Source organism: Saccostrea cucullata, unplaced genomic scaffold, assembly GCF_032062105.1.
Source record: "Saccostrea cucullata isolate Sc308-1 unplaced genomic scaffold, CSIRO_AGI_Scuc_v1 ctg1655, whole genome shotgun sequence".
In the NCBI taxonomy this organism is placed as follows: domain Eukaryota; kingdom Metazoa; phylum Mollusca; class Bivalvia; order Ostreida; family Ostreidae; genus Saccostrea; species Saccostrea cuccullata.
Genome location: NW_026930901.1, coordinates 35,503 through 102,510, shown reverse-complemented (window position 1 = coordinate 102,510; position 67,008 = coordinate 35,503). Strand labels below are relative to the sequence as shown.

The window sequence follows — 67,008 nt, the reverse complement described above, 5'->3', positions numbered from 1 at the left end:
GTCTATTATGCAAATCAAATTAGTTTTAATTACTTTTCATCAAATTCATTTTAAAACTTAAGCTAGTCAACAAAAGCTATTTTTAATCAAACAGGCTTACCCATTTGCCCAATACTCAAGGGATATAGATAACAGCAATGCTCTGTCAGTTGGCTCCTCGCACTCAAACGCATTAATTTCTCTCTAATTTGACATGCAATTTTCTGTTATCAAAATTCTTCTTGACCAGTGCTTGATAATTACACTCATGGGAGAGGCAGGATTTCTCTGACATACATTATATTTGTTATAGATTGCTGTCAAGTATATGCTTAGAAAAAATAAGTATTTTCTTGATTTAACACTTTTTTAATAAGAACAGTGCAATACTCTTACATTATTTGGAATGTGTAAATGAATAGCAATAAGACACATTTTTTTTTAAAAAAAATCACTTAAATTAAAGGTCACAGTGACCTTGAAATAGGTCGCGACACACCTTTTACCTAAGATGCATAAACTGGGCAAGTTTGATGATTGTAGGTCTTATGGTTTTCTAGTTATGGGCCGGAAAGGATTTTTCCATATTTGGCTATAACTTCTTAATTAAAGGTCAGAGCGACCTACTTTTTGTGCGCGACACATCTTCTACCCAAGATGCATCAGATGACAAAGTTTGATAATCCTAGGCCTAGTAGTATTAAAGTTATGAGCCGGAAACGAAAAAGCTATCAGACAGACAGACGGACAGACGGACGGACACGAAGCCTATAACATAATACGTCCCGTCTTAAGACGGGCGTGTAAAAATATTAAATATTTATATTGTGATATATTGCAATATAAAATATAATATTGCAATGTATCACAATATGATTTTTCCGTCGCGATACCCAGCACTATAATTTGTTACAACGGAGCACGGTTATCCAACAATGTAACGTCAAAAACAACGTCGTCGAGAAAAAGTCTCAAATTTAGTCTGCTTTTTAATTTTATACACTGTTTGTAGCGTCTTCTCCATTCATAAAAATGTATCCATAAAACTCAACACCTAGTTTGCTAACAACTGTACAAATAGCATGAACTAGGTTGTCAGTATTTTCACATTCTTTACCGCGTAACTCTATGAGTTCCGCAACAGTGAAGCGCACATCACGTTTAATGATTCTCCTTACTCTTTTGACAAAATTTTAAACTATAACCCGTTTCTTTGCAGACCATCCATCATATGATTCAAACTCGCTACACTCAAAAATTGTATTTTCCATTTTATACAAATGCAAAAGTCTGTTAAAGAAGTTTCCCAAAAGCAAAGCAAAATTTGCCTTTTTAAAGGTACTTGGATATACACAACAAGATTGTCACTTTTCTTAAGGATTAAGAATAAAGTTAATATTTGTGAAAGTGCATGGATGTGTCAATCAAACCCTCAAAAAAAAAATTAAAATTCTAATAACTTTTAAATGAAATAAGATTTCTAATCAATTTTTGTGTGAAATGTAATTTAAATATATAAGTCGTAATATTAAAGAGAAAATATTAACTTTAAATCTGTGTCCAAGTACCTTTAAATCAAATCTATATGTATATAAAACTGGTATCTTTTAAAGGGAGCGATGTATATTACATTATCTGATAGCATTTTAAGTAATGCAGGAAGACTTAATTTGAACATGTAAATTTTATTTCGTGTTAGCTCCATTTATTAGTGGTATGGTTATAGATATTATAAAGTGAAAAATAGTAAATGACTCAATTTTGACGTTGCTCTGTGATCCTATGTTTGCTGTTTTACTCAATTTTGACGTTGCTCTGTGATCCTATGTTTGCTGTTTTACTCAATTTTGACGTTGCTCTGTGATCCTCTGTTTGCTGTTTTACTCAATTTTGACGTTGCTCTGTAATCCTATGTTTGCTGTTCTAAATCTTTGATAATTTTTATAAATATGAAGATATATTCCAATTTTTTTACTCAAATAATTCGAATTTCTTCTAAAATATGTGTATCAAATTTGGATCTAATATGACGTTAAATAAAAAAGTTAGGACAAAAGTCTACGAAATTTTGAATGACCCTCGTATAAACATTATAACGGTGCAAATTGGACAGTGCTCTTAAACATTTTTTTTTTAAATGATCATGAAAATTACAACATAAGTCATGTTTTATATGTTCATTGAATAAGTTTAATCGCAAAGATTTTTAATATTCTTACCATGAGCCTCTCTAATTGGATTTTAAGTTACGCAAATCTGTATAGATCAATAAGGTTGGTTGAAGATAGGTGGAATCTTAAACATTATAAAACAGTTTATAATTTCTTTATATTTTAGAAATACTATATAACTATATGTGCATTCTCTAATCATTTTTAGACCTAAATAGGTAAAAAATATATAACAATCCAGGCATGCTTCTGTGTGTATCAAGTGTATTAAGGATATTGCTATAATATTATTTTTGAGGAAATGTTTCGTACCTTCCAAAATTGAATTGTAATACCTCCACCCAGTTTCGTAATCAGTAATATTCACAGAATCACATGATTTATATAGAGGACACTTCTTTCTTTTACCATTGTAGCCAAGGCAATTACAATTCTGGCCACACATGGCGAAACACAGCGTGAGAGAGTCAGAATGGTGCACCGACAGGAGAGAATCATAGAATACAACGTCATCTAAGTAAGTGTCCGCGAAATATTGAGACTGAAAGTTAATGGCATCTGTCGTAGTCAACACAGAGTACAACATCAGATAGATGGTGCATCCTAACATAGTGACAGCTCTGAAGATTTAAAGCATGACATTAAGCTCTATTTATAAATCTGAACTTCTTTTTAGTCATCCACCAATTGCAGCATTGCGAACAAAATTTATATACATATATGTATCCTAAGTGCCTGCATGATATCCTCTCTATTTGTACGATACCATATATATCCTAAATCCCGTTTTGTCTTCGTTTTTAGCTTTACTTCTTATATGTCTCTAGAAGTTGAAGAATTCCTTTTTTTAAAAAATCTTTTTGAAGTTTACCATTGTTATTCAGCCGATTAACAATGAAATATGATACATGTATAATCTAAAGCAAAAAAAAAAAAAAAAAAAAAAAAAAAAACACTTAATGATGATTGCAAAAGCATTTGCATTGATTTTCTTGAAAAAGTTGTGGCAACTTCTGAAACCTCTGAGAATTATACCCATAGACTCAGTCGATTAAAAAAGCTTGGAATTGATTTGAAAGTCTTCGTATTTTATTTTTAAGGCTTAAAGCGATCTATTAAATCATGCTCTCGATTTTGAAAATTAAATCTAAAGTATTTTTAGCTGAATAACCTTCAGGGAAAATAGTTTATGACATTTTGTTGATTTAATCCTTTATAACATTTGTAAAATCCTATTTTCGTGATGTCGAATTTTCGTGAATTGAGAAAAATGGATTTATAGGGATTTGATTTCGGGGATAAAGAAGTCTTAAAGCCGCTTCATCCGAAACAGGCACATATTATCTTAAACAATTAAAGTATGTCATTACATAGATAATAATTAAAAATTAATTATAAGATTGATTTAATAGTTTATTACAACAATCCTTACATGGAAAACATAGACCAAAAACCTTGTTGACAAACAGCAGTTCCTGACGGGAAGTTAAGATCTGTTTTGAAGTTACCTTTGAAAAAAATACATTTATCGCTTATATCTAATTATGAAGAGAATTCAAACCCAAGTATTTTTTTTCCATTAGTAGAATCCTAAGTCATGATATATCTTTTAAAAATTAAGAAATTAACTGAATATAATCAATAGTAATTTTTATATTAATATGCATATGTACAGAATAAAGGAAAATCAGATATTTTTAAAGATTTTTTAAAAAAGGAGTTTAGTAACGAGGGCTAGAATATTGCCCGAGTACACTTTGTTTTGGAAAAAATGCTCGGGTTTGTTCTTCATGAGTTATACATGTAAGCGATAAATTTAATTTTTCGAAGGTGATTTCACGCAATGTAAACAAAGGATTATTTTTTGTGTGACTTAACAAAAATTATTTTTTTACCTTTTGAATTTTGATATCTTTAAAAAGAAAAAGACTCTGGGGATATAATTTGACAAAAGTTGAAATAATTTATGGACAATTATTTTTCAAGAAGAAAAACGAATATCTTTTTTTAGCAATTAGAATCGGACCAAGCGGCTTTAAGTAATAAATGTATATGATATTTTACATTTCGGTGGGCATGAACTCGTTGGTCTCTTCATAGCGTGAAAACATGGAAAATTAAACCCCAACCAAAATTAGTGATTTCACAGTAATTTACATATTTATGATTGAATTCTGAATTAAGCAATAAGTTTGAAAACATGGTTTAATGATATGATACTGTATAATGACAACTCTATATTTGCTGTAATCTACCAAAATGCAGATTCCATTTTAATACTAAGATAATGTTTCAACCTGTATATTAAAACGGCAACTTGAAACGTTCAACTCCAAGGTTTTAAACACTTCGAATTCTGTGACTTCTAGGTACCTTTTTAAATTCCATGAAATTGACCACTTCCTTTGACGATACGTAAACCTTACAAACTTCTGTCTAGGCGCTATAAACAAGACACATTTGGACTTCAGTGGGATCAGGTGACACACGGATTATAATACCCCTCCCTCGTACAACAAAAAATTAGTACAGTTAACTATAGTAAATACTCTGATATTTTGATTTACTTTGAAGCTTTACTCAAAAACTTATTTTGAAGATAAAGAGTTCTTTAATACATATTATATACCAATGATGTAATTGTTTGATAAATTATGTAAATATAAAAGAAAAAGTTCATTTAAATTTCAGAAAATTACCTCTAGGATGTTCAGAAAATAAAATATATCTATCTGGAATTCATAGTAAAAATAATTTGATTTAAATACATGTATCTTGAAAACTTTGATTATCTACGGTTAGCTTCAGCTTACTTCAGTTTGTATAAACTAACTATAGTTTATAGTTAATTACATTTAACTTTAGTAGTTTTTTGGTAGGAGCTCCCCGGCGATCCATTACCGCGTCATTTTAACAGCAATGATCATACTATTGCATTATTAATAACAATGTTAGAGATTTGTTAACAAACATTAAGCTTGATTAATAACTCATGATTTTTTTCTTTGATGCTGACAATATTCACTGAGCATGATAATACTAATTAATAAAATATGTTAACAAAACAAACGGTTGGCTGTTCCGTCAATAAGTATTTAATGTATCAGATGAGTTATTAATGACAATTCGTTATGTTTCACAATGCTTCAAACATCATAACACTCAGAATCTAAACTAAGATATTTTAATTATTGAGTTCTGAGTGATGTTGAAATTGGTATTTATTGAACAAATGGTTTTAAATCCAGGTTCAAGAGGTCAAATTTGGTGGTACCCAAAGGAAGGTCTTGTAATAAGCAATACACCTTTTAAATACAAAACCAATAGTACAGTCCAGTCATAAAGTAAGGACAAGGTTAAAACAGAAAAACAGATTAACAGACATACAGATAAACAGAGAGGAAAACAGACGGACGATGGGGACAAAAAATATAAAACCCCGAACCTTCGATTACGGGGCATAAAAAATAACATTTCTCCATAATTAAATCAAAATATGCTTTTTATGTAGGACATCATCTTATTAAATCAAGAAATATATTAGGTAATGAATTCAAAACTGTTATACATCTTGGGAAACAAAGCCATACATTACATTAACATTAAAACTTCATGGAATCGAATCTAATTTTGTCCAGAAACTCTAAGTCGAAAATAACGTTATTGTGAGCAATGAGCTCACTAAATGATACCCCGCCTCCGCAATCGCATCATCTCGGGTCTTTCCTCGATTGTATTAACATCACCGAATGTTACAAATTTATACATTTCCTGTTTATTCAAATATAGGATAGACGAAGTTAGAAGTCCCTTCTATAGTACTTTTAGGTAATAGCATTACACTGAATAAAGTTTAACTCCACATTCCGCAGATAAAAATTCTCCATGCATTTATTTCAAAGATCGTGGAAAAGGGGGGTTGTCATGGCGTCTACCTAGTATATTCGAGGTCGTTTTTCCGCTTGTCGGGAAGGCCCAAGAAGATGCGATTACCCGCCCCCGATATGTTTATAATGGCAAGGGCCATGTCTGGCTTTGGGAGACTCGTAATAAGTGTCAGATGAAAGAATTGAAATTGGAGATACTCAATGAAATTCTGAAATAAAGCATCTTTGATAGTATGAATATCATTCTAATAACAGCGTGTAACTTTGCTTGATCGAGCGTGTTAAAGTTTTACATGTTGATTACCATATTACTTATCAATTGGTTGTTTGATTTCAATGAAAACAAAACTACTTTGCAAATGAAATACAGTACTCAGCGCTACCACTTACAATATTGACCAATCGCATTGAATGATTGTTCACGATAATGCAGTAAACAGCAATCACATATGAATGGGAAAAGCAAGTTTTAATCCTTATAATGATGGGATTGATCGCCATATACATAATTTTTTTCAAAGTGTAGCTTTACTTATTTCATGCTTAAAATGTTCTCATACATTTCAGGACAGTAAACATTCTTTGACTGACCACATGTTGCTGGTGACTACGGGTACAAATGCCGCGTTGGAAACAATCATTCAAAACCATTGGTCAGTGTTTTCAGGTATTGTTAGATTCTGTGTTTCATATGCGAGTAGCATTGGTTTCATTAAAATCAAACATCCAATCGATGGATGATATGGTACATGTAATCAATTCGTGAAAGTTTACTATGGTCGATCAAGCAAAGTGACACGCTGTTTTTGGAATGATAGTATTAAATTTTATTCTACATACTCTCTCAATTTTCAAGCCGTTGGTGGGGTGGCGGTATTTAAGGACATGTTACTAAGTGACTTGTTAGAATACATTAATTACAATATTTATTTCCTTTACAATTCTTTTTATTAGGTAAAAATAAATACACAAGTACCAAATAGCAGTTTTACTGACATGTTTCTGCACTATTTTATGGTTTGCCTGATAATTGTTGACCTTATGACTATTTATACAATTTGTAATATTTTTCAGTCTTTTTCACATATGTATGAATACATCTCGTGGCATAAGGTTGTTCCCCAAATCCCGCCACGACACATTTGTACACAGTCCTGTTCGCCAACGTCATCAGGTTCCTCGGGGTGCCAATTAGAAAAGGAAGTGACGTTATTGTTGTTTTCTGTCCAGACAAATAGGTTCTCCTTGTCAATATCGTTTGCACCTATCCAATGTGAACAACAATCCCACCAAGTGTTACATCCAGCTGAAAAATGTGAACTGACGTTAAATAATATGATAATTAAGGAAGCGTAATAGTGCCACTTGGACATTTATTTTTTTTTTAAATTTATTTCTATACTTAAATCTGACAATTATGCACTTTAACCTGTAAAGTTTACACTTTATTCTGTAAATTTGTACAATTTCATCTGTACAATTTCCATATTTTTTCTGTAATTTTTACACTTTAATCTGTAAAATTTAAACTTTATTAGTACAATTTACACTCTATTCTGTACAATTTACACTCTATTCTGTAAATTGTACACTTTATCTGAAAAATTTACACTTTATTCTGTAAATTTTACACTTTAATTTGTAAAATTTACACACTTGAATCTGTTAATTTTACACATTTTAATCTGAACAACCTGCACTGTATTCTGTTATAATGAAACGGTCGTTTCGTGATGTTATACCTATGACATTGAAAAATGGATAAAACTGAGATGTTCACACTTGTCTGCATATTCTTTATTTTTTTTTTTACATGTACATGTTTATATGATAAATAAGGATGTGCGATTTACTCATGGGCCTATTAATTTTCCCCCAGCAAAATATCGAGAATCTGCTTTCAATTCAGTAAATTTCTTTAGTTGAACTATAGTGGGATGAAAAATAAAAATATATATCTCGAGGATTTTTTTCTCATTTGCAGTTTAGATTGATATTGCAAGTTTATGGTTCTATGATCATGATGATATAAAATATAACATTCAAATTACTGTCATTTTTGAAAGGTTGCAATAAAGAAACGTCATTGAATCAAATGATATAAATTCCTTTGCTGTTCCAAAATTTATGAAAACTCATATACTTTAATTATCTATATATGAATATACTTTACTAATTTATGATTATTTAAAAATTTCAATTCAAAAAGTAATTTAATTGTTGTCGGTAATAGTATACATGTATAATGTAATACAATTAATGCTTTCAATAATTGAACTGCTGAGCGCATTAAACGAATTTGCGTATGATGATATCAATATCATATTCATTGAGAATATATATGCATGTGTGTTTGATTTGTTCTTCACTAATGTTCTAAGAAAGTCTTACTTGTATCAGTCATACTACTTTGTTTATTACTTGCATTAAGTATTTATTATTTAAAAAATCAGAATTGAATTTTATCATGCATAATTCATGGTTCGTTGGCTTTAAAATGTGTTACTTACGATGTATAAAGTTGCCAAATTAACTACATGTTAAATTAAACAGATAAATGTGTAAATTTTACAATTTAAAGTGTAAATTATACACCTTAAAGTGTAAAATTTACAGATTAATATGTAAATTTTACAGATTAAAGTGTAAATTTTACAGATTAAATTGTAAAATTTACAAATACGTTGTATTTCCATTAGTGAACTCTTCAGAAATAAAGGCGCGTTTGGTCGTGTGACTGGGACAGCATGGCATTGCGGATAATACAAAACATGCCAGTATCAATCCAATTTTAAATGTTTAGTGCATTTGTCATTCTAACTAAAAAACAGATGAACTAAAAGACATATGAAAAAGAGCGAAAACCCTAACTTTATCGTCCATTATTAAAAACACGACATTTCCGAGGTATGTGTATTGACTTTAAATGTATCATTACGATAAATAGATACATACGATCACCAAAAGATGGAAATTATTATCCTCGTCATCTCTACTCTTGATTTAAATAAAGTCCACAACAATAAAATATATCATATGCACTTTGTTAGGATTTGTTCATCGACATTCAACGTGTTGTTTACATGTTTATGTTTCGTTTGTCCCAGAAATCTCGCGTGATTTGTACATTCTCTGACTTTTTCACAAAAGAGCGCACTAAGAATTATAACTCTTCCATGGTGGAAAAAGAAGTATTAAAGAGTAAGTTTTACAGATAAAGTGTACAATTTGCATATTAAAATGTAGAATAAAAAAATAAACTGTCCACGTGGCACTAATACGCTTCCGTGGTTACTAAAAGTGATATTCAATGGTGGATTAGAACTAGTTATTCTGAAATAATTTATTTTCGCGGGTTTAGGTTTCGTTGTTTTCGAGGTAAGACTCACAAATTCATGTCCACCAAAAAATGTGAAATTTCCTATAGAAAACTATTCAATACTTACCTATCCACGAAATCCGGCACGGAACAGTCACCCGAATACGACACTATGATAGGTTATATTTGATTGCTACATGTAGGTCTTAAAATTTTAAATAATATCTACATAACTAATACATCACTGACTATCATCCAATATCCAACTACCCACTGAATAGCATCCACATGAATAATATAACCTACTACTGAATATCGTCCAATACCAATACTTTAATTTGCAACAATTAATATGCAAATAAAATCTGAATATGGTTTACAGAAATCAAAGTATACCTTGTGTATTCCTAGAGGAGTCCTTGACGAGTAATTGCACTGTCGGACTTAGAAGGGGGCCTGCCCACTTTTAATTCCAAAAAAATACACAATATTTGATAAAACAATGTTTTTTGGAAGTGGCTTTGGCCACCACTGAATTAAGAACTTTTGTGCAGCCGTTTCGGTGTTTAATTACAAAAATTATTAATTTATAGGTAAAGGTGAGTGTAATTATATGTTTCCAGAAAATAGAATAAAACTGAAAGTTTGCATATCATTCAAAAAATTAACACACCAAGGACCTAAATTGTCTTATTTTAGTTACATAAAATAAAAGTAAAATATTATTTTCATGTAAATTGCTGATTCTAGGCGCCAAATGGGAATAAATTAACATTTGAAATACCTTAAGTTTAACCCATTACTAATTTTTCTTTGCTGCATAAAACATGTAAAATATTAAATTCAAATAAATACGTTAATACATTATAACAACCAAACAGACAGATAAACAAACAAACAAAATGTACCAGGATCCAAGACTGGCAGAAAGGTTTCTGTTAACCATGAATTTTCTTCTTCCGTTTCTATGGTAACCAAGTAGGACCCTAGCTTTTCACACTCATACTGAAATAGACAAGAGGATTCATATTTTCAGTAGGCTCAGTATGAAATCGTTGCATTTAATTTCATGAGTATGTGTGTGACTTTCAAACGTTTCATAACAGCAATTGATTAATCCTTTTTCTATGTTCCTAAAATACATTGAGAGAACATTTATAGGAGACAAATTATACCAATGATATTCCTAGAAAAGCCAGACACATTGGTTATTTGACGGAATTGTGTGTTAAACCCCCTCCTGTTTCAAGTTTTCAAAATATGGCACACGTATATGAATTTTATGAAAAATTAAACTGAAGAGGGTAGATCTATTCTCTTGTTTCATGGAACCAAGAATCATGTACCCTTCTTCCTTTTAAAAAGGACAAAGCCTGAAATGATTTAAGAGATATATAATTCTAACCTTAGCATCCCACCAGTTGATGCTAGTCTTTATATGTAAGTAACTATGCGTTCCATACGACAGCCAACCTTCTCCTATAAACAAAATAAATGTAGCAGTTTACAGTAACTTTAAATCTTTTATTTATTGTTGTTTGTTAAGATGATAGAATTTTATTGTAACATAACAAAACTTTGTAGATTGAAAATGAACTTTTTTTCTGGATCGGGATTGTACACGAACAAAATTAGAATGTCTATTTGTACGACGATATATGTGATATATATATTATATACCCGGTATACATTTCATGAATGCGTGAACTTAAATCCATCATCGGAATACTTTTTGTCATAACTAATTTAACATAATTATAATCAACTCGACTATATCAAATTCCAAAAAGTTGTTATACATGTATATAATGAATAAAATTTGATTTACCAATTAAACTTTACAATATGGTGTATTGAATTAAAATATTACTTTAAAATAGATAATTAATTAAAGCTCTAAATAAGTCTTTCGTATGCATGCAATTACGTTGTAACATGCAATTAAGTCTTAGCATATTATTGTTATCAAAGTTATGTACCTTTCATTACTGCTGCGAAATACCTCCACCCTGTTTAAAAACAAATCCAACGAATCACATGATTTAGAATAAAGATGGCACGTCTTTGTCTTGGAGTTGTAGGCGAAACAGTAACAGTCCTCCCAACACATGGCGGAGCATTGAGTTGGAGAGTTAGAGTCATGCAGCGACAGAAGAGAATCAAAAATGTGTATGTCATCTAAGAAGGTATCCGCGGTATAATAAGACTGGAGGAGGGTGGCCCTTGTCCATGTCAACACGGAACACAGAATCAGGCAGAGGTTGTATCCAAGCATTGCTACTTAAGATTCAAAGCATAAAATTAGCAATAGTAATTAAGTTGCAGTTTTAAGTAAGAATCTTAAAAAATTTCGAAAGTAATTAGATTATAAGAAGTATTGTCAAATATATTTCCATCAGACCATCTGTAAAAAAAATGTTCGATTGCCCTCTCCTGACAGATTGACTAAAAAGGCCCGACTCAATTTTTTTTACATTCCAGGACACTTTATCAGTATTTATTTTTATTCCTCTTCCCCCATCCATAAATATGTTGAAATCTTCTGGAGAAAAAAACTTTCCCACTTACCATCCGACTAAATAATTTTACCCTGATTCTGGAGAAGGCAATTGAACGATATTTTTATCATTAGGATTATGTTCAATCATTACTTTTCCTGTTGGACAACTATTCGTGGTCACTTTTCACGAAATTATTTCCCATCAAACGTTTTTTTTTATGTATATCTATTCACGGAATCTTCCGAAAATAAGAATAAAATTTAATTAACAACAAAATTATATCCCACGAACCATAAAAAATTTGCTTACCCACGACCATTGACTCCTATCAAACAAAATGATACTTCAGAGTGAGTAGGATGCCACTTCTATATTTCATAAATATATTCTTCATGAAAGTCTGGCACCTAGCCAATATAACCTTCATGTAATTGTGATACCGCTCGTGCATATCCGTAATTTATTATATATTTTTGTTGCCAAAGGGACAGTGTATAGATTTCTTGTTTATATTAAAAAACATCGCAATTTCCATTGACCCCTGAGAATTGTACCAATTTACTCAGTCGCTCTTTAAAACAAGAAATTCTAAAATATTAATTTTTTCTCGGGAAGGATAAAATCAGGCTTTAAATATTTGAGATAAATTCTTTTAAATTATTTTCAGCTGAGTAATGATCACGAAAAATTTTTAATGACATTTCAGTGACTGAATCCTTGAGTCAAAAGTTCAACAACTTGCCATGGATGTATCATGATTTTGGCCGTTGGTATCGGTCTGGATAGCTCAGTCGGTGGAGCACCTGACTAGTAATGTAGGGTTCCGGTGTAACGTTGAATATTGACCCGAGTTGAAAATTGACCCGGGGTTCATTTTTCAATGTTGAATTTTGAACCAGGGTGTTTTTTCAACGTTGAAAATTGAGACCAAAAGTCGTTGAATATATACCCGGGGTCATTTTTTAACAGCTTGATATTTTTTTCTTATGTCTATGATCCCAACAAGTTGAAAATTGACCCTGTTGAATATTGACCCCACCTCAGAGTTTCAACATTTTTTGAACTGGGATGTGCTTTACGGTATTCATCAGTATCTCTATATTTATATTTTGGTTTTAATTTTTCCCTTTTTAAGAATAAGAGAAATAAACCTATCATCCCGTGTATATATGTACATTTTGATAAGTACACGATTTTAGTTATTTTCAAGCATGTTAACTTTATTTTTAAACAATACTTTCTAAAATCCAAAGCATCCATAAATAACTACAAAACGTCGATCATGAATAGAGGCATAAAATCCTGGAAATCCTATCTAGTCAATTGAGTGTAAAAAGTAACAAAATTTATAGCAACAAAATTAGAATGAAAGACATTGGTTAAAATGAATCCAATATATTAAAGGTTATATTTGTAAAAAAAGATCAATATAGTGACCATAACACGTACAAGTAATGCTGACTTTAAACAAAGTTGGTGAAATCAGTGTAACAAACTTATCTGTCAGGAGCCTGTCTCAGGCTTAGAAATGATTGTTCTCGGAGCATACATGTAACCTTGAGAATGAGTACAAAGCTTACAGTCTGGGATGTACTAGAAAAACTACTCTTCTCGCCATCTTTGATACCAACAATAAAAAAAACTTCATTTGTTAAAAAAAAACAACTAAAAAGCGCATTCCTCTTTAAAGAAACCAAGGGATAGAGAGAGTGAGGGTCCTCGAGTTTTTGTCGTAGGCTGGGAATGGTGTCAAATCCGGCTAGTTTCCCTTTTTGTTTGCTCGTTTGTTTGTTTGTCTCGTTTATTTATTTTGTGTACAGATATGCTTTTTGTCACAATATTTCAGGGGGTTTTGACACCATTCCTCGCCTACGACAAAACTCTAGGACCCCCCCCCCTCCTCTCTCTCTCTTCGTTTCTTTGAAAAGGAATGCGCCTTTTAGTTGTTCTTTAGTTGTTTAGAACAAATGAAGTTGCAGTGACGGTGCTTTTTTAATTGTTGGTATCAAAGATGGTGAGAAGTGTCCATTGTCCAAACTAGAAGTTCAAACTCGAAAATTTCATTTGGGGGGGGGGGATCCAATTTCTTTTCTTTTTTAAGCATTACACTTACTCTTCTTTCTTTGACTACACTGTTACATGCCTGTGGAAATGGGGGGTCTAAACCAAATTCACATTGTTCAAAGCCTATATTTATGTCTATCTTTGCAAAAAAGGGGGAAGCATCCTTAGACCCACCCTTCCTAATCACAGTTGTGAAAACCATGTCATAAATATGTGTTTTTATGCTGTTGAATTTTGAACCGGTTTCATGATCAAAATTCCACGACCCGGTTCAGTTTTCAACGGATTAGAGTCTAAATTCAACACCTTTGGTCTCACTATTCAACGTTGAAAAATGACCCCCGGGTCAATTTTCAATCAGGGTCAAAATTCAACGTTACACCGGTCCTGCCACACATTTGTTTCCCTCTCCTGTTACAGATTAATGAATAATATGGAGGTAACAAACAGTATTCAAGATCAAAAGTCCATAAAACAGTACAAAATAGGAGCAGTGCAAACACGGACCTCCAAAACATCGGAGGTGGGGTCACTTCGAAACGATTTTGTTGATTGTATTTTGTTGAACATCCCTCTCGAGAATATCGCACTCATATAGACACACCACCATTTTTTGTCCTATACTTGGCACTCTGAGATTTTGCATTGAAAATAAGAACCAAATAAATTAAAAGACGCCCTTTCTTTGCTTGTCTACCCATCCTGCATAAAAAAATATTTATTTTGAAAGTAGTTTGCTCTAGATCTTGTGCTAAAGTTATGATCAAGTCTAATGTGCTTGATTAAGGATATATGGAGATAACGAACAGTATTCAATATCAAAGACTATCAAACTATACAAAAATAGAAGCAGAACAAACACAGACCTCAAAAACATCAGAGGTGCATGGGACCAGGTGTCATGGAATAGAGAGCATCTCCTGCTGACCGGTCACACCCGCCGTGTGCTCTTTGTCATGATCGGGAAATAAAGGAAAAATCCGATGTCTATTCAGTATATAAATAATGGACTAACAATTAGAATGAAAAACGTCAGTCAGCATTTGACTCGATGATAAATTTAAAACACTTATTTTATACCTAAACAAATACCAGCTAATTATTTGGTGTCTCCCCCAGAATGTTATTTGGAAAACAAGGTACGGATTCACTATAAATCAGTTTTTTTCCTATAATATGAAGGTGCTGTAAAAAATAAAACTTCTGTTCTCCAAATAAATAAAATTCAATGCAGTAATATCATACAGTTTATCCTTTTAAATGTTAATTGTAAAGTCATGAACTTGTGCATAATTACCCCGTATTTACTTAAAAGGTTATAGAAGACATCAATTTTCAAAGAATTTTCTTTACAAAAAGAAAACCACAAAAAACAAACAAACAAACAAACAAATGTTGGAAAAAGGGAAGGAATAAACATTTTCTTTACATCATTTAAAAGAGGTCCATGTATATTGAAAAGACCTTAAAACACCTTTAAAAATCTAATATACATGTATTGAGATATCTGAAACCAGAAAGATGCCATTCCACTCTCCTCCTTCAAGACATAATCTGTCAAGATTTGTTTACATTCATAGCAACAACTTATTTTTAAGCCAATTTTAAAACATTTTGAAAACACTAAATTTGTAGGGCATAATAAAGCCAAAACTATACTGACCTATGCAAACTGTACATTTTTTCGTTCAGTAAAGAGCAATAGTTACTATTTATTTGCTAAATAATCTACTCATACAATTTCCATTGAAAGAAAATGAGGTAGCTTTCTCACTATTTGGAAAGCAGTAATTAATAGAGGTTTAAACACGCTTCTTTACTGGAAACTACAAACATGTTTATATGCTTTCATGCCACTGGAGAAAAATGTTTGGATACATTTAACGAAAAAGGTTTTGCTTAAGTACCAAAACACACACATCCTCACACACACATTTAAAGTAAAGCAGACAAAAAACTTGTAAAATCTAAAGGTGGGATAAGGTGAGATGGAGGATCGAGTATCCCCTCTCATTTAAAATACATGTACAGCTCCGTGCACTTTATAACTCAGACACGTGGTTTTTCGCACAAATTACATGTAACGTCACATTGAGATGTCGCAAAATTCTATAATGAAGCATCAGTTCACAATATATTTTATAACTTAATTTTAATTTTATTTCGTTAACTTTAAACATAATTCACACATATTGTTTATAGGATTTTGATATGCTCTTGGTTCATAGTTTATGAGAGTTCCCAAATTGCTTTGAATGGATTCTCGTCAAATGCAGATGTCTTTATTTCCGTTTCTTTTAAAAGCTGTCCTTGTCTAGACACAATTACACTGCAGCTCATGTACTTTCCATAATGTCTGTACATTAATATGAATCTAAAGCCCAAGATGATAACAGTATTTCACCTGCTTGGCTGCTTTCCATGTTAAAAAGCTGATATTTTTTCAGGTTTATTTTCTGACATCTAGTTTCATCAAGTATACTTCCCACCGCAAAATTTTAAAGTTTCGGTCGTTTATGTTAAAGAAATTTCTCAGATTTTCTGAATAATATCACGACTTATATATTGCTACATGTATAGCATTTTACACGAAAATGTCATTTAAAGACTAATTTAATATGGAATTTATTGGAACAAAGAATCCCTGGACCCGTTTTATAAACACATCCTTGCAATTTCACAAATTGTAACTTTATCCTTAACATTTAAGAAAAGAAGTGATTTTTATATTAATAATTTAAATATGTACTTAACATTTTAAAACGGTCCTGTCATGGGATTTCTTGACTTATTTAAAAGATATCGCCCCACAAATACCGCCCTGTTTAGAGTTTGTATGGAGTTTACATACTTCATGTTAACGGGCCAATAACTATGGTGTCCGGATAGGGCCATTTGCAAAAGCTCACAGCGCGTTCAGACACGCCGACGCGCTAACACACAACGCACTGTCACGCTAACACAAGTTTGCACAACACGTCGACGCGCTAACGCACAACTCGCAAAGACGTGAAGTGTGTTAGCGCGACGGCGTGTTGCTTGAAATCGCGTTAGCGTGACAGCGTGTTGTGCGAGAACGTGTTAGTGTGACAACGCGTTGTGTGTTAGCGCGTTGGCATGTTGCTTGAAATCGTGTTAGCGTGACAGCGTGTTGTGCGAACTTGTGTTAGTGAGACAGCGTATTGTGTGTTGGCGCGTCGGTGTGTTGCTTGAAATCGCGTCCGCGTAACGGCGTGTTGTGCTAACTCGTGTTTGCGTGACAGCGCGTTGTGTGTTTGCGCGTCGGCGTGTTGCTTGAAATCGCATCCGCGTGACAGCGTGTTGTGCTAACTCGAGTTAGTGTGACAGCGTGTTGTGTGTTTGCACGTCAGCGAGTTGCTTAAATCGCGTCAGCGTAACAGCGTATTGTGCGAACTCGTGTTAGCGTGACAGCGCGTTGTGTGTTAGCGCGACGGCGTGTTTTTTTTTTAAACGCGCTGGTGAGCTTTGGCAACTAGCCCTATCCAGACACCATAAATAACGGAGTCCATAATGCGAATTTTTACGCACAAACGATAAATATGATAGATAACACTATATACTCAAATATTTCAGAATATTCATAGTGTTTAAATTATCTGAAAGCAATTGTTTTAATTTTATATAGTATTTGGGTGAGATAATTTCTGCATTTTTCAAGGCAGCTTCAACGACAAAAACCTCATTTGGAAAAAATTCTGTCAATAAATATTTATAAATTGATGATTGAATGTCAGTCCTTCATCGTAATTATTTACTGCATAAATATCACAGGGTGTAGCTTACCTCAATATCGCACGGGACATCGTAGAATTAGACGTAAGCATGATAAAAACGCTTCACGTTTGTATTTTCCGAGTGCGGGAAATCAATTGTGACGTCACCCGAAAACATAAACATTCAAAATTATCTAAATAGAGAGAATCTCTGCTACTAAACAGAAAAAGTATTAATTTAAAAAAATCTGCTTCAGAAATTTATCACAATACATTGACTGTGACCTGTTTATTATGAAATAAAACTGATCATAACGGGTGTGTGTGTACTTGATCTCGCTGCAATGAAAATTCAAACACTACGTCTATGACGTCACTGACGTCAGGGTAAAAAGAAACAAATTTGTGGATTGGACAACTTAACAATCATATCTAAATGATGGCAAGATCTTTAAAAATGTTATTAATAATAATTTCTAAAATTAAATATTTAAAAAACAATTTTAGAATTTAGAATAAAATTACACAAGACTGTTGATTTTAACAACGTTTAACATGTATATCACCGATTATGACGTAATATGTCTTTATAGTCATGTGACATGTGCCCTGTCTCCCCTTAAGTATTAAGAATATCTTTTTTTATAAATGTGAAAGTGCAAGAACGTGTCAATAAAAGGCGACGGAAATTCGAAGTTTCAATAACGGGATGAAATGAGCTTCTATTGTCCCACGCTTTCGCAAAAGCAAGGGGACATTAAATCTCATTCGTCTGTCAGTCAGTCTATCCGTCACACAAACTTTAACATTGCCCATGCCTTTAGTGGAGCTTTGGCTTTCATATTTTACATGTGAATTCGTAAGGACGAGATCTTTCTTTGGGTACCACAAAATTTGACCATATGACCTTGACCTTTGACCCACTTGTACACAAAAATTCCTAATTTTGAACGGTAGGTGGTAGGGATTTCATATTTCACATATATTCTTTGTGGCAAGACAGACATTTCACTGGATACAAACAACTTTGACCTTGGAGATTTCTGTACTTATGGAAAAACTTTGTCCTTGACCATAATTTTTGAATGGTAAGGGCCAGGGCTTTCATACTTCACATGTTATTCTTGTGGCAAGACCTTTTATTGGCCCTTTCATAGGATACCAACAACTTTGACCTGAAAGTTTGACCTACTGTAAAAAAAAGTTAAACCTTGGCCATAACTTTTGAATGGTAATACTTGTAACAAGACCTTTCTTAGGAAACCAATAACTTAGATTTTTGATCTTGGTGTTTGACCTCCCTTTCAAAAACTTATATCCATGGCCATAATTTTTGCACAGATGATGCCAGGGCTTTCAAAGAAATAAACTTCGGTGATAATTTCTAAATGACATATGCTAGGGCGCTCATATTTGACAAAATAAAACATAAAATATGCCAAAAAATGGCATCTCACCCGCAATGACACCAAAAGTGGGGAACCACAATTCTTTGAATTTGCTGGTTATATTTTAGAATGAAATATAACAGCAACATGCAAGTCATAAAATTATACAGAAAACTTGAGAAAATATTTTTAAATCTGTATCCAAGCGCCTTCAAGTTAATAAACATCTTGCAGCACATGCTAGCAAATCAATTGCCATACAGGATAAATGATACAAACAGATTTTTATCAAAAGTCTTATTCTTTTAAGTAAAATGATCAAGTAAAACTGAAAAAGACTTGAATTCAGTTTAACTCATTCATTTTCACAATAATTTCTTAAAATTTAAATATCATGTTATCTAAAACAAAAATAGGCCAAATATTTTAATACCAGACCAGAAACCCATATTTTTCTTTCTGTTTGTATCGTTTGTTCTTGGGGACTCCTTTAACTTTGTGTATTAATGATGTTGATTTCCATGCATTTCTCTCAGACAACAAAAAAAAAAAAGAATTTAAGGAAGATGCTGAGTACCATGATTCAAATCTTTTTACTTCTACCACACAGTGGTAACAATATTGTTGGACATAATTAACCCTAAGAAACCCCTTCCTCTGGATCATCTTTAGTTTCAGGAACTAGGACAGTATCCCCAGATACCGGGTCTAGAGTCAGTTTCAGGTGAGTGTCATTAGGATTGGCTGTCATTATGTCCGGTGACGGTACTAACATTGGCATACCATTGGTAGGGTTTATAACTAATGTTAGATTTACTGTTGGTATAGGCTCCTCTAGAAGATTCCTTAATACCTGTGGTTCGTCTGGTAATGTTTGATTTAGTGTTGGTGTGGGATCATCCAAAAGATTGCTTAATACGTGTGGTTCCTCTAGTTCCTCCTTTATATTGTTTTGTTTTACTGCTGGCTTAGATGATTTAACAACAGATAATTGCATAGGTTCCTCAAGAAGATTCCTTAACACCTGTGGTTCCCCTATTAAGTCATTTTGTTTTACTGTTGATGTTTTGACAACAGGCAATTGCCTAGGTTTCTGAACAACGGACCTTAAAATATTTGGCTTTTTAGGACTCACTGTCACAACACTTTGATTGAATAAGGGCTTAGACTTTTGGGTTTCTGGCGATTTCTTAGGTTCCTTTGTAGTTGTCCCCAAAAATACTTGAGGTTGTCCTATTAATTCAGAATGATATTCATGCTGTTTTAGTGTAGGCTCAAACTTTTGGGCAATGGGTGATTTCTGAACATCTGGCCTCTGAGAATTTAATATTTGTGGAGCTTCTATTACTCCAGAGTTTGATGATTGCTTAGACATTTGGACAACAGGCATTTGCTTAGCTTTCACATCTGAGATCTTTGGTCTTCTATCTTGCAAATTCCTCCTTATTCTTTTTCGTTTTAATTTTCTCTTTGGTTTTAAATCAATAGGTTTGGGCTTAACATTTTGGAAACTTGGTATCCGTCTACTTATATCTGATAGCTCACGTATTAACTTAAGCTGCTGCTGTTTGGGATTTAGGACCTCAACAGGCGTCAACATACTGAAATTTGGAATCTGTCCGGACTCTTCATGATCGATCGTTTTACTTGTCAGTTTTCTAGTATCACAACAATCACTGGTAGATGTCTCATCTGTACATTTCACTATTGACTGTACTTCTGTATCACAACAATCACTGGTTGATGGTTCATCCATACATTTCACTAACATGGGTTTACCACTAACCGGGTCTATAGTGAGTCTAAGATTTATCAACGAAGACATGCCTTGGCCACTTGGATTCACTGAATCTGTTGCTGATGACACATCTGTCTCCATTTGATTTGATTTCATGTCAGACGACCCCTGATTTACATTACCAAAGTCTGGAGCTGTTGTGGGGTATCTGACTAAACATGGTATACCTGTATGTGGGTTTATGTCTAACATAAGACTAATTGGTGGCTTATCTTTACTTACACCTGGCTTCACCTCTATTCCGTTCCCTGTTGTCTGCTCCACTGTCTCACCATTACCTTTACCTCTTGTACTTGTACTTGACTCTGCTGCTTCAGGTGTTCGATTTATTGTATGTATCTGGGGTACTTCTTCTACAGAACTGACATTTGAGTCATGTGATCCACATGATTCAGTTGAATTATTTTTATGTGATAAGGCTTTACTTGAAAGGTGACTCTTGAGGGCTCTAACTCCTTCTGTATTCAAAATCTTTGATCTCTTTTTACGTAAAAAGGATTTTGAAGACTTTGGTTTCTTTAAAGAAGATGGTTTGGGGAACTTTGAATTTGATTTTGTTAACTCTGATTTTGATGAGTCTGGTTTATCAGAACGTATGGAACTCTGTGTGGATGCTGCTGAGATCCTATTGTCTGATGATGTGGATGATGTTGAAGATGTTGGATTATCCAATAAGGATGATTTTGAGGACCTCAGCAACTTCTTTTCCATTTGTTGAGGTGCTTCAGTCCTATCATTTCTGTGTAACTCATAAACATTTAAAAATGTTTCCTTTTCCCTTTGTGGAAGTTTAAATAGAAGTTTCTTTTCTAGCATTGCCTTTTGTGATTCACTCTCATTTGAAAACGTTTTACTCTCTCCTTGTGTGACTTTCCCATTCTCATTACATGTTTTTGCATTGGATGTTTTTCTATAATCATCGAGGCAACTGGTCCGAGTATTTTGTTGTTTAGTTGATCTGTTTGTCGAGTTGTTTTCAAATTCACTCCCCTCTGAAACAGAGCCCAGGGTTTCCGCTAAAGGTACAAAGTTACCTTCTTCTGAAATAGATTTATCTCCCCTTGAATTCAGGAGTTGGATGTCTGTTCTGGGTTCAGAGGACACTATTTTGCATGGAATTGCACTGATAACTTCTTCTTCCTCTTCCTTTATGTAAACATCCTGAAACAGAATATATAATCAATATTTAAATAAATTAACAATTTTGATACAATTCAAAGGAAAAAAAATAGAGTCTGGTTATATAACAAGAAAATATTACACGGTTTTTTATAGTTCTGAAGGCCAAAGAAAAATGAACATATTGAAAAATTACAAAAAGTGACACCATAAGACCTGTAAGTACTGTAAATTGCACAGACTGCAAAATTATTCTCTTTTTATCAAGTCAAAGTTATATTAAGATATAGCTTTGAAACATTAGAAATTAAACTTTTCATTTTCTTTAGTATTGTGATCCTATTTAGAAGAAACTACCAGTCAAAATCATAACTGACAGAAAGTGTGACACGAAGATATTTTTCTTTCTTGCAATATGACATTTTAAAATTAGTGAACTTTTTAAACCTAATTTATCTGATTTAACTGATTAACTTTTTGACCTTGGCAAGTCTCATTTCCTGTCTTCTCTCTTTTAATTCTGTTAAGTGAATATGCCTGAACTTTCTGTTTTGGAGTGACTGTACTTTTTTACATTACACTACCCACCTCTTCTCCACTCTCTGTGTCCGAGTTACTCTCTCCACTGCTGTCATCATCAATAGACTCAGCCCCGTCCTCCACTAAATACAAACAAATACTAATTAATGTGTTCAATATTTGTCAGATGTTTACACTTCATAAAAATTCTTTTGAAAATTATCAATCTATGCCTGCTGTCCTTTTTATGTTTTTAATAATATACTCTTAATTGTTACCAAATTTTGTGTCAAACATTTACAATTTATAAAAATTCAATAGAAATGTATCATTAAATTTTTACTTGTGTGTGTTTGTACAAACTACATAATACAGATGCATGTACCTCTGTATCCATGCCAATTTCATGACCTTAAAAGAATGTTTCACTTTTGCTTCTTTAGACAACCTTATCTAATTTGCAATTACACACCACAAGGTAAGACTTTACTTTAAGTGAAGACTGAAATTCTTAACTTTTTTTCATTTCAAAGATATAGACCAGAGATAATAAAATATTATTAGTTCTAATGAAATGTACCATTTAGCTTTATGTCACAATCTATTTTGTCAGATGTGCCCAGTATTAATAATTCACGTCCTTGGTATAGGATTTGGTATAGAATCTGTTTGATTGGTCAACTTTTTTTTTAAAAACTTGACGGTCAGAGAAATAATCTGTTGCATGAGCAAACAAACAGAAATAAGAAGAAATTACCAGTCATAAAGCTTGCAGTTAGGAGGTGTGAACTATTTACTTCAAGCACATTTGTCATCATAGGTTGTCTTATAATTCAAAATGACACACTAAACTAGAATTGGTAATTAATTAAGCTTACTAAAAACCATCAACAACACTAGTGAAATGAAATTACTGTTGAAACAGATGTTCAAAAGTAAAAATAATACATGTACTTATATCAAAATATATACAGGGTTATTTTTGTGAAACTTTATAACAAATTTTGTTAATAACAAAGCAAAATCACACTCTTGCAACCAATTTCTGATCCGTTTTAATTCACCCAGTCACCGTTTATATTTAAATCCGAAAATATATTTCTATTTTATTTCGCCCCTTTTTAGAAAACCCATTGCATTAATCACTGATGAACTAAGGGCGGTATGGGGTGGAAATAAAATCAGTGGCTGTTCCATCAATGTATACAGTATATCAAAATACATATCAATCTTTTTAATCATGGGTTTCAAACATATTTGAAACTATATAATATAAACAAATTTTGTTTATAACAAAGCAAAATCACCTCTCTTACGCGGGTTAATCAAAATTTCTGATCAGAAATTGAATCAAATGAATCATAACTCTATATAATACATGTAAGTAAATGTATTGTAATGTATAACAACATCTGTAAAACCAATACACACCTTCTAATTCTAATGACATTGCTGTCCTCTCATCTTCTGTTGACATGGGAAAATCTAAAATAAAATTAAACTTTTATAACATTATTACTTTAAATAAACTTTTGATTTAAATTTATCCTGTTGAAGATTTTTTTTGGGTGGAATTTTCTGATAACATATCATTCTAATGCAATTGTTTTGTAGAACACATTTTGATTGGCTAATGCACTGATGTTTGAAGCAGTAAAATGAGCATTAACGAGAGTGAAAGCTTTCATTGTGATGTCATAATAGAGCGACACAAAAACACAATGCTCCGTGACGTAATTTATATAACAAAACTCAACAAAATAAGACGTAAGAAACAAACCAAATGCATGGATTGCATTAGAATGGGAATATCTAAAGTATCTTCAAATTTGGTATTTGTGACTGTTAATGCTGATTTAATGGTTGCAAACATCCATTTTACTGGCTCCGCTTACACGTCACCAGTAAAACTCAGTTTGCGACTATTAAATCAGCATTAACGGTGGCAAATACCAAAGAACTATATGCGGTTTATTGCATATATTTGCCCCCACAAAAGTCAAATTTTGAAAACTTCCTGAAATGTGCTGAATTCAATAAATCGTATGAGAAATATAAATTAACAGAAAATATTATAGTGTCAAAGCAGTGTATTCACAATTTTTGTTTTTATAACGTCACAAACTAGTCTGATTTTATATACTTTTTCAGAAAGTGGACAAAATGGACGAAATTTCAACAATTTTAGCTTTATAATTTATAGAGCGCAAGTTTGTTCAGGAACAATATTGACATATTTCATTGATATTATCATTCTACACATTATATCAAAATACATGTATAAAATATTACATTTTTCCAAAATTCATAAAAAACTGATAAACGTCATTACGTACAATATTACTTATTATTTGCTTTGAAGTCAGCATATACTCCCCTGTTTAAGAACTTAATTAAATATATCTCCATCAAAGTTTGATTTGGGGGGCAAATATTGGTTATTACCGAATAAAGTTCTTTGAAGATAGTTATTCCCTAATTCAAATTAACATTAAAGTACATGCAAAAATTTTTTCTTACAATCATTTTGCTGCATTATTAAATCTGCATGGTCTTACATTTTGTAAATTTTGAGTCCTTTTCAGTGAATTCAATTGATAAAAATTTCAATATTCATTTTTTTTCTCACCTTGATCAGCTTCATCGGCAACATCTGACCTGCAGAAAAAAAAATCAATGGGATTAAATTTTTAGATAAATTTTTTTTTTTAATCTCATGATTACCCATTTCTTCCTTGACTATCACTAATTGGATATTTTTTTTTTATATCCCACAGTTGTGATGTCACAGTGAATTTTGCATAAAACTGATGAAGTTAAATATTGAAATGTGAATTCCTATAATACTAAAATCATGATAAAAAAATTGATAGTGATGGATAATAAATGGATTAATAAAAGAGTGATCCATGATTTTGGTCAATTAGACAAATATGATTTTAAGGCAATTTGTTATGTTTTTTTCTCCTTGCCATGGCCTAGAAATTAAAAAAAAAATACATGATCGACTTGTTGGATAATTTTAAACCATATCCAACTAAAATTATGGTCAATCCTTTATGTAGTCACTGAGAAGGAGATAATACCTATTTAGTAAATTTTGTACTTGGTTTGGCTTTAAAAAGCTCTTATCCTTGTCACTACACAACTATATGACATAGTTATAATCTGGTCACAGGGTATCAGTCCTGCCTGACCAATACACTGTAGCAGGAGAGGAGAAAATTACAGCAAACCAAACAGGGATTTGAACCGGGGCCCCTTGAAAATCCGGTCAGGTACTCTACCAACTAAGCTATCTGGCCACCAGTGATCAAATCCAGCTGACCGCCATATTCCTCTCTCCTTAAAGATCTTTGACCCTCCAGAGACCCTAAACCAGGCTCATCCCTGGCGGGCCTTTCACCTGTCAGTTCCAGGGCATGACATCAATGGCATCAAAATGAAACTGGAGAGGTGAAAAATGCAGCAGACCAGACCGAGATTTGAACCAGGGCCCCTGAATTTCCGGTCAGACAGGTGCTCAACCCACTAAGCTATCTGGACAATGGCGATGGAACCCGGCTGATTGCCACAACACAATACATATGTTGATGTATATCTATTATCAGAGAAATAAATAACATTAGATAGAATGTCCTATCGTTAAAATGATTTATTGTCCTACAGACCCCGTTTACCATGTTTACACTCCTGTTGTATTCTTCACAATCATTTAGGAGATCTGCTCCGATTTACTACACTGCAAGGATATGGGACATATTCTAACTCAACTGTGGTGAGGGCTTGTCCCAAGACAGAAGACACAGTTAGATTATTCTCACTTAAACAGGTTTCCAGCACAATATATATTTGAATTTAAATGTTATACCCTTTTTAAGATAAAGGTATATAGCTTAATAAAGATATATATAGCTTGATTAAGGTATTACAAATACCTTGATCAAGGTATTTTATGTAATGAAAATACAAAAAAAAAATTCTTAAAAAATTAAATTTAAAAGTCAAAATATGAGTTGTGGTCAGTGTGTTCACTTGTGCATGAAAAGTACTTGTGTATCAAAAAGACAGCATAAAAGTATGTCTCCTTATGCGACATGCTTTTATACTGATTTCTTTGTGTGTGAGTATTTTACTTGCATGAATAAATTTATTGACAACAACTCAGAACTTGGCTTTCAGTATTAATTTTATTTTTTTAAGAGTTTTTTTTGTATTTTCATTACATAAAATATATTGATCAAGGCATTTTTAGTACCTTGATTAAGCTATAAAGCTATGTCAAGGTATATTCCTTTATCAGGGTATTGTACTGGAGCTGTTAAATACAAATTCCTATACTCAGACTACCTTTTGTTTGGGGGGGGGGGGGGTCACATTCCACTCCAGCTAGACTCAGTGACAGAATAGTTCACTTAATCAACAATGTGTGAAAGTGTAAGGTTGACCTATTTGATCTAAGTACCTCAGAAGCGGACACTTATCCCCACAGAACCATTCGTGGACTTCCAGCAGGTGCTCGAAAATCTTGTTGTCTGTCGTCCAATGATATCTCAATCTGGAGATCAAATTCCTCCAGGCAATGGCCGCCTCCCCCGTCAGAATGTTCCTGTATTCATTCATCTTTCTTAGAGTAATGGAATTTTCGCCAGGAAGAGTCGCAAAGTATCAAATATTGACGTCTAACTATTGTTGTTTACATTTTTTTGTTTTCGGCCATGTTTTTAAGCCGAATTTCGATCGGGTTTGGGATGCATAGGTTGAGACTAATATCAGGTAAAGTAAATATAGTAACAACCTCTTTATGGAAAATGTGACAAACCTAGAAGATATTTTAAACTAAACAAGTGAAATTGATGCAAATTATCAAAACGACCGTAAAAATATATTCATCATTTAAAAGTACAGTATATTTACCTTCTGTGCTTTTTTAACAATAAAATTTTCAGTGATCAATATTGTCATATCCAAAGAAAATTAATTAAGTCATTGATATTACAGTATCATGGTACTAGATAGGAACGGATAGGAATAATTACTCGAATCAAACAAATATAAAATATTAAAATGAGACTGGAAGTCTGAATGCTGACATTTGTAAAGCGAAGAGGATTACATATTAAAATTGTCAAGTTCATTTATAATTGGGTAACATGAAATTATATACATTGTAGGTGGTGCCTAAAAAATAAAATATTTTGGGGGAAAAGGAAAAAAAAAAACTTTAAAAACCAACGAAGATTAACAAAGAATAATTACCATTACACAAACCCTTCCTCCAAGGAGGTACATGTAGCTATATCGATATTAAATTACACTTTCCGCATTGAAACAATGTGAAAGACCGATATTTATAAGTTCTACGATTTTTTTTTCGTATTTATTCAAATAAGGTGAAAATATTTGCGTTCAAAATCTGTTTTGCTAAACATGTGGTTTATGCTGGACATACGACGGTAAAGCAAAGTTAGTTTAGTCATTTCATTTCGATTACTCTCGTTGTTCATTGCAACGAATTTCTTACTGCATGATTAATCCTTATCATTCGACAGATTATTTTACTGAACTTCACTGTTTGTTTGTTTTTTTTAAAGAATTCTACCCCCACTGTTGAAAATTTTCTTTGAAATATTATGAAGCTCCAACAAACAATATTTGAGTGATTAAGAAATCTATGCAAATATTAATTGTAGAAGATTCATTTTGATACTTTTTATTTCAGGAGAAGTCTTTGAATAGTTGAAAATATCAAACTTTATTTTGAAAGCAAGTCACGTGAAGTATATCTTATTTACATATGTATGTTAAAGCAGCAACACAATTTTAACATTTATACTTTTTATTGAAATAAAACAGAAAAATATCACATCACATTTCTGAGTGCTTTGTTCATCCGAGGAATTACTCTAGCTGATGTGTTTCACGTTGGAACATGGAAAACGTACTGAAATGATATTAAAATTATATATCTATTATTCACCTGTAAAACAGTAAATTTACTTATACATGCACAGCAGACAATTAAATATTCCTTTTAGAAGATTTCTACGGAGAAATATCTATTACTTAAGCTTGAGATTTAACTTTTCCAGTGAAAATGTTTTTGTGTTAAATTTTACTTATATAGTTTTGAAATTCAGATCAAATAGAAAGTTTTATGAAAGAATGAATCGATGAAAAATATAATATTATAGAGAGTTGCAAAGGAGAGAATCTTGACGAATTAAATTCCAAAGAGCAGATCTTAAATAGATGCAAACGTAACTGTGTGGAATTTTTTTTTAAGATGAAATATAAAGAATCACAAGAGAGTGGATCCAGTGTTATAACGGGACAGATAAAGATGTCAGTACAAAGAGAAAAAAAACAAAAGACTGGATAATGATGATACAAATAAAATTGCAAAGGAGCGGATCAATGGCGATATATATACATACAAAGTTACATAGGAGCGGATCAATGAAATAATACATACAGAATTCTGAACGAGCGGATCAATGATTTTCATCCAATCATGCAAATTCCAAGCTTTGTCAATGAGCTTCACGACGTTATTGATGGCGTACAGCGGTGTGCCGGATACTCCTCCTGAAATGTGATACCAAATTTTTAAACAAAAGATAAGTCATAACTAATTATAAAGAATAAACATTGTCGTACAATACATACGCGTGCATGCGTATTTCCAGTCCATACGGACGTGCATGTCGACCCATGGGTCAGCTATCTTCTGAAGAAATGTAGTTTTCTGTAGACCCATCTGGGCGGCTATATCGCCAAGCATGCTGGAATTAAACAATGATATGTAGGCATTTATTGGCATTAAGAAATAATTACTAGTATATGATATCTAAAACACGAAATAATTCAGTTAAACGCATTTGTAACCGCCTAGTTTTCCCCCAAACGGAGTTCCTTAAACTCTTAACTATAGATTGCCTATCGCAAGTGTCAATAAGATAAAAAGTTGAAGAACTGGGATTGAGAAAAACCCAGCAACTAACTCCCACAGGCTATAAAACCCTTTTCTAATTTTCCAGGCTTCTTGAAACTACCGGTATTTATCTATACATTATTGTGTATTATATACAGATGATAGATTCTTCTCCGTAAAAAGAATACCCCCACCCCACCCCCGAATATCACTGTTCAATAGTGCAACATATCACTAATGGGGGAAATCTCTCTTTTAATGTGATCAGTTGAGAAGCAATACTAATAAGTAATTTAACTGCAACTGCATGAATATGACCATTGCACATTTAGAGTATGCACTTGTTGGCTTTTACTTTTTAAGGCTGATTAAATCATCTGGTGAGAGAGATAACTGATAATTGATACATCTATATATAGTATATGCCACACTTAAATTGCATCTCCAAAGGTTTAATTTCGTACCATATTCCCAGAATGTTATACACAAGATTTGCTTGTTTTTCATCTTAATCCTTATCTTGTATAAGGAAATTGATAATTACAGGAAAACAAGCAGAGTGCAGGTACATCTCGCTGTAAGATACACTTACTTGGTAACGTCCGCCTCTGATCGCGTGTGAGTTGCCGGGTTGGAGAGTGAGTAGATGTTGTCGTATACACGTTTAGCCCAGTCGTACACACCATTGGGAGAGGTCGACATCTGGTTAATTACCTCTGTGCCCTAGTAATTGTTAACAAGTTGAAATTAATTAACTTCTAAAATTATTATAATTGAAAAACGACGATGAAATGAAAAAAAAAACTGTTTCACTCATAGAAGAACTTCTAAGTCTAATATTTTAATTTAATTGTTCTTATGAACTGTTACTTTTTTCGCGAAAACTTTATAATTTCATCGTGTTTTCAGAAAGATTTGAATATCTCGCAAAAAAAAAAATGTCGCGAAAATTTAGTGATTCGGTAAATCATAATTGTGAAATGAATATATTAAAAATGTAGGAAAAAGAAGTTAAAAAATATTACCATTGATACAAGAAATGAATTCCTGTGGTAAGGCAATGGGAACATATGAAGACGGAGCGTAAGCACATCCGGTCCGTAGTGATTAGCCACCTGTAACAGCGTAGGAAAAGCCTGCTTACTGTCGGGACACAGCGGATCAAAGAAGGCGTCGATTGTCACAGCGGTGAGGTTAGTTCCTGTTCCATAGGCGTATACATACCCCAGGGTGCGCGGAGGAATAGGAACTTCCTGCGCATGGGCAAATGCCGAAATAAAAACAAATACAAAGAAGCTGATGATACCCATGATAGTGTAGGTTTTAAGTGACCAGAGTCGTTGACGATCTTTATTTTAGAAGTGAAAACATCGACGTCCTATTTCTCGTGGTTTCCCAGTAGGCGAAGATCCTGGATCCTTAAACATGTTACAAGTAACAGCTTTTTAAAAAGCTTGCCTGACTAAATCAATCAATTTATCTGCATGAAGAGTGATAAACCTTTTGAGCAATACCTTGTGAGTTTAAAAAATATCCTAACTTTATATTTTGAGAACCTTATGTAATTTGAAATCTTGATTTTGCTGAACTTGTAGAAATATCATCTCTACACTGTATACTAAAGAACTTTGTAGTTGAAGGGGGGGGGGTCTGAAAGTGGAGTGATCTGCCCTTGGATCTAAATTGATTTCAAGGTACATTGTAACACCTACTATAAAATATGTTATCAAATCACGCATTGTGAACATTTTAAAAGATGGATATAATTAAAAACACATTTTGTTGGAGTGTATTTTCTCCTTTAAAGTTAACAGTAGTATAATGTGTGTTCATTGTTTTTTAGCTCTACTGGCCAGAGACCAGAAGAGCTTATGCGATAGTAATGCGTCCGTCGTCCGTCCGTCTGTCTGTCTGTAAACAATTTTTCAAAATGCTACTCCTCCTACAGTTTTGGTCTGATTTCAATATAACTTGGCACACAAGTAGACTACACTAAGATACATAATTCTGTGTATCGGTTTTTGATTTCGATGAACGGTGTTGCCGTGGTTACTAAAAATAGAAATTTCTGTGAAATTCTTTCAAAATGCTACTCCTTCTACAGTTTTAGTCTGATTTCAATATAACTTGGCACACAAGTAGACTACACTAAGATACACAATTCTGTTTATCGGTTTTTGATTTCGATGAACGGTGTTGCCGTGGTTACTAAAAATAGAAATTTCTGTGAAATTCTTTCAAAATGCTACTCCTTCTACAGTTTTATTCTGATTTCAATATAACTTGGCACACAAGTAGACTACACTAAGATACATAATTCTGTTTATCGGTTTTTGATTTCGATGAACGGTGTTGCCGTGGTTACTAAAACTAGAAATTTCTGTGAAATTCTTTCAAAATGCTACTCCTCCTACAGTTTTAGTCTGGTTTCAATATACTGTAAACCAACTTTTATTCGCGACGACTTTATTTCGCGATTTACTAGGGATAAACTAGTTCGCGACGATTAATTTTCGCGATCAAGCCTTTTGGATCTCTAGTTTTATAGACAAATACATTTTAAGGACCGGTTCGCGGCGAGAAATATTCGCGATGACGAGGCTCTCGCGAACTTCGCGAAAATTTCTCGCTCGCGAATAAAAGTTGGTTTACAGTAACTTGGCACACAAGTAGACTTAACTAAGATACACAATTCTGTATATCAGTTTTTGATTTCGATGAACGGTGTTGCCGTGGTTACTAAAAATAGAAATTTCTGTGAAATTCTTTCCAAATGCTACTTCTTCTACAGTTTTAGTCTGATTTCAATATAACTTGGCACACAAGTAGACTACAATAAGATACATAATTCTGTTCACCGGTTTTTGATTTCGATGAACGGTGTTGCCGTGGTTACTAAAAATAGAAATTCTGTGAAATTCTTTCCAAATGCTACTCCAAATACAATTTTAGTCTGATTATAATATAAATGTGGCATGCAAGTAGACTGCACTAAGAACATAAAGAGACTTAATCAAGGATCATTATTCTATTTATTGCTGTTGAAAAGTTTCAATTTCCAACTGCTTAAGTACTTTTCTCTTCCTTTGCTATAAGTACAAACCAGTAGAGCTTCAGTCTCGACAGAGACCTGGTTTTTTAGCTCTACTGGTCAGAAAGAGCTTATGCGATAGTAATGCGTCCGTCGTCCGTCCGTCTGTCTAGCTGTTTGTCTGTCCGTCTGTAAACAATTTTTCAAAATGCTACTCCTTACAGTTTTGTTCTGATTTCAATATAATTTGGCACACAAGTAGACTACACTAAGATACATAATTCTGTATATCGGTTTTTGATTTCGATGAACGGTGTTGCCGTTGTTATTAAAAATAGAAATTTTTGTGAAAATCATTCAAAATGCTACTCCTCCTACAGTTTTGGTCTGATTTTAATATAAGTTAGCACACAAGTAGACTACACTAAGATACATAATTCTGTGTATCGGTTTTTGATTTTAATGAACGGTGTGGCCGTTGTTACTAAAAATAGAATTTTTGTGAAAATCATTCAAAATGCTGCTCCTCCTACAGTTTTGGTCTGATTTCAATATAACTTGGCACATAAGTAGACTACACTAAGATACATAATTCTGTGTATCGGTTTTTGATTTCAATGAACGGTGTGGCCGTTGTTACTAAAAATATAAATTTTTGTGAAAATCATTCAAAATGCTACTCCTCCTACAGTTTTGGTCTGATTTCAATATAACTTGGCACACAAGTAGACTACACTAAGGTGCATAATTCTGTATATCGGTTTTAGATTTCGATGAACAGTGTTGCCGTTGTTACTAAAAATAGAATTTTTTGTGAAAATCATTCAAAATGCTACTCCTCCTGCAGTTTTAATCTGATTTCAATATAACTTGGCACACAAGTAGACTACACCAAGATACATAATTCTTTTTATCGGTTTTGGATTACAATGAACGATGTTGCCATTGTTACTAAAAATAGAATTTAAAAAAATACTTTCAAAATGCTACTCCTCCTACAGTTTTGGTCTGATTTTATTATAACTTGGCACACAAGTAGACTACACTAAGGTACATAATTCTGTGTATCGCTTTTTGATTTCAAAGAACGGTGTTGTCATTGTTACTTAAAAAAGAAATTTCTTTGAAATACATTTAAAATGCTACTCCTCCTACAGTTTTGGTCTGATTTCAATATAACTTGGCACACAAGTACACTACACTAAGATACATAATTCTGTGTATTGGTTTTTCTCATTATTCTATTTATTGCTTTTGTAAAGTTTTATATCCCAACTGCTACTTTTCTCTTTCTTTATTATAAGTACAAACCAGTAGAGCTTCAGTCTCGACAGAGACTTCTGGTTCTTAAAAGGGGTGGTGGGTGACACTGTCATATAATACATGATATATTGAGAATGAAATAAGTAAATTCAATAGTTAGGCTTTGTAGAAAGAAATATCCAAGATAATTCACTACTTTCTTATTGACGAAATTGTATTGTGTGCATCTGAACAAATACATATAATAGATCATGCATCTGGAGACGATGACTTGAACTGCGTTGTTTATTATTATTGGACTCGTCCATTTATGGAATAAACCAAACGCGGGATTGGTAAACAAATTAGAAACATCATTTCTTTAGTGTTACATGTCCATATACCATGTATACTGATGTATACGATATGTTGTTTTAAAGAATGGTATAAAACTTGTAGATAGAATTTCTGAAGCATAAAAAGAAAGTGAAAAGGACAAACTTTATTTAATTCCATGGAAGTTAGCACACCCATTCATATAATAGAACAATCCAAGGTAGCTTACTAGTGATATTTGGCGCGAAAAGAGCGATTCACCCCTTTCGTAGAATATAAATGGACTGATCCAGTAGTATAGAAATGCAAAAAAAAAGGATACACGGACATGTTGAAACGGCAAATCATATGGAAAAATCTGTTCCATGCAAAAAGATTAAAGGAAGTAAACACTGCAGTATTTCGCATCAGTAATATGTTTCTTTTTTCTGAAAAGTGTTTCTTTTAAAATGCAGGTAAAGAATTCCAATGTAAATCAGCTTGCACAAAATCTAGCTCTTTAGATATGGTCGCACATTTTCGGATCTTGGAAATATCAATCCTTATACTGCCTGACGCCGTGACGTCAGGCAAAAATTGGCGATTTATGTAAACATCGTTGGGTGATAACAACTATTTATATAAGGTAAATTAATGTATGCTGCTTAGTGCGAATACATTTAGCTACAAAATTATTTATCAAAAAATGCTATTTTCAGCTGTCATTCTTTAAAACATACTCCAATAATGGGTTCTATATTTAAACAGTGAAGATTGCCATATTCCCGAGCTATAAACATTTTCAACAACGTTATTTTTTGTCAAAATATGAAATATGGTATACATGTAGTACATTTACTTCAAGTGGAATTTTACAAAACAAATATTTCAATGTCCATTTTATAAGGCGATCAACAAAAGTGATGTACAACAAACACCTTCTATGTTATATCACTCCCACAATTTTTAAGACAGTTTCAATTCTCAGTGATACTTAAGTGCTCAAACTTACATGCAACTGTTAGCAGTATTTAATTTTATATACATGATCTATTTCAGACCCATGCATCCTACAGCAGTAAATCATTTTTACCGTTTCGAAACATTCCGACTTACACACAACTGTCAAATGGAATAACATTTTATACCTTTACTATGTAAAATGGGACTATCCCTTTTTATGACAACATTTTGCACAAAGAATTTTTTTTCAACATTCAAAACGAAATAATAACCACACTGTAACAAAAATAGCTAGTTAAAGTCACTAAGGAGACTAGTAAATTTATTGTCCATACAATCACTACCTTCAAAGCAGTTTTACGAGGTATTGGGTATATTTACTACATAAGATTAGTAAAGCTAGAATTGATAAGTAACTTTCACTATGTATGTAAGTATCTATACGTCTCCCGCTTCAAAACTCACTATCTTAGCCAGTAAACTGAAAGATTACTAATCATGACAAACGCTTTACGAGGCACACTAGCTAAATTCACTAGGTTTTTCTTTCAGTGCATATAACATACTTATTTTGAAAGAATGATAAGGGTATCAGAAAAAAATCTTCCAAGTTGCATCACGATAGGCAGAGCTAATCTGTCATAGGTCTCCGTACATTAGCTCCAGCGTTAGGTGACTTCTCCAACAGTTTGGTATATAATGCTCCAAACAGGAAAAGCAGAAGTATCCATCCTGGGTCTGTGTTCAAGGTATTAAAAAGTCTCAGGATCAACGAGTTTTGGAGATGATTCAGTTTTCTGCACTGAAAGAAAAACCTAATGAATTTAACTAGTGTGTTTCGTAAAGTGTTGGTCGTGATTAGTAAACTTTCAGCTTACTGGTTAAGATAGTGAGTTGTGGAGCGGGGGTCGTATAGATACTTAAATACCTAGTGAAAGTTACTCATCAATTCTAAATTTACTAATCTTATGTAGTAAATATACCAATATCTGGTAAAACTACTACTAAGGTAGTGATTGTATGGACACTGAATCTACTAGTTTTCTTCGTGACATTAACTAGTTATTTTTTACAGTGTGAATAATTTTGAATAGCAAATGTTGGTCGTTTAAATAAATAAATTTAGACGGCAATGATATCTTTGTTAGGCACACGAATGAACATTTTCGGAATCGCGTACACCTGACACCGTACTACGGACTGCGGACTATCGAACAAAAGACCGCTTTCAGGGAACGTATAGAAATACGTTTTCAGTCTTTCTTAACTTTACTGTACATACTTTCATTTTTCTGGGATTTTTTTTCATGCATGTGACACAATTTAAACCTGGAAACAGATTTAAAAGAATTATTATAATTATAAGCTTAATTTGTGTTTATTGAGTAAATAAAATGTATATCTATATGTATATCAGATTATATACACAAACGCGTAGGTATTGTACAAGCATCTTCAATGTAGTGATGTGTATAAATCAAAGATTGTGTTGTCTACAGACAAGTCCTGTAACAATGTCTATAACAATGGGTAACTTCCTCCTCGGATGACGCCATATCCCACTCAGAATTTTATATTTCTTTAATTTTCCGATCGAGCGTTCGATGAGGGATCTATACATCGACACAAGTCTATTAAATTTCCGTCTTTTTCTTTGCTCTTGAGGATTCCTGTTAATTATTTGTTGATGGGAATATGGAGTGATGATTGGATACCCATTAGGATATATTTTGTCCCCTAAAATAAAACAATCTACTGGGAAAGGGAGCTCTGCCCCGATTTTATTTGACATTAAAGAATATTGTTGAGCATCATTTTGATGACCAAGGAAGCCGCTTTCTATGTGACGTATCAATCCGGAGTTGTCAATTATGACCTGTGCATGTAATGCATGATATTTCCTGTGACCAGAATAATACAATCGTTGTGGCTCAGTTCTTGGGCAATATATCTCTACTGAGGTACCGTCGATTGCACCGATTGCGCATGGTAATTTTGGCCACACATGCATCATATTCCGCCATTCATCAATAGAAGGCCAGGTGATGAAGGATTTTGCAACAAGATGGAATACGTGCATTAACTGACTGATTTCCTCATGAATTGTTGTAATGCTTACATCAAAAAGTTGAGACAAGAAATAGTACGATGGGTAACATCTCAACCATATCATAAATAATATTGTACGGTTTCTTGGTGATAAACTATGTCCATTCATGTTTGCACCTAACACGTTAGTAATTTTTTGCATGAGGTCTAAAAATGTTTCAATACTTTCTCCTGTTATTTCAAAAAAACCATAAGGGTGTTCTGAGAAAATGCCAAAAACATTTCTTCCTTGCCATACACCTATTTCTCCATTACATAACCGATGTCGAGCATCTACCAATGGATCCGGTGGGGGCTTTGTGATCAACATCAGTATCGATATTAATTCTTTTATAAACAGAATGTCAGGGGGACTTGAGGCAAAAGCTGGGATCGCTGTCGCCACAATATCTAAATCCATGTTTTCCTGCAATAGTATTAATAAATATATATATTTAACGAAAAGTAAGGAAAAAAGCAGGAAAACCCTTCTTAGTTTTTTGTTCTACATTGATTTAAGACCAAAGAACTCAATATAGGAGTCGTATTTTACTTATCTTGATTATACATTTTTCCTAAATCATTTAACGTAAGATACATGCATACCTATCAATTATAAAATAATAAACTGACATGCTAACAATTTATTTTCTACGACCCCCCCCCCAAAAAAAAAAATAAAAACACAAACACACTCACCCCCCCCCCCCTAATATTGTTGAACTTATAAAAAGATGTGAAGACACTTAAATCTGTTTTCTATAGATTGTCTTTTAAGAATAATTTAATTTCAACATTTTTAACATCAATTAATTTTTTTTTTATACAATTAGGTGTGCTTGTTCATATTGTTATCAAGATAAAAGTACGTATTTGCAAAATGGTTTAATTTCTTGGATCTTTGTGTGGGGATGGGGTTCCTAACCATATTGTATGAAAATATGATGAAATAGTGTGTCTTTCATGGATTTTATATCATTGCAGTGTATGTGTTGTTTAATTTAATAGTCAGAAATTACGGAGTTTCTTTACGTGATAGTATACATGTATTAAACGTTACACCCCCAACACACTAATTACGTTTTATTTTGTTATTTTAATAGTTCTACAGATTCTTCTATATACTTCACCACTCCTTCTTTAAAACAAACATAGATCCGCACTTTCTCTTTTCCACCTTGGACATGCGCCTTTTTGTCTTGTTTATTGTGCTACTTTTTTTTCATTGCGCTCACTTTGAACCGAGAGCACGGACTTTGTAAAAAAAAAAAATGGATGAGCTACCAGATATTCCAGATGGTAAGTTTTATTGAACTCTGTTTTCTCTTACGGTTTAAACTCAAAGAAGTATGATTCTCTATACATTATGCAATTCTTTATGTAATTATACCTGCATGTTTAATAAATACATGTGTACATATATATTTTTAGGGGGGGGGGGGGGTATTTATTTATATATGTGTGTATGTTTTGTTTCTTGCGTTTTAAAAGAAATTCAAAACTTTAAACTTGTGCAAAAAATGTAAACATTGGTTAATATTATTTACACATACTACAGAAAAATACTCACACTGACGTCGCTTTCGCATTTCGATGTGATATCGGGAATCAAAAGGCCCGTAACTCTAAGGTCTTATGCATTAAACATTTCGGGGGTGGGATTAAAATCACTTTATATCAACTTCTGTACCAAATTTCCTCAATTTTGTTAAAAAAAACTAAAATTGAATGGAAATTAATTTGAGATATTTATAGTACACACGCACAGAAATAGAACGCTTTGATAAAAAAAAAATTCCTTGATTAGTTTTGGATTAATACGAATCGTTTTCTAAAATGCTTCTTTTTATTCATTTTAGTCCAACTGGTTAAATAAAAGAGGGTGCATTTTTTAATACGTGTTTTTTTCTGTAAATAAATATCTAGTGATCTTAGTCTACCCCCCCCCCCCCCCCCCCCCACACACACACACACACATGCATACGCACCATATTCAGGTGAAATTCACTGTCTACCTTAATATACTTTTAAAAATTATGAAATTTTTTTCATTTTTTTAATGATATTTTTGTATTACAGAATATTGTGAACATCAAGCTTTTGTCAAAAGAAAGCGTGTTATAAAGTTCTGCGACCAGGAGATCATACTAATGCTGAGGAGCTACCAGGTACATCCGTGTGCCTGGATTCAAATTCGTAAATCTATGCTTGAAAATATCCACCAACTCCCATCTGAAACTCAAAATATGTACAAAGCATCATCAGTAAAACAAATTAAAGACAGGCTGTCTGCAAAACTTTCAAAACTGCTTTCTATGTCAGATGGCGACATAGAAAATATTACAATAAGGTGAGACACTTGCATATACCAGTACCTTATAGTTAATTAAAATATAAAATTGAGAAACATTATTCAAAAAATTGAATACTGAGTAATAAAAAAAAACAATGAAATAAATAAAAGACAACAGAATAATATTAAGATTTTTTTTCAGGAATGAGTTAAAAAAGGTTAGAAGTATCGAAATGAAGCTAGCACGACCTACATGCTATCAAGGGAAACAGGCGGGATCACTGGATCCGAGATCACAAATTACAGGAGAGCTGTCGTCCGACGAAGATGAGACACTGTCTGTGGGTCCATCAAAGTCTGTACCTTGTACTTCTAAATCAGCCAGTGCGAATGCCCAATCTGCGTCTGCACCTGTCCCCTCTAGTCCTGGTCCTTCAGCATCTTTCCGATCATTGCCTGTGTCTTCTGTTGGTTCTTCAACTCGACCATCTACTACCATGTCTCGCCCTGCATCTCTTCCATCTAGCTCTTCCTCCAACCATCCAACATCCAATTCTTCAACCAAGACCAAGACCAAAGCTACCAAAAGGCCACTTCTCAGTGTAATGCGTGAAAATCAGGAAGCTTACAATAAGTTCATTACCACAAAAATCCCAAAACTTCTCAAGGCCCTTGGAGTTAGCTCAGATGAGACAGAATCTGATTGATTAAAATAAAATATATTTAACCTTTATCTGGGTCATTACATGAGAATAAAAGTAAAAGAGCTTTGTTCGCCTTAACTTGATTAAACCTCACAAGTGTCTCATTTAAATAATTACGATTTTCAATTATGAATGAGTTAAATAACTTATTGGTTACATACTCATTATCAATTGGAAATAGAATTCTGTGAAAGACATAATCATTAATTTATCATGTTAATCATATTTTTAAGTTAAGTTATTGAGAAATTTCGAAAATAAACATAATATTTTTGGATTTAGATAAACAATTAGCAGTATGCATGTTTATCTAAAAAATATTGTTCAGAAGACTTAAATACTCTACTGTAGGTTTGCAAGAGGTTTCATAAAAATAAAATTATATAAACTTAATCGAACATATAGTGGAATTGCGATTATCAATTTTAAAAAGAAATGCAATACATAGTTCTTAGTATATTCTTTAAGTTACGCTTTTGACATGTTCCCTCACCTGAAAAGTCCGCAGTCCGTAGTACGTTGTCAGGTGTACGCGATTCCGAAAATGTTCATTAGGACGGCATTTTAAGAGAGGTAGAGAGCTACAATGATTCCTTCGTTGAATCCGAGGTAATGTTTGAGGGGCAAGTAATGCATTTGAAACAATTTTTTGATGTGATTTGTAGGGATGTGCATTCCATTGATGTACATATTTAGAGATTTAACAGTTTTTGACAACACAAAATGGTGATGTAACAATAATTAAGCTTTATTGTATCTATGAAAAATATAAAAACGGTCACCAATAATTCAATTACCTCTATCAATTCTTAACAAAAGCTTTATGTTTTAATTATTTAAAACAAACTGGAAAGCGTTTACTAAAACTTTTTCTGCTTAAATACATGTAAGTAAAATGGATAATCTATTATAATACAACATGTTTGTACCAGAATTGTCTGAAGTTACCGGGAAACTTACACAGTGTTATATTTTTTAAAAAGAATTTCTTCTAATACGCCTCTTTAATTGAGACATGACATCATTATAATCCCGGGCAACTTTTTCTCTATCGACGCAAGCCGATGGAGGTAAACGATTTCCTGTTAACTTTGCTCGCCTTGTCATTTCAAGAAGAGATATGCCATATCTGTCTAGAACAGGATGGCAGTCTTCACTGTTGAAAGCAATGGTGTCCTTTGTTTGGGGCAATCGGATGTTGACGTTTGCTCCAGCATCAAGTAATAATCTTACTTTTTCAGACACTTCAGCTGAATGGATAGATATTAAGGTAAAAAGGAGAGGTTTGACACATATATAAAAATCATCATCATTACCATCACCTGCATCATCGTCTGCATAATGGGCATCAAGGTCATCATCAAAACAAATCTGTACGTACTGGTTTACATTAAAACATACAATTAGCAGATGATTAAGAAATTCACATCCATCGTCGCACACAGTGCGATATGATTCTGACGATGTATTTAAGACCCATGTTTTGTTACTTTTTGTAATGATATCGTCTTTATCATCAGCTTTCACATCAGCCTGTCGGATCTGAACAAGAACATCAAAAAGATGTCTGTTCAGTTTAAGTCTTGCATTTGTATTTTCCGTTTCTAGGAGAAGCTTACATAAATTTTTCTTGTTTCGTAAAAGAGCAAGGTAAATTGGAGACTCGCCATACTTATTACAAATTGTTACGTCAGCTTTACATTGAATTAATTGCTGAAACGTAGAAAATATTTTTTCAGTTGGTTCCCGGTCTTTCAATTGTATTTCTAAAGATGTGTCGGACTCTACTTCCATTTTCTCGCCTTCGCAAGTGCATCGTATGCCTTGGAACAGAGCTGTCATTGGTGTTTCTGTTCCCTTTTGTAAATTTACATCCGCTCCTAATTTAATCAAATCTTGTACCATGTTGAAATGCCCTGATTTACAAGCAAGTATAAATGGTATCGAATGACAGTCAGAATAAGGTTCAATTAAATTGACGTCAGCCCCAAAATGAATCAGTTCTTTTGCTACCTCTCGATGACCAAAGAGACAAGCGAGTAGTAATGGGGAGAAGTTATCTGTCCGTGGCTTGTAATCCGCCCCAGCTTCTAAAAGTTCTTTGACTACCTTTGAATGGCCTCCTTGACAGGCATGTTCGAGTAATTTTATTTTGTCTTTATCAGCAATGTCTGTAAATCTCAATAAAAGTTTTTTTGCAACATCTACATGGCCTTTGATACATGCCATTTCAAGTGCTGTGTATCCTTCCTCGTTTTTAATAGTAATTTCTGAACTTAAAATGTCCTCTACAAGTTTTATATGGCCACATTCAGCTGCAACGTTTAATGTAGATTTGTTTTCTCCATCTTCTTTGGCACCCCATTTCAGTAATGTATCTATTAATTTCGAATTGCCACTCCGATAAGCTTCTCTTAGTGGTGTAGTAAAAACACGCTTTGATGTATAATAAAAAACTGGTAAATTTACATCAGCTCCTGCTTTCAGTAGAAACTCGGCAACACTAACATATCCATAGGCACAGACAACTGACAAAGGTGTTTCGATACGATTTTGCATATTTATGTCACATCCAGCTTCTAACAATATCTCAATGATATTTGTATGACCATGTATACACGCTATCATAGGCGGTTTAAGATACACATCATCTAACTTTAATTCTGCCCCATGTTTCAATAACTCATTCACAAGTTCATCACTACCTGACTTACAAGCAGTTGTCAATGGACTTTGACCTGCGCAGGTTATATTAACACCTGCACCTTTTTGCAACAAGTTTTTCACAAGATTTATATCTCCATATCTACAAAGAGCTATTAGTGGTGTATACTTTTTACCTTTAGAATTTATATCAGCCCCAGCTTTTAAAAGAGTATCTAATAATTCTTCAATTATGCCAGGAATACATTCTAATTTCAGAATGATACAGTTCGTTAACCCACCTAGAACTTTCAAGATATGGATTCGATAGCAAGAAGAATTGCAATCATTTTCTTTTATAAGGGTAAAAAATAATTTGTCAATACCCTCCGAACAGGCAGTTACTATTGGTGTATCACCCATGCTATTCATTTTATTCACATTAGCCCCAAATTTGAGTAACTCTTTTACCACATCGGTGTGTATACCCGAACAGGCAGCCGTTAAAGGTGTGTCCATTCCATCGGGAAAATGTATGTAATCAGGTGAAACATCTAAGCTCTCTTTCCTTACATGCTCTAACAAAGTTTTAACAGATTCTAAATTCCCACTATAACAGCCGAGTACCAGCATCCTATTTTGCTCTCTGAATAATCCTTGACAACAAACGGATTTGTCAGTGTAGCTTTTTCCTTGACGTTTCTCTGAACAGGTACACCTATGTTTGAAGAAATTTAGCTGTATTTCGTTTCTCAGCTTAGCCTTTTTTTCAATATACTGCAATATTTGGTGATGACCATAGAATATCACCCAGCTGATTACTCGAACATTAGGAGTTGTGCCCTCGTCAACTAAAAGTGTTTGTCGCCTTCTCTCTTATTTTTCATCATTTATCCTTTCCTTAATCATACTTCTTCCTTTACGGAAAATTTCACTTACGTCTTGCTGAATCGACAGAAACAAGGCATTTATCTCCTCATAAGGCTTTTCTCTCAAGACTTCAATGAAGGCTTTACATACATCAGGGTGATTTAAGTGGCCGTTCATAAAAACATCATAGAGCTTCATCACCTCCACATCTCGATATAACCTTTCGGCTAGCATTGGGTACAGTTCACAGGGTAAAATTATAGAAAGATCTTCATTCGAAACTCCACTTGCATGCTCATGACTTTCTCTGACTTGTGTTTGTTGTATCGTTTTAACAAAATTAGCAATGAAATCACTGCTCATGAACTTTACTATTTCATTCGGAAATTTCTTGCCGTAGTGGCAGGCAGTTAGTTCATATAAACGATCATGAAAAAATGTAAACTCGTCACCATTTCGTATGGTACAGGTATATGTTCCATCCAATGCTGCCAGTGCTTTGAAAAATTTAAATGTATCGGTACAACTCTCTACTTCGCAATTCTCCAAAACGTTTCTTTTAATTTCACTGAAAATGACATCATTCTTTTTAAAAATGTCCCGTGAAAGTATTTTATTGTTAAACATACATAATATTAATGTTGCATAATGAAGTTTATTTTCGCTCTGCATTTTGTCCAATTCCTCGAGAATGCATCGAAATGGAAAGAAGAAAAAGTCTACACCATTCTTCCGAAATGTATCACCTTTCGAATAAAGTCTGCACAAAAGTGGAAACATTTGAGATGTATTTTTGAGCCACTCATATGTAAGTATTTCTGTGAATATGTTCAGTCCATACTTCTGAAACAGATTTTTCTTGTCTTCATTCGAGAGCAAGTGATCAGAATGTTGAAGGTCGATCACATTATTTTCCTTTCTCAGAAACGAAACACATGTACGACTGACAACTTCATTGTACACAGTTTTGCGACATGTCATGAGAGTTTTTGATTTCTTCATCATAGGATTCTCAATTTTCTCTTTGTAATCTACCAGAAGATTAAGTTTTTCATTTTGTACTCCAAGCACACCTATCACATCGTCAATGATAAACACCTGTGCGTTGTGGGGGTCGCAATACTGAACCATGTCTCTCAGCTCTGTAACCGGTACGATTTGATAGTCTTCTTCTTCATGAAGCTTCAGAGCTATATGGCAGGCCGTGCCCGACTTTCCAGAACCTGGGACACCAACAAACGTTATGTAGGACTCTTCTCGTACTTTTTCCATCATTGAAGAAAAGCTACGAGTCTCAACGTATAACTTGTCATTCTCCCGCCATCTTTTGATTTTATTGTCAAGAATAACTGAAACGAAAAGGCACTATTGTAAACAATGATAATTACTTTTTTAAAGTATTGTTCTTTGAATCTTAAATTGGACCACGACTCAATTTAATTTCTCTAAAAACCGCAAACTGTCTTCTTTTAGTCTCAAATAAACTGCAGAGCTTAAAATGATATTTTCTCATTTAAATTACAAACAAGTCAAAGATACGCTTATTAATTTAATAGCATATTGTTGAATAAGGCGATTACCATACCTCTAACATTTTCAGGAATGGCAGTTTTCTTCAGTTCTGACATGTCATCTACAAACGAGTCAAATACGGTTTACATATTTAGAATCTTTTAGACCTTTTTATTCATTGGACATAAATCTAACGTTCCACTTAATTATAGTTGTTAAATTTTCTGTAATTTTTTAACTGATCAAAATGATATAAAACGAAAAAACTAATTTGCCATGTTTTTTGTATTCCTCAGCCGGATGAAATTAAGCATGATCGAGATAACGTTATTTGAATTTATAAATTGAATAAGATCCCTTGAAACATATGCTAAAATGTGCATAATTTGAGTAAATAAATCATACTTTCCAGATTAACGACCATGTCCCGCGTTGTTTGATCCTCTGCTGTCTGTCTTAGTAGTTCCTCTCTGTTATTACGATCATTTATAGGATCCATTGTCTCTTGACGTAGGAAGTCAACCTCGTTTTCATATCGATTGTTGTTTCCAAGAAAAGAATCCAAAACCACGATAGCTGACCTGACACTTGACCAGATTCGATTGAAATCAGTATTAGAAAGGGAAGGACTCGGAGAGTGTACGCAGTCGTTACGACCAATTCGAATTCTCTCGATACTGGCAGACACTGATACGTCATACGGGTCAGGATCATTGCCCCAGCCTTTTGAGTGGGGCGGTATGCTACATATGTTTTGTAATAGGGTATACAACAGCGTTATATCCATGTCATTGTAATTTCCCGTATAATATCCATGTATAGGGAAAATTAGGGTTCTTTGTGCAACAGACAAACGCGGCAAATTTATTATATGTTGTCTGAGCACGTGGGTAAATGTTGGTGGTGGTACACAATGACGAAGAACATCCCGTAGTTCGTCTGTACATGGACCCAAAAGTAGACGACATGCTCTGTTGGCGTTTGTTGTCTCCTCTGTGGAGGAATAAGTAGAGGAAGCCATTTCTTAAAGACTTACTCTACAAAAAAGAATTTAACAAAGTGAAAATTAGTGTTGTTGTGAAAGGTAGGGGATATGTACATCATCATTCATTTTCAATAAATGAAAGTAAGTATGGTGTTCGGTTTTGTTATGTGTAATTAACGCTTAAGAATCTTTTGGAATTAAAAAACTAAAAGGCTATACATGTTGAATTTCTCTACAATTTGAATTGACTAGGCGGAGTGCAAATGAAATATAAAGAAAAAATGACAGATTTATGAGATATGATAACCTGAAAATGAATGTCAATGAGAGGTTAAGTCCATTTAAAATTCTGTAAAATGTCAAGGGAACAATAAATACAGTACTTATTCAAAATCAAACTTCCTGAAATATCCATCTAAAAAGTCTTAGTGAAGAACCCTTTAAGTAAAAAGGCGATATGTGAAATAAGATATCTCAATTCAAATATATCAGTAAAGGTAAGTTCATAAAACGAAAATAAGACAATGATAAATACATGTACATGTGTAAAACAAACACATACCAGGTATTTATTATTTACATGACGTTACGTATTTAAGTTCAAAGCCCTACCTTTCCTCGATTTAATTACGTATAAACGTCCATTTTTTTCTTCAGATGGTTCATTTAATAAAAAAGTGATCTTCATGATCACAGACCATTAAAAGAAATGATCCTCTCCAATACTATGAAAAAATTTAAATGTCATTCGAATTCATAAGAAAATCAATAGTTGCTCAGTGTACAGGGGTGTTTAAAGAGTCGATGATCTATATCGAACATTTAAATCAATACATATATTTGCATCATTGCGTTCAATTTGTTAAATATCTTGTTCATTTTAAAATATCATCAGTTCCAGTAAAGTGTACTGTTTTGCATCACGTCACTACCTAATTTGACGGCTGTGCTCAAAGTAAGTAGTACACGCCTCCCAACCACAGCCCTTATGATTCTTGTTTTTTTGTTTGTTTGTTTTTCTGAAATAGTCCATTGCACGAGTAACCAATCAGGGATATTTAGGAAAAACTACTAATCAAAATCTTTGCGGTTAGCAGGCTTGTACTATTTTAAGAGCAATGTCAAAATATATACAAGGCTGTGAGTCTGTGACACAATGCAAAACTGTATACTTCAGTGGAATTGATAATATATTGATTGATTAATTGTTTTTGTTTAAGGTCCCTCTAAATAATTTTTCACTCATATGGAGACGCCACCACGCCGGCGGGGAGCTGTCAGTTGTGTCCTATACTCAGCACTCAGGGCTATTAATCAGTGAGGAATCTTTTTGTGCCAATATAAATGAAGTACAAGTGAGTTAAACGTCATAAGCGTCGGAACCGGGGGGGGGGGGGGGCTAGGGGGGAGGGGGCTTAGCCCCAACTTTTTTCCAAACATAGACTTAGTATAGGCTTTAAACAAAAAAATGGAAGTGGTGTTGTTTGGGAAAAAAATTGGTACTTTAAGAAGTTCGAGCCCCCACCCCCACCCCCACCCCCCATGAAATAGGATTTTCGTGTTTGGACAATGGACATTTTCCTTTTTTTTACTTGTCAGGTTATTACACTTTGCCCCCCCCCCCCCCCACTTTCTATTTGCTTCCGACGCCAACGAACGTAAAGATGATTAACAAATGGAATATGGAAACAAGTCCGGAAATCTGTTGGGACATTAACAAGTTAAAGGTATAGTACTTAGAATGTAAACAGTCTTGTTCCAAACTCATTTACAAAAGAAGCAAGTGTTATGGTCAATACAGCGACCCTTTCTGCAAATACAATATATTTATTATTAGGTCAAATGCTGACTGGTTAATGTTTTGGCATTTATTGCGTGGACCCTGCGGTCCACGCAGTAAATATATAAGCGAAGTTAAACCGGATGCCCTGGGCAAACGACAGGCTACGCATGCGCGAGAATGCTAGGGAGTTCGCACTTTAGGTAACTTGCCCGTAGAATAATTCGCCCCATTTGAATGAAAATTTTGCCATTCATTGGCAAATCGCGCTTTTAAATCTGCATATCGCATTTACATATTCATTGTCAGATCCGTTTTTCTCTCTTTTACATAAACTTTTATATACAAACTAAACATTGATTCTATGGTACAAGCACTTTAAGAAGTTACGGTATATAGATACATGTAACTTAAAAACTTGAATGAAAAACGTCACTCAACGAATAGAGATAGTTTTTCACCGGCATTTAGTTTTGTGCATCAAGGCTCGCAAAATAATTTAATATTTCAGCAATCTAAATATCGTTTGGTAAAGGTCTGTAGCAACGGCTTTTAATGTGTGTGTGTGGGGGGGGGGGGATTGACCAAAAAAATTCTGCGTACTACAGCTGTGCTACTCGTGAACCATCAGATCTCCATTTTTCCCATGATGAATTTCCTCCGTATTAATCCAGAACAGTATGAATTACACGTATCAAAATAACCCGATTTTTTAAACTGACAAAAACTATATAAAGGTCGCAAATCGCAGATAAAATTTCACAATTTTGCTTTGAGACTACAATCACTTATAAGTACGCAGATCATTGTAGTAAAAGTGAAAAAACCTACATGAATGTTCCCGACACCTAGAAATTTTCTTAATTGAATATCAGTTAGAAAAAACATGCATATGGTCCACGTATTGCAGTCCTTTTTTAAAGTACAGCAACTTGTTTACACATTATATTTTTTACGGATTGTTTTTCGTTTACTCATGGCCAAGAGCACACAGCGTTCGTCATGTCAGAGGATGCTTACTTCTCATGCGGCATCTAATCCCGCCATTCTCGAGAGGGACGTTAAACAATATACAATCAATCATCTAATCCCGCCTCTGAGGCTGTAGTATATCCGTGTTTGCTCTGCTCCTTACTTTTTTTTCTTTTTTGTTCAAATGTTTTGAAATTAGATGAAACACATGGAGATCACAAACAGTATTCAAGATCAAAAGTCCATAAAACAATAAACATTGTACAAAATAGGAGCAGAGCAAACACGGACCTCCAAAACATGAGAAGTGGGATCAGGTGCCATGGAGGAGTGAGCATCCCCTGCCAACCGGTCACATCCGCCGTGCGCTCCTTGTCATGATCGGGAAATAACGGAAAAATCCGTCGTCAATTCAGTGCATAAATAATGCACTAACAATTAGTATGAAAAACGTCAGACAGAATTTGACTCCATGATAAATTGTATTTGCTTACAAGGTTATTGTATAGACCAAAGAACTTATGAAATGATGACTTTATACGAGACTGCTGATATTCTTGTTTCATCAACTTGTTTGTCAATAATTTACTTTTTAGAAATTGATCATTTACAAATTCCAAGACAAAATTTTTACCGTATCAGCGTTCCGAGAAGATTGCAAGGGACCTTAAAGAAAAGTTTTTTCCCTTTGTAAAATGAAAAAAAAAACCACTTCTGGCATAGAAATGCATGGATCTCCTTTCAGAACTGAAACTTATCTGAAAGTGAAACGGAACCTTATATCATTGATTCAAGTTGCGAGTCAGCTGATTTTAGACGATTATACATTTTCGACATAACAAAATGAATTGGAGAAAAACAGTAGTCTCTCTTCAAATTTAATTTAAAAGTTCATTCTTTTTAATTCAAGCACATCGCGCGGATCGAGACGTATAAAATGAAAATTTTTGCATGACAAGATTTGATTTTCAAGTTTCATTTTGAGACTTTTTCGGTTTTAATGATAATTAAAGGTACTTAAATTGGACACAGATTTAAAGTTATTATTTTCTCTATAATATTACGACTTATGTATTTTAATAGCATTTCACACAAAAATTAATTAAAAATATTATTTCATATAAAAGATATTAAAATTTCAAATTTTTGGCGGGTTTGATTGACACATCCTTGCGCTTTCACAAATTAATTTTATTCTTAATCCTTAGGAAAAGTGGCAATCTCGTTGTGTATAAATGAAAAATATTGATTTTATAATCCAGAAAATTCAGAGTAGACATGTTCGAAAGCAAAACAAACACACAATATATTGTCAGTCCGTGCAGTTGTGGTAAGCAGACTGTGACGATTGAATATAAATAATAACAGAACTCGAGCCCTGTTTACAAAAACTGTGTACATAACACGAGTGTGCTCGATTTGCTAAACTCTGTAAGCAACCCTTAGTTAGGAATGACGATACTTGTGAGGGAGTTTTGCTTTATAACATTTGTACTCGGAATAAAACTATTTTTCTGGATAGAAGTTTTAATATTTCTCATTAATACACCACAAGATTGCCACTTTTCCTAAGGATTAAGAATAAGGTTAAAATTTGTGAAAGTGCAAGGATGTGTCAATCAAACCCGCCAAAAAAATTCAAGTTTTAATAACTTTCAAATGAAATAAGATTTTTAATAAATTTTGTGTGAAATGCTATTAAAATATGTATGTCGTAATATTATAGAAAAAATATTGACTTCAAATCTGTGTCCAATTACCTTTAAAGAGTAATCCTACCTGGTTGAGGATCGGAGAATCTTAAAGGTATATATATATTTATTGTTTTGGGAGCGAAATGATTCGTACTTTTGATTAATATCCTAAAACAAGCTTTGATTTTAAAGCGGCAATACGGCTGCAAATCGTGTGCTATTTCATTCACATTTACCCAATATATCATTAAGTAATAAAGTAAAAAGTTGAAGTAAGCAGTTTGAGAAAATAAATATTCTCTCCTCACACAAAATTAACGTAATTAGAATCTGCCGGAAAATCAAGGGTCGTACAAGTTAGCTCTGTTTATCTCTGTTTACTTGTACCACGTGAATTCTAAAATGGCACGTGCATACAATGTAGGGTTTACAATTATAATGGGATATTAGGTAAAGCAATTCTCAGAATTAAAATATCATAACTCTCCGGTAAATTAATAATAGTTAACATTTTAGTCTGCATTCAGACGAATTTAACATGATTAAGTACAAATGTTGACGTTTTGTGTATTGGGGTGCAAGAAAGGAAAATCCACTAAATCATATGTCATCGCGGCAAAACATAATACCTTTCTGTAGTTCCAATAAAATTTTCACTTCAAATGGCAATAAATTTTTTATGTAATAAATGCATTTTAACATTGAGTTTACCGCTGCATTTCATTTCCGGAAATATGCATAGCATTTCCGACATTTTTTTTATTTCATTTCCGACATTTTTTGTTTTCATTTCCGACATTATTTTGTTTTCATTTCCGGAATTTACCTGTGCGGCAATTCAATGTTTTCTAAGTAAAAGAAAATGGGATTTTAAAAGTATTTATACCAAAATATTAATAATAAAAAAAAAAACAACAAAAAAAAAAAACAAACAAAAAAACAGCTATACATAATTATACATGTATCACTAAGTAAAGATAAAAGAGTTCAATTAGCATAAAACTTTTTTACCACATTTAATGTGCACTAAATTAAATGTCAGTGACAGCATTATACCTATGTCCGAGTCACCGATAGATTTACAAAATTGAATTTCAATAATTTATTTATGATTTATTCTTTAAATTTTTCATAAGTGAAGTTATCAAATCTGTTTTTCTATAGGTACTACGTATGTATATGAAAAATGTTGGAAATGAAAACAAAAAAATGTCGGAAATGAAAACTAAAAAATGTCGGAAATGAAAAGTTGATAATTACCAAAAATTCCGGAAATGAAATGCAGCCGAGTTTACACTATTTTTTTGTTTGATAGCCATGGAGAGACGATAAATGATACCATGTATATCAACAAACCTGTAGGGTAAAACCTTCGCGAGCCCCACGTGAGTGTCGCAGTGATCCCGTTTCTTCTTCATCCAATGATTATATTAATTTCCCAACTAAATTTTTGTCAGGAAAGTTGCTTTTAAATTTCAAGCCCTATTTTTGGTTTCGTTTTTTGTTTTGATCAACTTTGTCAATGTAGCAGGCCTACCGGGCTTCCCTCTCTTACCATGCTGTTTTGTTTATGAAAACTATACGCATGCGTCATGTGCGTGTATAGCATGGAATGTGGAACCTCGAACACGTTGCGATGTATATATTTATGTACCATAAATAATTATTAATTTTAATGAAATAATCAGAATTATTTAATTATAAAATTTGTAATTTTCTGAAAGTTTAAACATTTATGAGTATGAAAAAAATTCCAAATCCTATAGGAAAATTTTAACAAGTATGTTTTTGAAGAGATGCGTGATATTGCCACTTTAAGTATTGTCGAGAATTTTACTTTTATAGCGGTGGAATTAACTTCCGTAATGTTAACTTCCGTAACGATACTATTTCCGAAATTTTAATTTTTTATTTCGGTTAAATGCGATCCTTCAAGTTAATGCTTTAATATCTAGCGTTCTATATACTAAACATGAAAGAACATCAGAAAAAAAAAATTGGTTAAATTCAGCTTCATTAATAATAAATAATAAATCTATCAAGCATTAACTTTCGTAATATTACCTTAAAATCAATGTATTAATATTAAAATTGTTGTAAAAAATTAACTTCGATGCAAAATTTGTGTACATTTCTATTTTCAAGTTCACTCGATGTCCTTTTAGGGAATAACGATCGATGTTCATTTTTCATTTTGATTAAAGTAATTTATTTGTGTTTTATACATGTACCATGAAACGGTCCATTTATTGCAGAATGAATGTATTATGACTATAAATATATAAAACTGTACTTATTCAGGCCCAACGCTATGGTTTCAAAAGTGGGACCCTGAGGTCAAAAGGTCAAAGTTCAAGGTCGTAAATTTATACATTCGGTCTATGTGTAACACTATCCTTTCCGGGCGATATTTCAAGAAGATTTGTTTTATTAGTATTTATTGTATCACATGTCGCCTTTTTTAGCACAGGGGAATGAGGAGGGTTTTTATATATATATAACAGGTTTTCGGCGGATTTGTATTCTTATTACATCTATTAGAACTGTTTAATAAAGGTTAAATTAGACACCATGCATTACGTAAAATTTTGACAATATATACATGTATGTGACTTCATCTTTGTATAAATTTTTCGCCAGTTAAATCGCTGTAAGAGGTTCCGATTTTGACGGACGATCCATTCTCTTTTTTTTCGAAATATATTTCTTTTTTACTAAATGATAGTATTCAGCATTTGCAATGAAAAATTTATGAGGTCTGGCTTGTACAAACTCATAAAATCATCATGATTACAGTGTGGTAAATAGTCCATATAAAAAGAATCTTCTATATACATAATAAATGCAGTAAAACTCGTTTAGTACGAACAGGGATATAGCGAAGTTATCTTGGATCCCCAGCTATGTGAATTTAAAGTAATCCTTATACGGATATAACGAATTATGGATATAGCGAAGTAATTTAATAGGTTCCAGTGACTTCGCTATAACCGAGTTTTACTGTAATAAGCAATCAAATCTTTATATTCATATTAGCATATTTTATTTGCTTCAGTATACATGTATACATTTAATAATTCTACAGATTCAGTCAGGGGTATCCGACCCCCCCCCCCTCCCCCCGAACTGCGAATGGTTTTCTTTTTCCCTAAGCGGGGGACACAAATTCTCTGAATTAGTTTGTTTATTTTTTGACATGTTACAGTTAATTTAACTTTTGGTTTGTTACTATTCCTTATAAAAGTTGATATCATTTTATTCACTCCTTTTATAATCTTATTAGAAATTGGTCGTACAGTAACTTGATAAATAACTTTAGGAATTGCTAGAGTTTTTGTAATTAAAATCCTTCCTAGAAGAGTTAACTTCCTCATTTTCCAGAGGTTGAGAGCTGCTGTAATGTCATCCAATTTGGAATTGAATTTTCTTTTACTTAACAGTCATGCTCCCCATGTACACTAAACCAGATTCCAAGTGTAAAGAATAGACCATTTTACTGGTAAGCTGCCTAGAAGATAATTCCTAAAGCTACCAATCCATATGGCCTCTGTTTTATAAAGATAAGTCTTTAAACCAAAACAATATTTTAAATTTTGGATGATTCTCAATACTTCAGAGCCTGATTTTTCATCATTTAAGAAACAAGTAGTGTCATCTGCTACCTGACTGATTTTAAATTATGTCTCAACAATTATTATACCATGATTTTTTTTCGTCTGGTCTAATTGTAATATCCAATAATTCAACACATAAGATAATCAAATAAGGTGACATCCTTGTCTATCATTTCGGGTTATCTTAAAAAAGGAAGAGGAATATCCATTATTAATTAAGCAACTTGTAATATCTGAATACAAGACAAAATATGTTACTTTCTTGATTGTCTCTATATACTGATCAAATTCAGCTTGATTATTTTTACTTCAAATTCATTGAGATCAATTTTTCGTGTTTAAACAGAAAATCGCCTTATTCGCTTTTTTAGTCGAAATAAAACATCTTTGAAATCTGAAACATCAATATCCGTGTACTCGTATATATCCGTATTTAAAAATTCACTTTCGTATAAAATTCTTCTACGTGTCATTTCTAGAACAGATATCCCAAATTTATCTAAAACAGGATTACAGTCTTCTTTGTTAAAAACACTGAGATCCATTGTTTGAGGCACTTTTATATAAACGTCTGCTTCCGCTTCAAGAAGAAGTTCCACTTTTTGGACCAAATCATACGCATATGAATAAATTAAGCTATACAACAAAGGTTTACATTCTAAATCCTCTTTCGACCTGTAATCAGCATAGATATGTATGTTTTGATTTACATTAAGACCCAAAGTCAACATATGATTCAACAATTCACATTCATCCTCAAAAACAGTTTTGTAAGATTCTCCCGAGCCATACCGGTATAACATCCATGTTCTTTTACTTGTTGTTACTATGTCGTCTTTATCATCAAGCTTCACGTCCGCATGTCTTAAGTGAACAAGGACATCAAAAAAGTGTTCATTCACTTTGGTGTTTGTATTTTCCACTTTTAATAGAAGTTTTAAAATGTCTTTTCTGTTTTTTAAAAGAGCTATATAGATTGGCGACTCACCATACTTATTACACACTGTAACATCAGGTTTGCTTTGCATTAATTGGCTAAAAATAGATAACACGTTTCCTTCTGTTTGTTGGCCTATCACTTGTAGCTTATCTTCTAGCGATGTATCGGATTCCTCTTGAACTATCTTAAAACCTTGTATGCCATCTAAATATTCGAATGCAGCTGTTAGTGGTGTTCCTACAGCGTCCTTCAAATTCACGTCTGCTCCAGACTTAATCAGCTCTTGCATCAATTCGATTTGTCCTGATTCGCAGGAAACACAAAGAGGTGCTGAATTGTAGACAGAATTAGGATTAAATAAATTTACATCAGCCCCAGATTTGATCAGCTTTCGCACAACTTCGAGATGTCCGTATTTACATGCAGCAACTAGGGGTGACGTGTAGTCGCCCTGCGCATTGCAATCTGCACCGGCTGCTAAAAGTTCGTTAACCAAACTTAAATGTCCCACTTCACAGGCACGTATGAGTGATTCATTGTATTTATTATTACAGGCAATGCCAGAAAATCTCGATAAAAGCTCTTTAACCAAATCTATATGGCCATTAGAACAGGCCACTTTAAGAGCACGGTGTCCATCCTCGCTATCAATATCAAGACCCGCCTCCAATAACTCTTTAATGACGTTAAGATGGCCGCCTTTAGCCGCGGCTGATAAAACACAAGAACGCGCATAGTCTTCTTTAACTTTAGCACCCCATTTCAACAAAGTCTGAACTATTTTTAAATTGCCTTCCGAACTTGCTTCGATCAATGGTGTAGTAGAAAGAGAAATACAAGATTTCAAATATACCGGTAAATTTACTTCAGCGCCAGCTCTAAGTAAAATTTCTACGACATTTACATGTCCATTTCGACAGGCAATTGACAAAGGTGTTGATTGTCCATGCTGCATGTTTACATCGCACCCAACATTTAACAGCGTCTTAATGATATTTGTGTAACCATACTGACATGCAACTATCAGCGGTTTGAAAAACGCATTTTCTGGATTAATATCAGCGCCGGCCTGCAATAATTCATTAACTGTTTCGGGACATCCCGACTGACAAGCGGATGTCAATGGAGTCTCATATCCGCAGAGAATATTGGGATCCGCTCCTTTTTGAAGCATGTCTTTTACGATTAAGTCGGCTCCATATTTACATAACGCTGTCAGTGGTGTGTGCCATTTTCCTTTGGCATTAATATCAGCTCCTGCGTTCAACAGAGTATTTATGAAATCGGGCATGATCCAACTACATAGTTGTTTCAGAAGATAAGGATCAGGATTAACAGAATGTGTGTCACATAGTTTAATCAAGAACAAATAAAAATTTGTGTAGCCTTCATCACATGCAGTAACTAATGGCGGATCACCAAGGCTATTAATTTTATTAACATTAGCCCCAGCGTGAAGTAACTCTTTGACCACCTTGAAGTGTAGGGTAGAACAAGCAGCTGTAAGAGGAGTGTCCATTCCGCCTCGGTATTCTGTGTATTCCGGTGACATATTCAAGATCTCCTTAGTCATGTATTTCATCAAAATCTTGACAGTCTCGAGATCCTTGCTATAACAGCCGAGCACTAATAGCCGATTTTGTTCTCCAAGGAACCGAGGACAACAAATGTGTTTTTCAGAATCCACAGACCGTATCTGAAAATTAGACTGAAGGTTTGAAGATTCACTGATAACTTCATGTTGAATTTGTTGCTCTTTAATTGCAGCCAAGCTCGTTGGCGACTGGTGCCCTTCTGAGCAGGTACATAAATGTTTGAATAATTTTATCTCTGCTTCGTTGTTTTGCTTGGTTTTATTTTCAATAAATTGTAAAATTTGGTGATGACCGTAGAATATCACCCAGCTGATAACCCGAATATTATGAGTTTTGTCCTCATCAACTAAGAGCCTTTGTCGTCTTTTCTCAACATCTTCTTTTCCATCTTTTTGCATTTCCTTTATAACGCTCCTTCCCTTGCGAAAAATTCCCCCTACATCTGTCTGAATCGATAGAAACAAGGAATCTATCTGATGATAAGTCTTTTCTTTCATAACATCAATAAAGGCCCGGCATACATCAGGATGTTTTAAGTGGCCCCCCATGAAAACATCATAGAGCTTCATCTCCTCCACATCTCGATATATCCTTTTGGCTAACATTGGGTACAGTTCACAGGGTAACTGTATTGAAAGGTCTTCATTCAAAACTCCAGTTGCAAGCTCATGACTTTCACTGTCCTGTGTTTGTTGTATCGTTTTAACAAAGTTAGCAATAAAGTCACTGCTCATAAACTTTACTATTTCATTCGGATATTGCTTGCCGTAATGACTTGCAGTTAATTCAAATAAACGATCATGAAGAAATGTAAACTCGTCACCATTTCGTCTGGTATACGTTCCTTCCAATACTGCAAGGGCATTGGAAAATTTAAATGTATCCGTACAACTCTCCACTTCGCAATTCTCCAAAACATTTCTTTTAATTTCACTGAAAATGACATCATGCTTTTTCAAAATGTTCCGTGAAAGTATTTTATTGTTAAACATACATAATATTAATGTTGCATAATGAAGTTTATTTTCGCTCTGCATTTTGTCTAATTCCTCGAGAATGCATCGAAATGGAAAGGTGAAAAAGTCTGCATCATTCTTCCAAAATGTATCATCTTTCGAATAAAGCCTGCACAAAAGTGGAAACATTTGAGATGTTTCTGTGAGCAATTCAGATGAAAGCATTTCTGTATTCAGTCCATACTTCTGAAACAGGTTTTTCTTGTCTTCGTTCGAGAGTAAGTGATCAGAATGTTGGAGGTCGATCACTTTATTTTCCTTACTCAAAAATGAAACACATGTACGACTGACAACTTCATTGTACACAGTCTTGCGACAAGTCATCAGAGTTTTTGATTTCTTCATCACAGGATTCTTAATTTTTTCTTTGTAATCTACAAGAAGATTGAGTTTTTCATTTTGGACTCCAAGCACACCTATCACATCATCAATGATAAAAACCTGTGCGTTGTTGGGGTCACAATACTGAACCATGTCCCTCAACTCTGTAACCGGTACGATTTCATAGTCTTCTTCTTCCTGAAGCTTCAGAGCTATATGGTAGGCCGTGCCCGACTTTCCAGAACCCGGGACACCAACAAACGTTATGTAGGACTCTTCTCGTACTTTTTCCATCATAGACGAAAAGCTATGAGTCTCAACGTATAACTTGTCATTCTCTCGCCATCTTTTGATTTCATTGTCATGTATAACTGAAACGAAAATGCTCTATTGCAAACAGTGATATTTACTCATTTAAAGTATTATTCTTTGAATCTTAAATGGACCACGACTCAAAATTTAATTTAACTTAATTTCTCTAAAAACCACAAACTGTCGTCTTTTAGTATCAAATAAACTGTAGTTCTTAAAATGGTATTTTCTCATTTAAATTACAAACAAGTCAAAGATATGCCTATTAATTTTATAGCATATTGTTTGCATAAGGCGATTTCCATACCTCTAACATTTTCAGGAATGGCAGTTTTCTTTAGTTTTGACACATCATCTACAAACGAGTCAAAGATGGTTAACAGATTTAGAATCTTTTTTACTTTATTATGCATTGGAAACAAATCTAGGACACGTCATTATTATCGTTAAATTTTCTGTAATTTCATGAATTGATCATAATGATATAAAGCAGAAACAAATAATTAGCCATGTTTTTTCTAAGACATGATGAACCATAAGGTAATGTTATTTGAATTTATAATAAAATTGAATAAGTTCCCTTGAAACATATGGTAAAGTGTGCATTATTTGAGTATTTAAGTCGTACTTTTCAGATAAACGACCATGTCCCTCGTTGTCTGATCCTCTGCAGCCTGTCTTAGTAGTATGTCTCTGTAATAACGATCATTTATAGGATCCATTGTCTCGTAACGTAGCAAGTCAACCTCGTTTTCATATTTATTGTTGTTTCCGAGGAAAGAATCCAAAACCACGACAGCTGACCTGACACTGGACCAGATACGATTGAATTCAGCATTAGAGAGGGAAGGAATCGGAGAGTGTACGCAGTCGTTACGACCGATTCGAATTCTCTCGATACTTGCAGACACTGATACGTCACGTGGGTCAGGATCATTCCCCCAGCCTTTTGAGTGGGGCGGTATGCTACATACGTTCCGTAACAGGGTATACAGCAGCGTTATATCCATATCGTTGTAATTTCCTGTATAACGTCCATGTTGAAGGAGCATTAGGGCTCTTTGTGCTGCAGTCGAGCGCGAAAAATTTGATATATTTTGTCTGAGCACATGGGTTAATGTTGGTGGTGGTATGTAATGACGTAGAACATCCCGAAGTTCGTCTGTACATGGACCCAAAAGCAGACGACACGCTCTGTTGGCATTTGTTGTCTCTTCTGTTGAAGAATAAGGAGAGGTAGCCATTTCTTTATAGACTTACTCTACAAAGAAGAATCAAAAAAGTTAAAATTAGTGTTGCTTGTTGTGCAATGTAAGGGGTATTTACATAATCATTCATTTTCAATAAATGAAATTAATTATAACTACTTGCTCGGTTTTGGCATGTGACATTAACGCTGAAGAATCTGTTGGAATTAAGTAAACTAAAAGCCTTTTGAATTTCTCTACAATTTTGAATTTGATATAGGCGGAGTGCAAATAACACAAAAAGTAAAAAAGACAGATTTATAAATGAGATATGATAACCTGAAAATGAATGTTCAAAAGAATTGATGTCCATGCATCTCTTTGAACACTGAACTGAACTTGTTTTTGCTTGAGAGAGCGAGAGAGAGAGGTTAAGTCCATTTACAATTCTTTAAATTGTCAAGAGAAGAATGAATACACATGTACAGTATTCAAAATCAAACCTCCTGAAACATCTATCTAAAGAGTCCTAGTGAAGAACCCTTTTAGTAAAAAGGCGATATTTGAAATGAGATATCTCTATTCAAATATATCAATAAAGATACATTCATAAACGAAAACATGCCGATGAAATATACATGTGTAAAACAAACACATATTTATTATTTACATAAGGTTGCGTTATTAAGTTCAGATTCCTACCTGCCCTCATTATCATTACGTATAAACCTCCATTTTTTCTACAGATGGTGCCTTTAATAAAAAGTGGTCTTCATGTCACATGTGTCAGACCATTAAAAGAGATATTCGTCTCTAATACGAACAAAAATGTTAAATATCATTTGCATTCACAAAAAATCAATAGTTGCTCAGTGTACAGGGGTGTTTAAAATGTCAATGGTCTATTGAACATTTAAATCAACACATATGCTTTGCATCATTGCGTCCAATTTGTTAAAGTCATATACGCTATATGAACGCCGAATTTTGTGTGAAACAAAATGATAAATGATTTAAAACACATGAAGTGTAATGAAAAATAATACTTTCCACAAAATTGTACTATAGATGTCGTTGTAATAACAAAACAATTAAACAATACCTAGGAATTCAGAATTCAGTCTTTTCATGAATATTGATGAAGGAAGTGCGTAAACAGTAGGCATATATATAGAAACACATGTCCACAGGAAATCACAGACAACGAGGTATGTTGTATTTTGAGAACAATTATTAATATAAGGTTAATATGCATCATAATAGAGAAGATGGTTGGTACTGAAAACACTAAAAAATAAGTACCATTAAGTAAGACGCTTGCCATCCACGTCAAAAGTGAGTAGTATCTCAAACGGCCTACCTTGTTTTCTTTACGCCACGTGTGTTTATCAATCTAAAAGTAGCGACGGCGTCACGTGATAGGTTTATTTAAAAATAGATATTTTTCTTTCCTTGCAGGATAATAAATAATCACAATTTGATAAATTTGTAACGCGTTTAATTTTAATTGTGTAATTTACAATATTTTCGTAACTTTTATTGATAAACAAATTATATCAATTTCTAATCGTATTTTAACTGGCGCAAGTTATAGCGTGTATACTTTTAAATATCTTGTTCAAATGCAACTACGAGTACGATCGTTATTCTTTCTAAATCATAATATTATAAATTCCAGTAAAGTGCACCCTTTTGCATTACGTCACAAGCTATTTTGACGGCCGCGCTGAAGGTAAAAAGTACTAGTATACGCCTCCTAATCGCAGACTGTATGTTTCTTGTTTGTGTTTTATGCCCCCGTAAACGAAGTTTCGGGGGTATATAGTTTTGGTCGTGTCTGTCTGTCTGTCTGTCTGTCTCTCTGTTTGCCTGTTTGTCAGCAAAAACCTTAACCTTGCCCATAACTTTTGATTTAGTGGAGCTATGACTTTCATGTTTCATATGTATATTCCTTGTGATAAGACCTTTCTTTGGGTACCACCAAATTTGACCTTTTGACCTTGACCTTGGAGTTTGACCCACTTTTACATAAAAATTTTAAACTTTTACTTTGGCCATATCTTTTGAACAGTAGATACCAGGACATTTATACTTCACATATGTAATGTTTGTTGAAAGACCTTCCATTAAATACCAATAACCTTCACTCTTTGACCTTGACCTTGTAGATTTCCGTACTTGTGAAAAAACTTTAACCTTGGCCATAACTTTTGAACACTAAGTAATAGGGCTTTCATACTTCATATATGTAATCCTTATGAAAAGACCCTTCTTTGATTACCAAGAACTTTGACCCTCTGACCTTGACCTTTGAGATTCACCTACTTCAAAAAAGCAAACCTTGACCATAACTTTTAAAATGTTAGGGCTAGTGCTTTCATACTTTACATATTTGATTTTTATGACAAGACCTTTCATTTGATAACAAGAACTTTGTCCCTTTGACCTTGACCTTGGAGTTTGACCTACTTTTTAATGAACGTTGGCCATAACTTCTGAATGGTTAGGGCTAGGGCTTTTATGCTCAACATAAGTATTCTATGTGGCAAGACCTTTCATTATATACTAATTACATTGACCTTTTGACCTTGACCTTGGAGTTTTTGTTTTTATCTTAAAAAAAACTTTAACATTTGGTTACTTTTAAATTTCACAATTGTTTACCAGTGAGAATACCCTACTTTTGGTACTTTTTAATTAAATTTGCATTTAAGAAAAGCTTAATCTTTGCTATATTGCCATACGGGGGCATCAGTGTTTCACAAACACATCTTGTTTTTTTTTTTCTAAAATAGACTCTTGTACAAGTAACCAATCATGCAGGGATAAGGATAAACTATCAATCAAAAGGCTTGTAGTAAGCAGATACATGTATGTACTACTTGGGCCCAGCTGTCAAAATACCGGTAGGTTGTGACGCAATGCAAAACGGTACACTTCACTGGAATTGATAATATATTTACTGATTGTTTGTTGTTAAAGGTATTCAATGTACTAGTATAAAGACCATATGTTGTACGTAATAAATGAATGGTCTACATGATATTTGATTCATGGTAGCAATTTGAAGATGTTATCAAAAAATGCTCCACCAAAGGAATTTACATAATTTTGATTAATGTCCAATTAATTGCACCTTGAATTTAACATTGATGTCTATGGGCAGCGCATGTTTTTATCAGATATTGTAAGAAGTCATTTGAATTTCCAAGAAATCTCTTGGTGAAAATTTTATATCGCAGAAATTGTGAGAAATCAATAATTTTCTTCTTTTCATCAAGGGCAGATAACTTCAAAAACTTTTTAATGTGCAAAATGACTGTCTCCTTACATGTGAATTTGGTTCATTTCATTTTTACCGTTATCTAGAAATGCTCCTTTAACTAGTTTCAAATTAGTTAAAATCGTTCCAAATTCCCCATTATACATTGAATACCTTAATGTCCCTCAAGAGAATTTTTCACTCGTATGTAGATGCCACCACTTGGCGGTGGAGAGCTACAAATTTTGTCGTATACTCAGCACTCGGGGCTTTTGAGAAGTGAGGGATCTTTTTGTACCAATATAAATGAAGTACAAGTGAGGTAAACATAAAGGTGATTAACGAATGGAATATGGAAACAAGTCCTGAAATCTATTAGAAATTTAGAATATTAACAAGAGGTTCAGAGGCAGCATTGCTCACCTGAGTATTTTGTGGCTATGAAAAAAGCAGAAATCAATTTTGTATTGAAAAAGCATAAATGCATGTGGTTCCAAGCTAGCCCTACATATATACAAGGGAGAGGGGAGTATGATTTGAACAAAATCGAATCTACACTATCGAAATATTCTTACATATTTGTTTTGATTTACCTTGACATTTTCCCTCAAAGTTTGAACTTTCATTGTGACCCCACCCTATCCCTGGGTGATTTAAAATAGAAATTTCAACTAAACTATCTGAGAATGCCTCCATATAAAATTATAAATATGACCAACCATGGCTTTGCTTCGACCTAACACAGATATATCGACGACACATAATCATTCAACAATACTTCCATCAACATGTCAACTCGATATTTCCCAGTATATAACACAAAGACTGACACATCTGTTTCACATTTGGGTGTTTTACTTGAAATATACATAGTAACATTAATTTAATGGTATCTACCAACAATGGTGTGTGATCAACGCAATGACTAAAACTGTCAATTGTCAACTTCCTTTACCTATGAAGCAGTAGACCTAATAATCTATATCTAAGATTGATTGATTGATTGATTGAATATTGTTTAACGTACCTTAGCTTTTGAGAATTTTTCACTCATATGGAGACGCTGCGGCCACCACTTACCGGTGGGGAGCTGCAAATCCTGTCCTATATACTCGGCACTTAGGGCCATTAAGCAGGGGGGGGGGATATTTTACGGGCCAACACCTACTGCGACACGGGACATCGGTTTACGCAGTCTCATCCGAAGGACCGGTCTCCACGTCCCACAGTCCTTACTTCGCGACTCTAGAGCAGACGCTATTATTAATCTCTCTCTTTTTTTAAAATTAAATTTTATATTTCAACTCTCTAAATCCTTAAATTGAAATTTTGTCTCTAAGAATATGCTCTATTTACTATCATTTTTTTTTTAACGGAGCAAGCTATTTATTACAAGTTGATGAAATAAGAATGTAAACAGTCTTGTTCGAAACGTCATTAAATTTTACAAAAGAAGCAAGTTTTATAACTTTATAAATACAACGACCCTTTCAGCAAAACATATATTAATAATATCCAATATCAATATATTCACCGAATTAATAAAAAAATTCTATACAAATATACATTATTTTCACGAATTCTTTGAACTTTTCTTTATATGTACAATATTATGGTCAGATTTCATTCATTGATGTTTGATCTCCTTTTATTTTAAATTTTGACCATATCTCTAGTTTCCTACGACCGGGCAAAAAGTATTGATTGGTAATATAAAACCGTTATCTGACCAAAAAAAATACAAATCAGCCGTAGGGTAGGGTGGTACATTAAATTCAAATTTTTGATGGTCTTGTCACTCCCCTATTATGACTTTAAATGTCTAAGAAAGTACTTATTCTGACCAGAAGTATAGCATGGAACCCCCCCCCCCCCCCAATAATAAATAAATAAATAAATAAATAAAATATGAAAGGACAAAAAATAATAATAAATAAAAGTAGAAAAACTTAATTTACAGTAAATAAACACCGAAATCCTGCAATTTGCCCATGTTGCCGGTGATGGAACAAAGCGTGGGGCAAACATGATAAACTTACTCAGAAAAAAAATGCCCCCCTCCACCTCTCTAAGGATCGCTTATTCAGTGATATATTTATTCATTTATAAACCCTGAAGTTTCCCTTTGTAGAAACGCCTTAATATTACACGCCTTTTTGGACCAAGAGTGCTCTGCACAGCTTGTAAGAAAATCGGCACAAGGCTTTGCATCCCTTTGCTTCGGAGATGGACGCATCCTGTGACGTCACAGCACGGGACACTTGGCTCTGATTACAAACAGTGCGGCAAGGCAGTTTACCTGAGAAGATTTCATATGCAAATTGAGTAGGAAATCAACACCAATCAGCAGGTGAGATTTACAGGTTTGACAGAGCGACGTCACGGTATAAATTGAGCTCACTTATGCTAAACTTTGGTCAGGAGGAAAGTTGTCGTGGAGTTAGGAGGTTGACCGATTTAAAAAGTACGCACGTGCAGTTTTATGTCAAAATGTCGGCTTTGGTGAGTTTCTGTAAAAAATATTTAGAATAACATTCTAAACAATTTAGTCATTGTGCTCAGACAACATTTGTCTTCCAAAGTTAGTTTACTTCATTTTGTACAAGAAATTGACAGCTTGCACAAAAGTGACACCGTGGGAAAGTTTTCATTCATAGATACAGCAACGCTCAGCAAAATTAGTTTACTTTTTTCTGACTTAATTAATAAGTGATGGTGTATGAGTGTGAAATCCCCCTTCTTTAATTATTGATAATGGACACTAAATAAAAAATTGCATTTTAATAAATGAAACGTGATAAACATCATGATGACATTAACAGTGTTGTTATTTTAGAGCACCTAGGCTAGCTAACATTTATAAATTACAATGCATGTTTAAAGTTATATTTTTGTGAATCTAGAAAACACTGAGAATAACTTAACTGAAAACTATTGCTGCCTAAAAGGTAATAATTGATCAGCTTTCTTAAAAAATAAATTTTCTATAATTTCTGAAAAAAAATTGGATCTTTACATCACTGCACATGTCAAAATGAGAGTCTGGCTTACTGCTTTCAAGTGCAGCCCAAGAATAAGAATATGCCCTATACATTATGATGTAATAAATAAGTTAATCCCTTGACGTTGTAGTGGTAAGCCGGGTTGGATGGCCATGTTTGATTGCTGGTGACCAGATAGCTCACTCGGTGGAGCACCTGATTCAGGGGGCCCGGGTTTGAATCCCTGTCTGGTCTGCTGCATTTTCTACTCTCCTATGACACCTGTATGCTATTCTTAAGACTTGACGTAAAGATATTTGTTTGTAATTGCTTCAGAATTCAGAGGTTCCGTCTATTAATGTGGAGGACTTTGACCGTCAGCCGGAGGGTATAAAGTATGCTAGTAACTTTGACATCTGGAAGAACATCAACGCCATGCTCCATGGATCACTGAACATTCCAGAGATGGGCCCCACCGCAGTTCCTCCTGACCAATCAAAACGTGAGTTGCATTTTTCTACATTGTCTAATCAAAGGGTGACTTTTATTTCGTCTGAGAAAGATAGTACAAACTAAACATGAGTTTTATTTTGCTTCAAAGTCTGATCGATCTAAATGTGAGTTTTATTTTTCTTCTAAGATCATGCAGTCATATCAAAATATGACCTCTGTCTCTCAGAGTGAACAACCATACTAATAGTTAAATTTTATCTAATCTTCATATTTGAAAATCCTATTTATTTTCGTAATTTTAGATATTTAATTTTTTTCTTTAATTAGCCCCTTCACGATAACTGCGGTACTACTCTTTTGCAGGGCAAATTAATAAGGTTTGGCCAAGTTTTTCTTCATAGATAATTAAATGACGTATTTTAAACAATTACTTTAACTTCATATTCCACCAAAATATATCATTTTGCCCTGCAAAATAGTAGTACCACAGTTATCTTGAAAGGATCTATAGGATTTCCTTTTTAACTTTGAATTCATTTTTCTTCCATGGAAAGTTTTTTTTTCTCCTCTTTGTATAAATTAATATAAATTTCAATGCCCACATCAAATTATCATAGTTATTAAATGTAGTTATTATACATGTAACTAGTTAGGTCACCTGAGTAACTCAGGTGACCTATTGCTATCTGTTTTCGTCCGTCGTCCATCGTCCATCGTGTGTTAACATTTGAACATTTTCAGCTTCTTCTCTGAATTCACTGAACCAATTTCAACCAAATTTGGTATACAGCATCTATGGGTGAAGGGGAACAAAAATTATGA

General features: G+C 33.5%; 6 protein-coding genes and 1 long non-coding RNA gene across 8 annotated transcripts in view; 2 read left to right on the top strand and 5 right to left on the bottom strand.

Moving 5' to 3' along the window:
* Nucleotides 1-7,161: 7,161 nt before the first annotated feature.
* LOC134230504 (uncharacterized) lies at nt 7,162-10,840 on the bottom strand. The gene is made up of 3 exons (XR_009984363.1): nt 10,762-10,840; nt 10,265-10,361; nt 7,162-7,343 (listed from the first exon to the last, which is right to left on the bottom strand). It is a non-coding gene; the product is annotated as an uncharacterized LOC134230504 (long non-coding RNA).
* Nucleotides 10,841-19,612: 8,772 nt separating this feature from the next.
* LOC134230516 (uncharacterized) lies at nt 19,613-27,240 on the bottom strand. The gene is made up of 5 exons (XM_062712353.1): nt 26,945-27,240; nt 25,109-25,137; nt 23,911-23,964; nt 22,549-22,622; nt 19,613-22,002 (listed from the first exon to the last, which is right to left on the bottom strand). Exons 1-5 carry the CDS (start codon nt 27,100-27,102, stop codon nt 19,684-19,686), a joined length of 2,634 nt encoding a protein of 877 aa, XP_062568337.1. The 5' UTR covers nt 27,103-27,240; the 3' UTR covers nt 19,613-19,683.
* Nucleotides 27,241-28,301: 1,061 nt separating this feature from the next.
* Nucleotides 28,302-30,828, bottom strand: LOC134230503 (uncharacterized). Its single transcript, XM_062712341.1, has 5 exons — nt 30,439-30,828; nt 30,006-30,136; nt 29,149-29,264; nt 28,955-29,067; nt 28,302-28,423 (listed from the first exon to the last, which is right to left on the bottom strand). The coding sequence occupies exons 1-5, from the start codon at nt 30,721-30,723 to the stop codon at nt 28,400-28,402; spliced, it is 669 nt and encodes a 222-aa protein (XP_062568325.1). The 5' UTR covers nt 30,724-30,828; the 3' UTR covers nt 28,302-28,399.
* A 6,916-nt stretch (nt 30,829-37,744) lies between these two features.
* Nucleotides 37,745-40,052, top strand: LOC134230508 (mucin-5AC-like). The gene is made up of 3 exons (XM_062712345.1): nt 37,745-38,351; nt 39,132-39,402; nt 39,548-40,052. The coding sequence occupies exons 1-3, from the start codon at nt 38,324-38,326 to the stop codon at nt 40,050-40,052; spliced, it is 804 nt and encodes a 267-aa protein (XP_062568329.1). The 5' UTR covers nt 37,745-38,323.
* A 972-nt stretch (nt 40,053-41,024) lies between these two features.
* On the bottom strand, nt 41,025-42,968 carry LOC134230507 (ankyrin repeat domain-containing protein 17-like). The gene is made up of 2 exons (XM_062712344.1): nt 42,764-42,968; nt 41,025-42,704 (listed from the first exon to the last, which is right to left on the bottom strand). Exon 2 carries the CDS (start codon nt 42,675-42,677, stop codon nt 41,025-41,027), a length of 1,653 nt encoding a protein of 550 aa, XP_062568328.1. The 5' UTR covers nt 42,678-42,704; nt 42,764-42,968.
* A 124-nt stretch (nt 42,969-43,092) lies between these two features.
* LOC134230502 (uncharacterized) lies at nt 43,093-46,107 on the bottom strand. Its single transcript, XM_062712340.1, has 3 exons — nt 45,480-46,107; nt 45,148-45,195; nt 43,093-44,911 (listed from the first exon to the last, which is right to left on the bottom strand). Exons 1-3 carry the CDS (start codon nt 46,093-46,095, stop codon nt 43,569-43,571), a joined length of 2,007 nt encoding a protein of 668 aa, XP_062568324.1. The 5' UTR covers nt 46,096-46,107; the 3' UTR covers nt 43,093-43,568.
* Nucleotides 46,108-65,018: 18,911 nt separating this feature from the next.
* The window catches only part of LOC134230515 (cytoplasmic polyadenylation element-binding protein 1-like), an 11,474-nt gene continuing 9,484 nt past the window's right edge, over nt 65,019-67,008 (top strand). Inside the window, exons 1-2 of one of the 2 annotated variants that reach the window (XM_062712352.1) lie at nt 65,019-65,102; nt 66,070-66,235. In XM_062712352.1, coding sequence (XP_062568336.1) covers nt 66,169-66,235 — 67 coding nt within the window. In that variant the 5' untranslated portion in view covers nt 65,019-65,102; nt 66,070-66,168. Of the gene's footprint in view, nt 65,103-65,149; nt 65,255-66,069; nt 66,236-67,008 lie in introns of those variants that run through there. The other variant, XM_062712351.1, reaches the window with a different exon arrangement.

Coding starts and splice junctions, on each gene's coding strand:
- LOC134230502 (XM_062712340.1), bottom strand. CDS start 46,095: ATGGCTTCCTCTACTTATTCCTCCACAGAGGAGACAACAAACGCCAAC. Junction 45,196..45,479: donor CATGGTCGTTAATCTGGAAA/GTATGATTTATT, acceptor ACTCGTTTGTAG/ATGACATGTCAGAACTGAAG. Junction 44,912..45,147: donor CATTCCTGAAAATGTTAGAG/GTATGGTAATCG, acceptor TTTTCGTTTCAG/TTATTCTTGACAATAAAATC.
- LOC134230503 (XM_062712341.1), bottom strand. CDS start 30,723: ATGGGTATCATCAGCTTCTTTGTATTTGTTTTTATTTCGGCATTTGCC. Junction 29,265..30,005: donor TCAGAGGCGGACGTTACCAA/GTAAGTGTATCT, acceptor GTTTAATTCCAG/CATGCTTGGCGATATAGCCG. Junction 29,068..29,148: donor CTGGAAATACGCATGCACGC/GTATGTATTGTA, acceptor ATCACATTTCAG/GAGGAGTATCCGGCACACCG.
- LOC134230508 (XM_062712345.1), top strand. CDS start 38,324: ATGGATGAGCTACCAGATATTCCAGATG. Junction 38,352..39,131: donor GCTACCAGATATTCCAGATG/GTAAGTTTTATT, acceptor TTTGTATTACAG/AATATTGTGAACATCAAGCT. Junction 39,403..39,547: donor ATAGAAAATATTACAATAAG/GTGAGACACTTG, acceptor ATTTTTTTTCAG/GAATGAGTTAAAAAAGGTTA.
- LOC134230507 (XM_062712344.1), bottom strand. CDS start 42,677: ATGATAGCGTGTATACATGGTCATACAAATATCATTGAGATATTGTTA.
- LOC134230516 (XM_062712353.1), bottom strand. CDS start 27,102: ATGAATGAATACAGGAACATTCTGACGGGGGAGGCGGCCATTGCCTGG. Junction 23,965..25,108: donor TGCCGATGAAGCTGATCAAG/GTGAGAAAAAAA, acceptor ATTTTATTTTAG/ATTTTCCCATGTCAACAGAA. Junction 22,003..22,548: donor ACACAGAGAGTGGAGAAGAG/GTGGGTAGTGTA, acceptor ATTCTGTTTCAG/GATGTTTACATAAAGGAAGA.